General features: G+C 35.8%; 3 pseudogenes; all 3 read right to left on the minus strand.

Annotated features, from left to right (window-relative positions):
* Positions 1 to 3023: 3023 nt before the first annotated feature.
* Positions 3024 to 11478, minus strand: LOC143675819 (NADP-dependent malic enzyme-like; annotated as a pseudogene).
* LOC143676825 (protein FAM3C pseudogene) lies at positions 5820 to 6623 on the minus strand (annotated as a pseudogene).
* A 222-nt stretch (positions 11479 to 11700) lies between the features above and the next one.
* Positions 11701 to 12237, minus strand: LOC143676446 (high mobility group protein B1 pseudogene; annotated as a pseudogene).
* Positions 12238 to 72089: the final 59852 nt, after the last annotated feature.

The following is a 72089-nucleotide window of genomic DNA, read 5'->3' on the forward strand; positions in this document are numbered from 1 at the left end:
TCCACTTCTCCTTACAAGGCAGTCCAGTGCTGTCCTTTCCACTTAGAAACACTGCTTGTAACGTGATCTTCCATGCCATTTTTGCTTTTCCTCCTCATCTCTCTGAACACTGAGATATTCTAGATGAATACTGTACTTGAGAACATTATCTCTCAGCTACAATGGCTTCTTCTCCGCATGCCAATATCTTTTTAACTTTCATGTCTTCCCTGCAGCCTTCTAAGCTCTCGCTGCCATACCATAGCCCCTGACCCAGGAACGCTCTGGGAAATATAGGTTCCAGAAAGCAAACATAGTGCATGCAGCCTTTACAGAGTCTCAGTTCGAGCCCTAGGTGTTCTTTTTTTTTCTTCCATGATTGTTTTTAGTGTAACATTTATTTCATAATCCCTGGAACTTAAAATAGCTTTTCTTTTAATTTACTAAATCCAGGGAAGTATTTTAGATGTCAAAATATATATGCTGAATGTGATTTAGCATATAAGAAGAAATCTAAAAGTTTACAAAAATTGTTTAAAAATTTAAGATGCAGGTACTCATTAATTACATTCGGTTTGAAGAAAGAAACTACCCTAAAGCTCATTATTATTTAAGAAATGCCTGAATATTTCTTAACTTGGGTTACAGCAAAGTAATAAATATTGCTTTTAGTTTTTTATACAAGCTACCTAAAATTTATACTCAAAATTTAAGTGCTGCCTTATGTTGTGAGTGGCAGTTTGATCATTAAATTTGTTTACATTCCAGTTTAATATACTTGATACACAATAGGTACTTAATGCCCTAAAACAAAGACCAAAACAAAACAAAGCAAAAACAGACTTTGAATAATTTAGTGAACATCTCAAGCTAACAGAAATGTTAAATCTCTCTTTTATATGTTTATGTAGAATTGGGTATAATGCCACTTGCAGAAAAATGTGTTTTTTAAATGCTATAATTAGTCCCCTTAGTAATTAATGCTTCTCTAAATATGCCATTATAGCTTCAGGCAGAAAATGATATTATGAAGTCAGATGAAGGAAGCACAGATTCAAAATTACTCTGATAGTAAAGCAAGCCTTCACTGCAAATCACTTGGTCAATGCTGATTACAAGTAAATGAGGAAAACATATGCTGATATTGTTCTAAATCTACTGGCACAGTTGCCCTAATTGACCTATTAAGGTTGGGTAGGGGACGTGGCCTGGTTCCCCAGTTCTGTGGCATTGCCACCTCCAGCCTTGCTCCGAATCGGTTTTACAGAGTCAAGTTATTCCCGTTGCTCATGCAAAACCCAGCAAGCTGCAGTTCTGAACACTGTCTACATTTATATATTTATTTTGTACTATTTACATGGAAACATATTTTGTTGTGCTTTTCCTACAAGATTTATTTCAGATTTTCTTGGGATGAGGGGTAGGGAAGGGAAAGACTACGAAAAGACGTATCTAAGGAGAGTCAGACTGTAAAGTAATATTATCCACACACAAACTAGCCAAATATCTTTTTTTTTTTAGGAAAAAAGATAATTATTTCATAATTTTATTCTTTCACTTCTTCAATGCTAATAAATCTTTAGTTTATACCAATATCGATAACAATGAAGAAAATAAATCTTTAGTTAAAACGATAAGACACCATGGAAATAGACAAGAAATAGCCATTCTGGATCTTTACCAAATTACTGCATGGAAGAACTCTTGACAAAATGTTACCTTCAGAAATACCCCCACCCCTCTATCCACACCTGAACAATTTATATGGCCTCCAACTTTCCCTAAAATCATTTTATAGAACAGCTTATCTTGAAGAACATCTTCTTACACTCTTTAAAGCATTACTTCAAAACTAGAAAAAGTTCCAAATAACTCTGCACATAGATAGCAAACATCATTGTACCTGAGCATAAGAATTAAACATTTTTTATTGGCACAATTATTAATTTCTGAAGTACAACTTGAAATTAACATTAGTTTCTGAAGCTGAAAATACTTTCTCCTAGAATGGTCATGGTGATTTAAAATATTTTAATGTCTAATGCAAAGACAATTTCTAATTTGGGGGAAGTGATTACAAATCTATTTTCTCGAAATTCAAAGGCAAGTGAGTTTACTTTGAAACACTGAACAAATATTTGAGCTAATTAAGGAGACATTAGGGCAGGTCACTCAGGTAGGGACGCAGCTTACCTGGGAACCACCATCTTATTCTTGACTCTTGAGATACTTGTCTCATAGGTTGGCTCCTCAGGCAGCCCTTTCTCAGGGATTCTACCTACCCTCCCTTACAGCCCTTTTCAGGTTCCAATTGTGCTAATCTGAAGATACCAACTTGTGGACAAGAGCCACAGTCCACAAAGGCCCTGCAACAAAAGTTTGGTAGCTAAAGGATAGGGTATCTGGACAAAGAAAAATGGCTTGGAAGAAATTTCTGACTGACACCCAAGGTGATAAGTAAGCGCTTTACACTATAAAAAGTAACAATGGCAAAAGAATATTTAAATCTAGGGCTGCACAGCCATGATCTTTTTTAGAAATGTCAGAATTCTGTTGCACAAAAAGAACAGATAAAATCTAGGACTGGGATAAAAATAGTTGAGAAGTTACTTTTCTCTAGGTAACAAAATGGCTGCTTTTGTTTGAGCACCTGTCCATACATCCCTAAATTCATTTCTATCTTTACTAAAAAAAGTTGATTTTAACAAAACGATCAACGGAAGAATTTAAGATTGATCATAACAATTTACTACTAATTTTAGTCTTCCTATTAGTTCCCTACATAAAAATAGTGAGTTTCTTGTAATAGGTACAATAGCTTCTAAAGAGAACTTGGGCCAAATAATTTATGATAGCAACCATAAATAACCACAAGGCAAATTAAGCAAAAGTGTTTAGTGTGATGTTTATCCTAGTTTATATTATATTTTTCCACAAGTAGATTGTTAAAGTAAGACTAATGTATTTTATGAATCATTATAAAAGTTTCCAACCTTTAAAAATTATGCAAACTTAAAGATCTCATTAATGGAGTTATATAAATGTCAGGTATTATGGTACTGGTCAACTTTGGTCTGAATTTTCTGGGCCTCTTCAGGGCAGGAATAGCAATCAGGTAGAATATGATCAGAATCAGTGTTGTACATTTGAGGGCAGACAAATGCTTCCTTGTTTGAGGGCTCAGGATAAATCAGGGCTGTCTTTTCCTTATACGCCTCTTTCACAATCTCTTCTGCAATTTTCAGAGAAACATTTCTAACAGTGTTTATAGGAGGATAAAGCCAGTCCTTTTTCAAGTGTTTATCTCCTACTTGTTGAGATATAACCTCAACAGTCATGAGAAAGATTTTATCTGGGATGTGCCTCAATCCACATGACACAACACCAAGTGCAATTCCAGGAAACACACAGGAATTGTTGTGTTGGCCAGTATATAGGGTCTGTTCATTTGGAAGAGTGACTGGATCAAAAAGACTGCCACTGGCAAAAATTGCACACCCCTTGGTTAGGTTATAGCACTGTTCAACAGTGCATTCTGCTTTGCTAGTTGGATTACTCAAAGCAAAAATAATAGGCTGCTCATTGAAGGCAGTCATGTCTTTGAGAATTTGTTCTGAGAATGCACCATGAATTGCAACAATTTCCAAGAGGGCAGTTGGTTTTAATTTTTGAACCATGGCTTCTAGGTTCTTCATTTCTTCATGTTCACGGGCAAATTCTTTCTCTGGTGTTAAGGAAGCACGTCCCTTAACTACTGTGCTGGTTTAAAAGGATGTATGCCCCCTAGAAAATCCATGTTTTAATCAAAATCCCATTTCATAAAGGTAGAGTAGTCCCTATTCAATACTGTATGTTTGAAACTGTGATTGGATCGTCTCCCTGGATGATGTGATTTAGTCAAGAGGGTTGATTGTTAAACTGGGTTAGGTAATGACATGTCTCCATCCATTTGGGTGAATCTTGATTGGCTTACTGGAGTCCTATAAAAGAGGAAACATTTTGGAGAAAGAGATTCAGAAGAGGAAACATTTTGGAGAAAGAGATTCAGAGAGCGCAAAGAATGTTGCAGCACCACGAAGCAGAGTTCACCAGCCAGCAACCTTTGTTGATGAAGAAGGAAAATGCCTTCCGGGGAGCTTCATGAAACAGGAAGCCAGGAGAAGAAGCTAGCAGATGATGCCACGTTCGCCATATGCCCTGCCAGCTGAGAGAGAAGCCCTCACTGTTTGCCATATGGTTTCTCATTTGAGAGAGAAACCCTGAACTTCATTGGCCTTCTTGAACCAAGGTATCTTTCCCTGGATGCCTTTGATTGGACATATCTATAGACTTATTGTAATTGGGACATTTTCTCAGCCTTAGAACTGTAAACTAGCAATTTATTAAATTCCCCTTTTTAAAACCCATTCCGTTTTTGGTATATTGCATTCCAGCAGTTAGCAAACTAGAACAACTACTAATCAATCCTTTTGAATCAACCAACCATATCTTTTCAATGGCTTTCTCCTTTGGTAAACCTTCTTTTTCCATTGCCATAACAATCAGATGTGCAATCTCTAAGGCAGTCTCTCCAGCTCCTTGGAATAGTATTGTTTGATCAGACAGTTTGTTCTTGGTTATTCAAAAAGCTGCAAGGATACCCTGCAACTGCAACAGATGCTGTTCCTTAAATATCACCATCGAATGTGTAATATTGGTTTGATGCCTTTTTTAGGAGATGAAATGCATTCACATTGGCAAAATCATCCAACTGAATAAAGTAATTCATGCTGTACTTAGAAGTGACTGCCTCCATGAATTCATCAAAAAAAATCATCATCTAACTCTCTGCTGCCATAGACCAATGTACAATAGATCTTAATGTAATTCCTCATTTTCTCTTCCCACATCCAGAATGACAGGCAGACACTCCTGAGGATCCATACCTCCACAAGCTGTATACAGAGCCAACTAACCCAGAGGAATGCCCATCCCATTATAGCCAAGTCTCTCAAGCCAAGAAAAAACTCTTCATCAGTCACCACAATAGTCCAGATGACATCTTCTGGTGAGGCATTAAGAATTGATCATGAATACTAGCAAAGAGCCCTCTTAGCTTCCGGAATGCTAAACTATACTGTTGACAAGCCAGACCCAAAGTTGGAGTATAAACAATAGGCATGAATTTCTCAATGTCAGACATTAGCGCTCTATAGAAAGAGCTTTTCATTTCTATCTTGAAGATCCATTAAGAGAAGATAATGGGTGTCTGTCAAGGTTAGAGCTGAGATGCTCCAAGTTTTTAGTTACTCTAAGGACCTGTATATCCTGATCAATGATGCAAGGTTGCAACAATCCATGAATATTCAGTTGCTGTCTCTCTTCCAGGGGGAAAGCTAAGTCCTTGTTGAGGTGGGGGTTCCAGGTCACTGGATAGCCACACTGGTGGGTGTGGTGTCAGCAGCAGGTGGCCTGGGAGCTCCATTGTTAGCAGACAGTTCGGTGGCAGTGTCAGGCAGGTACAGGAGGTACACGTGGTACAGGCCCAAATATCTTTTTAATTTAAAAGGCAGTATTATCATCAAAAGGCAATAGGTATGTATAAGAAAATATAGTGCCCTCCCTAAAATCCGTATTATTTCATGGTCAATTTTCACACAACCAGTACTTATATCCATATACAGGCATATATATACTTTTCACAATCTATTCTGTCCAGGTATCTATTGAGTACACTGCTAGAGTTAATGTGATTACCATAACAGTCTAAGTCTAAACATTGTATTATTAAGGAAATGTGCTTGGAAATAGTTCAGTGATTTGCTCATTATGATGACTATTTACAAAAATATCTATTTATGTTAGTAATAAATATTCCTGATATCAGAAGAGATAATGTTCACGCATACACCAAGATGGCTGCATGCTCTTAAAATATTTACATGGAATTTGTCTATTATAGCTTTCTCATTAGTAGTCACCACATTTCCTTTAGTCTTGCTTCTGGGTATCCATCCTTCCATTTCTAAATCTTCAGGCCATCCTTCATATTTGTTTGTGCCTTTATTGTTCATTATGTGCTGTTCAAAATGGCTTTTTGTCTTAATGCCTTTTCTGCTACAGAAGACTCAGTTGTCTCTGAAACCAAGATTAATGATAGATGTGCTCCCCAAGTTAGCAATGAGTCACGATGCCTCATCATTGAGTTTAGTTCCTCTATCATCTTATGTCCCTATTAAGACTATTGGGTCATGTTGTATGGACTTCAGAAACTCAATAAATGATGCCACATCTCCTCCCCATGTGTCAAAATATTTAATGTCTAGTACTTCTGTTTTTCCATTTGCCAAGGCAACATTGATCCCTCTTCCAACATTATTCTTAACACCACTCATTAAAACACTGTTTTCTAGGCAAATTTTTGGTCCCACCACATTGGCTTCTCCACTTGCCACTTTAACCCTAAAATGCTTCTCAGAGCAAGCTTTTGAGATTTATATCTGTGAGGATTTGTAGTACCTGACACTGTGTCCAGTGCTGACTTTGCAAATAAGTTTCCTAAACTTGCATCCATTTTTATTTCAAATACTTGAGATATAAACATAAAACATCAGTAAAAATACTGCCACAACTACCACCAACTTTGCAGCACCTGCTACCCTCATCTTTGGCTTTTCAATTTATGACACTTTTTCATTAAAAATGCTCCGGCCTCCCAGCCAGAGCTGGGAAGAGAGACAGCAACTGAACATTCACGGATTGTTGCAACCTAGCATCATCCCTGCTGCAGGGAGACGCTCCTGCTCCTGGGAGCTGCTAACAATGGAGCTCCCAGGCTACCTGCTGCTGAAGCCACACCCACCAGCGTGGCTATCCAGTGACCTGGAAACCCCACCTCAACAAGGACTTAGCTTTCACTCTGGAAGAAAGACAGCAACTGAATATTCATGGATTGTTGCAACCTTGCATCATCCCTGCTGCAGGAGACAGGGCCCCACAACCTCCGCCTTCCTACTTGCTCATCTGCTTCCTCCCAGGATCTCCCGGCTTCCCCTCACCTGTACGAGTTCCTAGATGTTCTTAAGAGTCAACAGGAGTAATGTTTATCAAACCATGGCAATTAGTACCATCTGACAGGAGCTTTGTTTAAACAGTTTTATTCACACACCATACAGTCCATCTTAAGTAAACAATCAATGGTTCCCAGTATAATCACATAGTTATACAATCACCACCACAATCTATATGAGGACATTTCCACTTCTTCTACAAAGAAAGGAGGGGAAAATTGAAAAATAAAAAAAATAGAATACAAAGAAGAAAGACAAAAATTCCATGTCCTTCCCTTATATCGCCCTCTTATTGACACTTAGCTTTAGTATATTGCCTTTGTATTTAATAAAAGCATATTACAATGTTACTGATAACTATGGACCCTAGTTTGCACTGATTGCATTTTTCCATATATCATCCCATTTTCAGACCTTGTATTGTTGACATTCATTCATCCTGCCTCATGTAAAAACAGTCTATATTTGTATATTTAATCACCATCATTGTTCATTCTAGGTTTCTCTAAGTTATCCAGTCCCAGTCTTTATCTTCTATCTTTTCTTCTGGTGTCCTACATACCCTAGCCTTCCTCTTTCAACCATACTCACACTCAGCTTTGTTCAGTGTACTTACAGTATTATCTATAATCAGATAGCATTGTGCTATCCATTTCTGGATCTTTACAATCAATACTGTTGAATATTCTGTACCCCATTCAGCATCAAATGTCCACTGTCTACCCACTTTCTCTCTCCCGATAACCTGTGTTCTTGACTTTAACTCTCAAAAGTTGTTTGTCAATGTTGATTCATATTAGCGAAGCCAAACTGTAGTTGTCCTTTTATTTCTGGCTAATTTCACTCAATATAAGGTCCTCAAGTTTCATCCATGGTGTTGCAGGTGTCATGAATTTATTGTTATACCATATCTTATTTTTTCTCTCTTTTTACCTTTACTGATAGTCTTCATTTCTATACTCTTCTCCAGACCTCTCTCTCCTATCTGTCTTTTCCTATCTGCCTATAGTTCTCCTTTATAGCATTTCTTGTAGAGGAGGTGTTTCGTTCACAAATTCTCTCAGTGACTATTTATCTGAAAATAATTTTAAATTCTCCCTCATTTTTGAAGGACAGTTTTTACAGATACAGAATTCTTGGTTACTCTTTCAATATCTTTACTATATCAATTCACTGCCTTTTCACTTCTATGGTTTCTGCTGACAAATCTGCACATGGTCTTATTGAGCTTTCCATGTATGTGATGAATCATTTTTCTCTTGCTGCTTTCAGAATTCTCTCTTTGTCTTTGACGTTTGACAATCTGATTAGTAAGTTTCTTGGAGTATATCTATTCAAATATATTCTGTTTGGGGTATGCTGTGCTTCTTGGATCTGAAATTTTATGTCTTTCATAAGAGTTGGGAAATTTTCAGTAATTATATCCCCCCATTATTCTTTCTGCCACTTTTCCCTTCTCTTCTCTTTCTGAGACACCCATAATATGTATAGTCATACACTTCATATTATCATTCAATTCCCTGAGACCCTGCTCCTATTTTTCCATTCCATTCTTTTCCCTGTCTGTTCTTTTGCCTGTAGAATTTCAGATGTCCATCCTCTTGTTCACTAATCCTTTCTTCTGCCTCTTCAAATCTACTGTAAGTCCCCATTCTGTTTTTCATCTCTTCTATTTGTGTCTTTCATTCCCGTAAGTTCTGCCATTTGTTTTTTCAAGCTTTCAAGTTCTTCTTTAAGGTTGTCCAATGCCTCTGTTATCCTTCATCTCTTTTGCCATATCTTCCCTCAACTCACTGATTTAATTTTTGAATTTATTTATCATGCTTCTTTGAACATGATTAATTAGTTGTTTCAACTCCTATATTTTGTTTAATGTGTCTTTTTCCTTTGATGGGCCATATCTTCATTTTTCCTAGGGTAACTAGAATTTTTTGCTGGCATCTAGGCATCTGACTGATTTCATTAGTTTATTCTGGGGGTCATTTTCACTCCTTTACCTAGGGTTTTCTTGTTGGTTGGTTTTGTTGTACTCCATCTGTCCTTTGGAATTCAATTCAATTTATTCTAGACTCTAGCATAGGTTCTGTTTAACTGATCAGAATTTTTCTGCTCCTGTTTTTCTGGTTTTTGCCCTACCTAATTGGAATCTTTTTTTTTTTTTGAGGAGAGTTTCTCCAGATATGATAGACCCTAATCAGATTTCCCAAGACTAGACAGGCCCAGGTCTGAGGAGGAGAGTGTAATCAGTATGAAGTTACCCTGAGGATGAGAAACAGCATGTTGTCAGACTTTTCTGTGTATCCTCTAGACACTGTGCTTTTATTTGGCTCAGCAGTTGGCACTTATCAGCCCATATCTCCCCACCTGCATAAAGTGGTGCAGTGCCTTTATTTCTCAGCAGACCCTGGCCTTGCTAGGGGCATGGTTGAGATAGAGTCTGAGGTAGAAGGCAAGCTTAAGCTCTTTCTGTTTTCCAGCCCTGGTGTTGGAATTCTCTGAAAGAGGGTTGCCACTTGAACTGGGCCCCAACACCCCCTTTACTTGGGCAAGATATACTCTTTAGAGAGTTTTCTCCTTTGTTTGACTTGTTACTTTGTCTCTCAGAAATGTCTTAATTCCATCCTTGCTTGGGTCAGCACTGATAATTGAAAATGTCTAAGGCTTTCTCTAATGAGCTGCTTAGTACACTTTAAAAAAGAGAAAGAGAGAGAGAGAGAGAAATAAAATAAAATTCCTTTTCAGAGCTAGTTCCCAGCTCCCAATTTCCACCAATCAAAGGCTGGAGTTGGTACCCATCTCTATGTGTGTCCTATTTTTGGTGCACAACCCTTTTCCATATTCTAAGCTTGGCTGACTCCAAATGCCTTTTTTTTTAATTCATCATCCCCTTCTCCTTTCCCAGGACAGACCTCAGGGTTACGTTACTGCTTTCTACAGGTTTATCTTGCTTGGAGCTTCTATCGAGCTGTCCAAATTTGTTAATTAAATGCACAATTGGAGCTTGGTTGAGCTACTTTCCACTGTACCTAGTAGTGACTGCTGCTTTTTTTCCCACAGAAAAAAATGATGTCTCCAACAGATCCTGCTGTGATGATGGGGGAAGGGTGCTGGGCTTTACTTACAGTTCTATGCTGTTGTCTTGGTTCTTCCACCTATTCCAGACTGGTGTACAATGTGTGTCCAGTCACGGATGTCCCTCAAACAGTTGTTCCGGACAGTTCTTGGCTATTTACAAGCCACTCTAAGGACTAATTAAATTCTATACCTACCCACATCACCATCTTGCCCTGCCTGCAAATGCTTTTGCCGGTAATACTCCATTACTATAAACTACATAACTCAATACCTTAAAAACATATGAGCTAGTGTTTAAAATATCTATTTAATTAAAGAGCAAAGTTTCTCCTCAATAAATCATCTTGAAAATTGAGAACTTTAAGCTTCAAATTAGTGAGTACTTTTGGGTGTGCATTTTAATTTGAATCTGAGAACTATGCTATTTTTTTAATGAGTTCATATCTTTGATTTAGAAAATTTTGCAGTTACACAATCATAGTAGTTACATACCAAAGTGAAACATCATTAACTAAAATTTTTGTTTCATTTACAAAAGTATCTTTCATCTTTGATTCCAAAATATTGTGTTTCTTTAAACATATGGTTTGTTATTATTGTCCCTTTAGTGTGGTCTAAGTAAGACATTAATATAGTAAAATATAATAAAGGCATTTTTCTAAAAGAGAAAATATTTTACCTTTTTTTAATATAAAATATATCTGAATTCCAGTTTTCAATTGCATTCTAAGTTAACTATATAAAAATGACTGATTTTCTACCACCAGCTATACTTGCAACAGAATAATCATTTCCAAACCTTTCCAATCAACATTTTGAATGAGAGAAATATCTTCCTTCTGGGACTCCCTTAGTATATATATTGGAATGCCTGAAAGTGTCCCAGAGGTGTCTTCGTCAATTTTAACTTTTCATAATTCCGTTATTCTTTCTTCTGCTCAGCCTTACTCATTTCAATTGTCTCATTTTTTAGTTTATTGGTTCACTGATCCTTCTGTCAGCTCCAATTTGTTGAAATCATTCTGGGAATTTTTCATTTCAGTTATTGTGGTCTTCGGCTCCAGTAGTTCTCTTTGGTTCCTTTATCAAATCACCATCTCTTTGCTAAGGTTCTCATATTGCTCCTTCCTTGTTTTCCTGACATGCTTTGGTACTTTCTCTGTAATTTCCTTCCTCTCCTTGAATTTTTTATTTTTGCAGCTTTTTTTTTTTGCAATTAGAGTGGTATTCAGTTTAACAACATGACAATTATTTCAGATAAGCTGCATCAAAGACAACTGAAGATAAGAAAACTACCATCCCCATATGTAACAAATTTGTGCTCTGCACCAGCAAGAACTTGCTTTAAGTTTCCATGCCAATTTGCAACCTTCATATTGTATCAGGCCAAGTTAGTGGCTAATGAAAGGACCACCAGGAGAGGGCTATCTAAACAGACATTCAGTAGTATGTTAACTATACAAAAAAAAAGACACCGTATAGTTTAAAAACAAATCTTGCACAGCCTTACATTTCAATTTTTTTCTCTAGAATGAATGAATTGTGTACAGGGAGGTAAATGCTTTATAATAAGAAAAAATACTGCACTAGAACCAACTTATTCATCATCACCATCTCCTTCATCTTTCTTCTCCTCCTTTTTCTTAGCCTTGATGACTCTTTTTTTTTGACTGCATCAGGCTTTCCTGGTATGCAGCAATATCCTTTTCATATTTTTCCTTCAGCTTAGTAGCCTTCTTTTCATAAGCCTGCTTCTCATCTGCAGCAGAGTTATTCCACATCTCTCCCAGTTTCTTTGCAACATTGCCAATGGATAGGCCAGGATGTTTGCCTTTGATTTTGGGTCAATACTCAGAAGAAAAAAAGAAGGTGGCCACAGGAGGCCTCTTGGGTATATTGGGGTCCTTGAGTTTTTTTGTCTCCCCTCTTGGAGGGATATAGGTTTTCAATTCCTCTCTCATAATAGGCTTTGTGCATTGGCCATGTCTTCAAATTTTCCTTTCTCTTTAGCAGACATGGTCTTCCACCTCTCTGAGCACTTCTTAGAAAACTCAAAAAAGTTGACTGAAGCTACCAGGTGTTTCTTCTTGTGCTCCTCCCAGCAAGTTTGCACGAAGAACGCATATGATGACATTTTGTCTCTAATTATTTTTTATCCATGAGGCTCAGAGTCGCTCAGCACCCACCCTGCCCTCATTTGACCTGCTTATTTTTAAGATCACTATTTTTGAAAGTCTTTGTTTGATGTGTCCACATTCTGGTCTTATTCCTTGGTGTTTTCTGTATTTTCATCCTCTTCATTTGGATGGGCCATCATTTCCTGTTTCTTTGTCTTGTACTCTTTTGTTGTACACTGCATATTTTAATATTTTAAAATGCTAACCCTGGGCTTTATTCCTTGAAATGTCTGTTTCTTGATTTTTTTTTAAAAAAAACAGCTGGTGCTAATGCAGTTTCTTGAGCTTCCGCTCTCCCATAAAGAAGATTGTCCCCAGCTGAATGTAGGGTGCAGGGTCCTCCCTATCTTTTCTGAGCTGTGTCTAGAACTGGGCTTGTGGTTTTTAGTTGTTCTGGAATTCTCCAGTTTACAGAAGTTTGAATGTCCCTTCTAATTTCCAGGAGACAGACTTTCTTCTGGGTGTTTAAAGCAGGTAAGGTTTTGCCCTAGACTTCTCTGCCTTTTTATTTTCTTAATCTCTTTTCCTTGTCTCAAGCAAATTCTGGAAGGAGGGACATGCCAGAGAGAAATTGCCCAAGTTAGTCTTTCCTAGCCAAAACAGGGTCAGAGACCTATAAAGGGGGCACAGATCAGCCCCAAAGTGCCCAAACTTCTTGTGGCAAAAACACACCAAAGACTTCTTTCATGGCTCTCCAAAGCTATGCTTTCTTGTCCTATCCAGTTAATACAGCCCTTCAGCTAACTGTCCCTTACAGCCCTGAAACAGTGTAGCATATTTAAGTCTTCTCTGCTGCCATGTTTGCTGCGGGTGGGTTGAAACAATGGCTGCCCTCACAGCTGGGCCACCAGCAACTTGATGCCATTAAACAAAATCCATGATCAGTGATCGGCTATGCTCACCTGTGTTCTTGGGGAAGAGGATTTTTACATCCCTTTCTGTCACCAGTGAGCTAGACAGAGTTTAAACCTCTAAGTGACCTTCTGTTAAAAAGCCTCCTTTAAAAAGGCTGCAAGAGGGAGGGATGGGCTTTGTTTGGAGGAACAACTTACTGGTTTTTACTGTGATTTACCAGCCTCTTCCTTCTGCTCTTCCCGATATGCTGTATGGTGTTTTACTGGTCTTCAGTGTTCCAAAATAGTTGTTTTAGACAGTTACTTCCTGTTTAATATTTGTTGTCATAGAAGAACTAAATCTCAGAGCTCCCTTTGCCTCTTCCCATAATCCTTGATACTCTGTATTGAAAATTGTCCAGGAGATGCTAGCCATCATGTAAAGTCAAACTCAACAGGTGGCCAACTTCTGAGGAAAACATAAGTAAACAGCAAAATTGTAGTCTACTAAATTGCAAGTCTTTCAACTTTACTTCTTTTTTTTTAAAGAGAGAGGGAGGAAAGGAAGGAAAGACAGAGAAGGAAGGAAGGGAGGAAGAAAGGGAAACATTTTTAAACATTTTCTGTTTTATTGTATTTTGTTTGTTTGTTTGTTTTTTACATGGGCTGGGGCCGGGAATCGAACCGGGGTCCTCCGGCACGGCAGGCAAGCACTTTGCCCGCTGAGCCACCGCGGCCCGCCCTCAACTTTACTTCTTATGCAAGTTTTCTTTTATTCACAATTAGAGGCTGTGTTAGTTAGATTCAGTTGTCAACTTGGCCAGGTGAGCTACCTAGTCTTGTTGCTGCGGACATAAGCCAATGGTACGTGGACCTCATCTGTTGCTAATTACATCTGCAGTCGGCTAGGAGGCATGTCTGCTGCAATGAGTGACGTTTGACTTAACTGGGTGGTGCTTAAATGAGAGAACGCAATATAGCACAGCCTAAGCAGCTCAGCATTCCTCATCTCAGCACTTGCAGCTCAGCCCAGGCCTTTGGAGATGCAGAAAGAAGTCACCCTGGGGAAAGTTGTTGGAACCCAGGGGCCTGGAGAGAAGACCAGCAGAGACCATCTTGTGCCTTCCACGTAAGAAAGAACCTCAGTGGAAAATTAGTTGCCTTTCCTCTGAAGAACCAACAAAATAAATCCCCTTTTATTAAAAGCCAATCCGTCTCTGGTGTGTTGCATTCCAGCAGCAAGCAAACTAGAACAGAGGCCAAAAAAAAAAAAAGATTCTACTTACTTAAGGATCTAAGTACATAATTGGCCTGTACTTAACCTTTCTTCAACTTGTGAAAATCCCCAATGTAGAATGGACTATGAAAAGCATACCATGCAGCAGTCTGGTAAAACCTGTCACAAGAGCAGTTGGCTTGCTTTATGTTGGTTTTGGTGAATGCTGGAGGCTTTTTTATCTAGTATTTTATTTGTTTGCGTCTATAAATGCAGTTAAAGAGTCACATTGTGTTTTCAACAATAACAGAGGTTGAAATTCGAAACTAATTTTTCTTTGCAATTAACAGTATTCAGTTCTATAGGATTTTATTATATCTTCTTTATATACAATTATAGTTTTTTAAAAAGTGCCCACATCATCAAAATAGATACTCTAATCTATTATTGATATGAAATATTTTGATATTTGTATAAATGAATTGTTTTATGATGAGAATATTGTAGTTGTGGGTTAAAAGAATATTCGAATACCTTCTCATAAACTTGAATAAATTTTTTTTCTACTGTACTTTAATTTCATGAACACTCATCAACCAGGACCCTCTTGCTCTTTTTAAAACAGAAGTGAGAATATGGTTGCTTTTCTTACTTTCTGTAGTCTTGATTACCAGATAAAATTTAGATTCTCTATATTTGGAAATGAAATTCCATTGTTTGCAAATGATCTTATTTACAGATTTGACTTTTGCAGAATATTCAAAGGGATTCTTTAAAAAGGCACAGACATTGACTCTGTGTAAGGTGATTTAATCTGAATAGAGGCAGCTGAATTGGACCCATTAACTTCAGTTGGAGTTGAACGGCCAACATGGGAATTCTTGTCCAAGTGAAAATGAGTGTAGTCAATTTAAAGCAAGGTATATGAGAAGATCTGAAAGTGTAATGTGATGCAACGTATTTCAGTGTGGCCTATTAGTCACACCTAGTAGCCTGTTTTAAAAGTCCAGAGAGAACGATAAAAAATAGCTATCAGAGGAAATGAAGAGATATTCTGAATGCCTCCAGAAATTTCTTTTATTGGGGAAGTGATTTAAACCATAAACCACCCCTCACACTATCAAATAACTTTAGGATGGGTTAATTTCTGTGAAGAAATCACATTTAAATATTTTCATTAAAATGTGTCTGGATTATTCCTCAAAGTCGTAGGATTTTATTCAGCTTAGACAAGGGGATATTTGAAGAGTGAACACAAAGGGTCCTATTTTAAATTATCTAGGGGAAAGTGTCATTTAAATGGACTAATTTTCCCAGTATTTTGGAAACAAATAATTGACTTACCACTACAGCTTCTGCAAATCCAAAACTTTTGTTTAAATTTTACTATTTTTTCTACTTTTTTGTCAGAAGTGTTGCTTATAACATGGAGACTATATAGTTATTCACTTCCATAGGCATGCATTTATGAGTTTGTATTAATCCATCCATCTGTTGGGGAGTGAATTGTGTTCCCCTTAAAAGGCATATTCAGGATCCAAACCCTAGTCCTGTGGTTGTGAAACCATTTTGAAATAGGATCTTTGATAATGTTATTAGTTAAGGTGTGCCCAAAGTGAATAAGGGGAGGCCTTAAACCAATATGGCTTAATCCTGATAAGCCAAAGAAATTGGAACAGAAAAGAAAGTAATGTGAAGAAACCGGAAGTGGAACCTGGAGGAGAAAGGAGAAGGCGTTGTGCATTGCCAAGTGACAGAAAAGCCAAAGACCAAGGACTGTTGGCAGCCAGCCCTAGAATGCCAGGCATCAGGGACAAATCATTGCTTTGCTGACACCTTGATTTTGGGCCTCAAATCTGTGCTATTGGCTGTGAGCCAATAAATTCTTGAAGTTTAAGCCAATCTATTGTATGGTATTTGTTTTAGCAACCAGGAAACTAATACAATCCATCTGTATTTGGGAACCAGTTCTTAGAAGATGTGAGAGGAATGGAAGCAAGGCTTCTGTGCTTATAAACTCTTTATTTCCTGCCATATGGTGACTAAGGTCACATCTGGTTCCCCCGCAGGGTACAACAGACTCTGTCAGCACTGATTTATTTAACTTCCCAATTTTTACCAAACATGAATATCCCCAGGATCAATGGAAAATATAATTTGAATTTTGCAGAGCCATGAAATGGAACTGCATATGCTATGAGGCTGGAGAGTGGGGCCAGTCATGTCATGGTGAATGAGCCTAGCCAACTGTTTTCCATTGGCAATTCCTCTTAACTTGGTGTTTTCTTCTTATATTTAGGAAAACTATGACCACTCCATGAAGTTGAAACTCCAGGGTAAGCTGAGTGAGATTAATTCGTGAGGTCAGACTAGGAATGCAAAATTTATGTCCTTACCCTTCCTCAAGCTGTAGAATTATTTGTGTTATAAAACTAGGATGTTTCACAACTTAAACTGTTTGTATCCCTCGTTAGAGATTTCATCTATTCCTCTGAACCAGAAAGTATGTGTCTGACCCATGAAGAAGGATCTGGGGAGACATCCTTCCTGGATGCCCTAGGCATCTCCTTACTTGCTAGTGCCAATTGATTATTTGTATCCTGAAAAATACTGGTAAGGCTTGACATTGAATAAGATTGTTGATTGCTGTGCGTCTTTTTTTAACACAATTCTATCCTTTGTGTTAACTCAACTTGAAATATGATTTAATTTTTTAAAAAAGATATGTTCTTAAACTACCCGATTAACAGGGGAGTTGTCTGTAATTTTGTATTTCTAATCAAAGGAAAAGTACCATCTATTGAATTATTTTTTCTTCTAATTCCCTTGACAGCTGTTAAATAATGTATAGTTCTAATGTAATGTTAATAACGTAAAACAAAGTAATGATGAAGTTTTGTTGGTCTCATTATTGAGATAAGTCCAGTCCAAGACTGATATATATTTAAATAGTCATGATAAGTAATTTACCTTAACTTAGGGAAATACAGATTATGGAAGATCCAGAGTTAGAAGGGATATATTTTAGGGTAACGTTATAGTTTTCTGAAATCTCTTATGTGTTGGAATATTGAAGGATTAGTAATTGTGTTTTCTTATATTATGGTGGTTTAAAAAGTGAAATACTTTAAATTATTTATTAAACAAATCATATCTCTAATATGATACTATGTTATATGGTATATGAAGTTATAAATATTTTTTTTAATGTAGAGATTGTTTGTAGTCTTTGCTCTAAATTGTAGTTGCATAAGTTTTGAATTGGAAATGTTGGGACAGCGCTTTAAATGCCCCATAAGCTCTATCAGTCCAACACTTTCTCAGTAGCTATTGTGACATTTGATAACTGTTCACCTCAGTCTTTTTCACAATGTAATATATATATATGCAGTTTCACAAAAATTCTTCCATTCTTTCTTTCCAAAAGACTACTGCTTCTAAATCAGTTCAGTGTAGAAATTCCTTGTTTATTAATTAAAATCAATAATAAATTTCTAATTGTGTAGTAAAGACTCTTGGAGACTAGTTACAATGAAGGACTACATTGTAGACAATGAAAAAGGAATATTTTGTGAGCCACAGTTAGGTATAAAAGTTTTTAGGAGAGATGGGATGGAAGGATTTTAAGCAGCAATAGAGAAGATGATATATATATATATATCTGATATACATTTACTTGGACAATTGAAAAATATTTTGAATTCTAGCACATGATAATCAAACATCTATAAATTACATGATTTTAAATTATTGAAATAAATGGCTTTCAGATCTCACTTTTTAACACACAATGCATGCTATTTATAGAAATAATTTTTTCAACAGCCCTTGGACTGAGCTCCTTGGTCAAATCAGTGCTTAATAAGTATTCATAAATCAATACCTTTGTTTTATATGACTAAAACAGATAAACTGGGATCAATATGTTCTATCCAATTCCATACACATTTCCATGTGTAGATATGAATCTTCAAATTTTATTTGTTTTATGGATTTCTGGGAAATTTATATGGTATGACTATTCATTGAATATTCATTGATTCTACATTCAGAGGACTATTCTATCAAAATTTAATTATTGAAGTTCTCTTCTAGTATTCTAATGTTAGGCATCTTCTAGGATAAATATAGAGAATAATCTGATTCCTTAGGTTTTTATAGCACATTAATATCCAGCCATCTTTAAGGGACCTGCTTCACACATCAGCATAGGGTGGATAAACTATGCCCTGTAGCCAAATCCAGCAGGCTGGCTATTTTTGTAAATAAAGTTTTATAGGAACACAGCCACACCCATTCATATTGCCTAGAGCTGTTCTCACACTATAACAGAAGTGTTGAATGCTCCGGACAGAGACTAAAATATTTACTATTTGGTAAATTCTCAGAAAATTTTGTTGAGCCCTATGCTATGCAGACACACAATCAAAATATTCGATATTATTTTCTAAATAGTAATTTCCCTGCATGATGTGTGCAAAAGTCCTAAAAATCCAAAACAAGCTTACTTCTTTTTAGAGTAAGAATGACAAATAAATATGCATTTGTTTCTTGAGAGACTCTCTACCCTCTCGTGTTCAGCAATGCTGCTTCAGTTTTTCAGGCTCAGTCCCCTTCCCTTTAAATTCAACATGTCCCGAACTGAACTCATGAACTTCATTAGCCCCATCAGAAATCCAACGTTCCCCCACTTCTGTGAGCAGCACCAATACAGCATGTTGAACATGCTGATACCTAGATGAAGCCTAGGCACCATTCTTGAGGCCTCTATATATCTCAGTTTTAATGCCCATTATTCACCAATTCCCATCTATTTTACCTCCCAAATATCTCTCTAATCATCCCCACCACCGTAAGGTGGCAAGATCAAGCTACCATCATCTCTTGTTCAAATTACTGCAACGAATTCCTAAGCAGTTTGCCTAAATCTTTCCATTGAGATACATGATTTTTTCAAACCAAATTTTATCAAGTCATTCATGTCCTTTTCCTATTCTTAAACCTCCAGTGACTAACCAATGGTTTAAGATAAAAGTAAAAAAAAAGCCACAAAAATACTCTGTAGGTGCCCAACCTTAACTTGAGCCATGCTCTCCTTTACTTTCTCTGGCTCAGCAGCAGCAATCTCTGTTTGATGCTTCTCATTATCCCAGAAATTTTACATATTGTCCCCTTTGTTCCCCCAAATCCTGATTATTTGATTAGGTCCTATTCTTCCTTTATCTCTTAGTTGAATCATTATTTGAAGTCATCTCTTATTCTCAAAATAAATTAGGTGTTATCCATTAAATTTTCTCATAATACCATGATATATTTTTGCTTTAGTCCTTGCTGAATTGTATCCTCTCAAAAGACATGTTCAAGTATGTCCCCTGTCCTATGAATGCCAACTTATTTATAAATAGAGTCTTTAAAAATGTTATTAGTTAAATTGAGGCTGAACTGGATTACAGTGGGCCCTAATGCTTTATATCCTTATCAGGAGAGGAAATTTGGACACAGGCAGAGAGACAGAGAGAGAGACAGTCATGCGACAGACACCGGGATTGTGTTATGCTGCCACAAACTGAGAAAGGCAATGGACTGCTGCCACCCACCAGAAGCCAGTGGGGAAACATGGAATGAATTTTCCACTTTTAAAAGGAAACCTGGCTCTGCTGACACCTTGATTTCAGACTTTTAGCCTCCGCAAGCGTAAGATAATAAATTTCTGATGTATAAGTTAGATGGTCTTTGGGCCTTTCTTATAGCAGCCCTGGGAAGCTGAGGCAGTCCATTATAACTATAATATTATCTTTATCTGTGTGATTACTTGAGCATTGTCTTATTTGTTTCTTTTATCCACTAGAATATCTATCACATGAGAACAGAGATTATGCCTGTTTATTCTAAAGAGTGTATCCTTGTTTAGAAATACTAAACAAGTATATTGTGGTTCCAAAAAGTAGATACTAAAACTTTTTAAAAAAAAAAAATAAGATAAAGGTAATAGAAAAAAAAATTCACAGTGGAAGAAGTAAAAATTACTCAAATTTTCACATAGTGATTAGACTTTATGAAAATATAGAACTTTTATTTCCAAGTTTTGGTTTACATTTTTAATTCTTTAGCTAAAGTCAACATGTGTCATTTTATTCAACACATTATTATATTACACTAATACTGTATATTGTTATTATTATTATATACACTGGGAGACATAAATAAGAAAAACTGGCAAAATTCCTAACTTCATAGAACTTGCACTTTAGAGAGAAAAAAATGACCACACAAACATAAACAAAAAAATAAGTATCCCAATGGAATTGGTTGAGGAAATATGGAAGGAAAGAAGTAAAGATTACGAACATACTCAAACTTTCAGGAAATTCAGCTGTGAAGATGCTGCGGCTAGCACAAATACACGCACAGGCCATCTCCCAGGTGTTTTGTGTGTTTCTATTTTGCATAAGACTACAGGCAGCTGGGGAGACATTAAATTTTAACCAGCACCAGCTGATTTGGGGCACAAAGTTTGCTCATGAGCATTGTACCTCCCCTTGGAGTGTATAAAAGCCCAGTGGGCAGTGCAGGCGCCCTTTACTCTTATGCAAAGCTGGGTTTGTGGAGCTGCCCTTCACAAACCTCATCCAAGCAGTTGCACACCCCAGAGAACTGGCCATGGTAGGAACTTTTCCTCTGCTCTTTTGAACGTTGTGCTGTTTAGGTAATAAAACAGTCATATACTGGGTGTTCCTGCTGTGCCTTAGCCTGTGTACCCACAGCGCATCTGATCGCAACTTGTTCCATATAGCAACAGAAGAGGAATAGAACAAATGATGTTCTAGCTGGAGGGGTACATGGTATCAGGTTAGTTTGCTTGTTTTTGTTTTTTTTTTCATTAAAGCATATGTATATGCTAATGAGAATGAGTTCTGGATAAGAGAGGAACAAAAATGCCAAAGAGTCATGATGGATGACGGATGCGTGAAATCGTGGAGTAAGTTGGTGGATGGGATTCAGGTTGAAAGTCAGGTCAGCCTTGGGTGCAAAAAGGAATGTAGAGGATGTAGGAGTAAATTGTGGAAGATGACAGGACAAGAGGTGGTGTTTATTATACTGTATCATTTCGCAAGTGGAATAACAGGCAACTCATCAGTTGGGGGATGTGTTGTAAGCTTTGGTGTTAGAGGTCTGAAGAGCAAAATGAAGGTATAAATATCTCCTTTAAAGATTAATAAGTAAAAGAAAGGTATGTCTGAGTCATTTCTCTTGTTATTAAATTCATTGCATGGAATTTTTAAAGTATTTGTTAAATTGTGGTGGAAAGATAGGCGTTATGGGCTGTGAACTACTGAACCTGGTCTCCAGTCCTGTCCTTGCTACTCACCTCCTCTCTGTAATCACCTCCTAGATATTCCTCACCCAACTGCCATAATTTTCTCATTGTTAAGACGAGGCATTTGGCCATGTAAATCTAATTCTTTTAAATCCTTTTATTTTCCTCAGAGGTTTCTTATGCTGGGTAATCTTAACCTGTGTTCCAGCAGAGAGGGAACACAAGTAATTAAATACAAGAGGCAGTGAAATATGAAAAATCATGGAGAAATGATTACACATGAAACTTCCCAAGCATGGGGAATGGACCATTAGCTGGGAAGGGCTCTTCCATCTGCAATATTATAGTTCAAAGCATGGGTGAATTCATAATCCTTTACTGGCATGACAATGAATTGGCCTAAGGACATAGAGTTAAAAGTAAAACTCTGAAAAACAACCCTTCTTTTTCAATTATCTTTAGATACACACTGTGAATTTTCACTCAAAAGGGAATGGCTGAATTATTTCCTCAGTGTACCCAAAGTGGTCTGTCCTTGAGACCAGAAGCAATAGCATCCCTGATGCAGAGTAAACTGAAATAACTGCAAGACTTATTGGCCATCTCTCCTTGTAGTAATATTTCTACAACACAACAATGCTCACAGAGGTCATGTTTATATATACAATAAAAAAAATCACTTTACAAACTGTAAATAATATTGTCTATTTCCATGGGTCCCTTCTTTAACAAGAGCTCTTTCTCTCTCTAGACTTCCTGGATATTTTATTTTCAGAAAATTTGCAACCATAAGATATCCTAGGGCTCTGCCCAAGAAGTGGCATCCAATGCACTATTATGGATAATGTAACTTATGTTAAAAGAGAGATGGAGTTATTTCTTATCAAGGAAACCACTCCTATTTTCCAGGCCCTTTGTAAAGACATTGAAAGATATCTGAAACATAAAGATCAATTAAGCTTCAGACTAGAAGTAATACTTATAGACGAATTAATTTAAAGTCTATTTAAGTACTAGCAATAGAAACACTAATGCAGATGTTAATACTGAAAATAAATTTTTATTAAACTTTGTCCTCTGTAATAAAACTTTACCTGCTAAAGATTGAACTGAATATATTACCTTGAAATATTGTGTGATAATTATATTCTTTTACATTATACTTCCTCTATAAAATTATATAGTTTTGTTATTGACTTAAATGCAATTGATGCATATGACTTATTTTGGACAGATGTAAAATTAAGATAAATCCATATTTCTTACTTTTTATAAGTAAATAAAAGGGCACGTGCATTGTGTACTTTTTAGAGCTGCTATGCTTTAGACTTGCAAAAAGTATTATCTGAGAAAGACGGGTGATGATGTGGCAGTTAATTTTGATATCATCATACTATGCATTTATTGGTATATGTATAGCAAAACTAAGTAAATGAGAACTTAAAATTACTTACTATATAAGAAAGCTGATGCACTCCTGTAGAAAATGTCTTAGCAGAACATTTTATATTCTTATTTGGAAAACCATATCTGGGAAATGCTCAAAGCAGCCAGCTGTGAAGCTTTCCTCAGCAGAGTGACTATAAAATTTTCTTTTCACATGACTTGAAAAGAATGTACATTCTGCATACTTATAAACCGAATGGACTAAAAGTTTTAGAAATGTCTAAGATATGAATGTTCCATAAAATTATATAAAAATATTTAAGTCTGAGAAAACCAGAGGCACACAACAGAGATTTTTCTAAAGTTCATGGCTACTATACCTTTCATTGTATACAAAAGCTGATTTGAAAAACTTTGGAGGTGTTCTCTAATATAGAACTTGTAATTTGACTTGGGATATATATGAATTTTTTATATTAATGCTTTTTAAAAGCAAAGGCTCTATTAAAGATATTTAGGCATTATCTCATCTTCAAATTTGTTTCTGTCTCACCAAGAAGAGACATACATATGATAGCTTTATTTCTAGGAGCACCTAAGTAATTTCATATGGAAATGTCTTTGCTTTTTCCCTTATTATTACTGAAAGCAGAAAAAAATTGTGTTTGATTTCCAGGCTTTAAGAACAATTATTTTGCAAAATGATTTTTTTCCCAAAAGCATGAAGTGATATACTAGGTAAAGTCATAGAACACACAACTTGATACTCTCTAATTCACTATGTCCCACTCTCACTTTAGTATAGAAACCCATTTTTATTGAAGCATACTTTATATGTAATGAAAATTTCAGATCCTAAATGTACCATTTAATCTATTCTTACAGATTTTTTCACAAGTGTATACATTTATGTAACCTACAGCCCTAGCAAGATTCAGAAATTTTATCAGCCTGGAAAGTTTTCTGGTGCCTCTTGACAATCAGTTCCTCTACCAGTATGATTATGTGAACACTGTCAGATTTGAAATAGACCACTTGTAAGTCCTGTGTCAGCGTGTCATATTATAGCATTAGTTAATAGTGATCCACAAGACAAAGCTGGGTAACTGATCTTCTGAAATACGTATAACCAAACAATTCTAACACTATGAGAAAAAACATAAAGTTGGTGTGGGCCAAATGAAATATCTTATTTGTACGCACAACTCATTATTCTGTGGGAATACAGTATTCTTTTTTTTACATTTAAAAATTTTTATTAATAAAACCAATTAACATACAACATGAACATTCTTAAGGTATGAACATTCCATACTTGGTGTGCAATGAATGGCTCACAATATCATCACAAAGTTGTATATTCATCACCATGATCATTTCTCAGAACATTTACATATCTCCAGAAAAAGAAATAAAAAGAAAAAACTCATACATACCATCCATACCCTTTACTGCCCCCCTCACTGACCACTAGTATTTCCCCCCACCCAATTTATTTTAACATTTGTTTCCCTTACTATTTATTTATTTTTAATCCGTATTTTTTACTCATCTGTCCATACTGTAGATAAGAGGAACATCAGAACAAGGTTTTCACAATCACACAGTCACTTTGAGAAAGCTATATCATTATGCAATCATCTTAAAGAAACATGGCTACTAGAACACAGCTCTACAGTTTCAGGCACTTCCCTCTAGTCTTTCTAATACATCTTAACTAAAAAGGGGTTATCTGTATAAGGTGTAAGAATAACCTCCAGGATAACCTCTCGACCCTATTTGAAATTTCTAAGCCATTGACACTTTATTTTGTCTCATTTCTCTCTTACCTCTTTCAGTGGAGAGGATTTTCTCAGTCCCTTGATACTGAGTCCCAGCTCATTCTAGGATTTCTGTCCCATGTTGCCAGGGAGGTTTACACCCCTAGGAGTCATGTCCCACATAGAGATGGGGTGAGCAGTGAGTTTGCTTGCCATGTTGGCTGAGAGAGAGATAGGCCACATCTGAGCAACAAAAGAGGTTCTCTGGGGTGACGGAATACAGTATTCTTGATAGCAGTAGGCGTTATTTGATTGAGAAAAATGATTGCTACTCAAATTTATGGAACACACACACACACACACACACACACACACACACACACACTTCAATTGTAGCATTTTAAAAGTGGAATACATTTAGAGAACATTTAGTTCTGAACTATTTCCTAACTCATGAAACCTTGTACACTACCCATCTACAACATTCTATACAGCCAGACTACTTCAGTAGTAGTTTGAAGGAGTGCTGAGAAGAAAACATGAGAAACAGAATTATGTCTCAAAGACAATCTTATTAATATAAATGTAAAATACACATTCGAATGATAACAATATGCATTTATAAAGACCCCTAAAACCCAAAATGCAGAAAACTCAAGAAGTATGGTTTTTAGCTGCTTATGAAGGGGAGGAAAATGAGAATGTGGATCATCCTCAAGTCATTCCACTCAGTTACTGGAATCACTAAAAAATTTTAAAGTTTTTCTTTATATTGAAAAAAATGTTTCCAATTTTGATCCATTGATTTTCCTCTTGTCCTCTGGGGTGATACAGAATATATCTTCCTTTCTTTTTCTCTGAAGAAATTAAAGGCCATTCTTATGCCCCACACACCATGCATTTTCAAGTTCCGACAATATATCCAAGGCTGCTTCAAGCATTCTTTATGTAAAACATTCTTCAAGTGCCTCTCACAATCTATTGCTTCTGTCTGGACATCAATGCTCCTTTTAGGGTGTGACCTCCCAAACTATCCCCATTGTCAAATGCTTGGTAAAAATGAATGGTGCAGGCTTCATACCACCCAGCATTGTATGCTATGGTTCTTAATTTCCTGAACATTTTCAAATGAATTTTAGTATAGCTATACTAAATACTATATTTAGCTGCTTATTTAATCAGTACACTTAAATGGGGAATGAATTGAAAATTTTTTATAATAATCCTAGAGGGATATGACAGAAGAAAATGAAAATTTGTCTATTTTGAGTATAAAACTATGGAGTCGTTTTAGACACCTACATGCACTATAACAATAGGGACTGACAACTGATTGGATGTGTTGATGGTGAAGGGAAGGAATCAAGGAAGTTTAGAATGATTCTACAATGGCAAATCCCAAGTTTTCACATCAATGATTCTATTACCAACTATGTAATATTTAAGTAAAAAAAAAATATTTACGACAGGCTCCAAATTCTTTCATGCTCAGTTTTAAATCCATCACGTATGTTTTTAGCTTATGACAGATTACCACCAAAGGAAATCCTCTCTTGCGCTGAATTACTATGTATATACACTATAATCATTGTGTGTAGACTATATATATATTTAGTGTGTATATATTTGTGTGTGTATGTGGTGCTTTCTCTTTATCCACATTCTCGTTTTCCTCCCCTTCATAAGCAGCTAAAAACCATACTTCTTGAGTTTTCTCCATTTTGGGTTTTGGGGGTCTTTATAAATGCATATTGTTATCATTTGAATGTGTATTTTATATTTATATTAGTAAGATTGTCTTTGAGACATAATTCTGTTTCTCACGTTTTCTCCTCAGCACCATTTTTTTAAAAAAGATCTTTCTACGTTACACTTTGTACATCCAATTTATTGGTTCTAACTGTTGCTTATTATCCCTTTTTTTCTCTTTTCTCATGAAACAAGAATTCTATAGGTTAGCAGTTTGGGGCTATTCCAGGGTAGAGCAGAAAGAACCTGTCAGGAATCCAAATTGTTCTTGGTCTTCCTCTTTTCTATCCTGTACTTCTGTGTGTATGATTTGTTCTAACAGTCCCAAGATGGTTCTTCTAGCTATATACTTTACACCTGCATTTCATAAAGGAATAACAGGCAATAGCAAACTTAAATGTGCATTGGCTAACCATTGCTTTTCATCAAGAAAATAATAGCTTTCCCCAAAACCCAACCAGAAGACTTCTACTGATGCTTCAAAGGCCAGAACTGTGTCACATCGCCATGTCTAGCTGCATGCTAATCTGTGATGTTATCAGAGACCCAGGTTCCTCCTAACTTGTTCCTCTGCCATCTTTGACATGTGGACTCCATTTTCTGGTCCAAGATGACTACCATAGCTCCCAACCATGCCCACATTTCCAGCTAATAGGAAGAAGGAAAGAGGAAACTGGAGACAAACTTCTTAATTTTTGGGGTGCAAATTTAAAGTTGCTTTGATTTAAGAGTTTGAAACTCTTATCTGGCTTGGGTCTCCCTATCTTCCCACACTACGAGACTCTTTGTGGAGAGACTCTGCCTGATATGCACTGATTGCTCTTCCTTTCTAAAGCAAGCAATTAATTCAAGTTAATTTTTATTTCAGATACTGTATGATAGTATAATTACCCCTTGACAACTCTTTAAGTTCCACTGGATTATTTTGAAGACCCCTCTCTGGTAGCATCTGGGGGACCCTTGGTTCAATAGATGCACCCCCTGGATCTCTTGTGCCCAAACCCTATTTATATTGGTTGGATTTGTTGGCAGCTGAAAAGTTTCATTGAGCTCTCATTGCTATGTGTACTTTATTATTAAAGGATTTGTAGCCAAACAGATCTTTGTATCAAGTAATCCAATCTTGTCTGGAGTTGATCCATTTGGTAAATAATTATACCAAGGACTTTGTATAAGATCATTAAACTTTCTGATTTACAGATAGAGAAAATTTGAACAACCCAGCTTTGTAAAACAAATAAATAAATAAATTGTCTTGAAGTGAAGGAAAATAGGAAATAAACTACATAAAACCATTTTTAAAAGATATTTCCTGAAGGATAGAAAAAACAACAACATTGGAACAAAGTAAAGATCAATCAGTTGGAGTTTTAAAAATTAAACTTTGGGGGCGGGCCACAGTGGCTCAGCAGGTAGGAATGCTTGCCTGTGATGCCAGAGGCCCTGGGTTCAATTCCCGGGGCCTGCCCATGTTAAAAAAAAAAAAGAAAGAAAGAAAGAAAAAAAAAGTAAACCTTAGGAACTTTTCAAACACTGTTCTGGAGTAGTACCAAAGGCTGAAATTTAAAGAGCCTGGTCTACTATTTGGGTGGGGGAGTTAGGACCAACCTTGAATTAAGGAATTTAGACAAAAGAAATAAAATGAAAGTTTTAATTGACAAATTTGAAAATAGGCTATATGTATTTAGACATTATTAGAAAGCCCTGAGAAGTAAAAAGCTAGAAATCAGTATGATTTATGGTTCCCAAGATATAATAGCATTCTTCTAAAAGCAAAAGGGAGCCCCCTAAGGATACCTAGGAGTATTGCAAATGGAAGAGTCACTGAAAAGGACAATATCAACATTGACCAAGAAAGGACTAATATCCAACAACTGTTCATTGATGTTTTTCTAAGGAAGACATTAGCACTGGTAGTTTTCTCTCCTAAACTTTCAAGGAGAGTTGTGTACAATTATAGATGATCAAGAGTTGCATTTTCTTGATGATACTGATGTTACTATAAAAACACCAGATGTCTTCAAATAAAGCTTTATGGTTGTCTGAAAAGTAAAGACTGCAAAGTGACTTATGGCAACTAAGTTAATAAAAGAATGAATGAATGTAAGGATGGATGTGAACAGCAAAGGTGAGAGTGAGAGGGAGGAAAATAGGCAAATAAAAGGGTGAGGATTTTGCCTTAAAAATAACCAGTTGTGGGCAGTGCGATGGTGGCTCGGTGACAGAATTCTCGCCTGCCATGCTGGGGACCCGGGTTCGATTCCCGGTGCCTGCCCATGCAAATAAATAAATAAATAAATAAAAATAACTGGTTGTGAAAGAAGAAAAGACACAATTCAGAGTGGACAGTTAGTTGTAGAAGGTTGAAGGGAAATAATATTTATTTGCCTTCGTTGACAAGAACCACTCAAATAATGAGAATTTCTAACATTGCCGATTTCTGTCTTTCATTTCAGAAACTGTATGATTATCTCACCAACTTTGACCTCCTTAACTAACATATTTCTTAAGTTAGTGTCCTAGATTTACTTCCTTTCTTATTGGAGCTCTTCTTCTAAGAGTGTCTACAAAGAATGACTTTGTGTGGGAAATTTGAGATCTGAGACTTTTTTTCGTCCAAAATTTAAGATTTTCTTTTTAAAAATGTAGATTAAAAATTCTATTATCCTCCAATACTTAAAAGTATCACTACATTTTCTTCTTCCATCTCTAGATAGAAGTTTGTCTACAAAGCCTTTTTCTTTTTTTCCTGGAAATTTTTAGTTTTTTTTATTTCTTCAAAATTTTAAACTTTCACTATACTATTATTATATGTGAGACCTTGTGTATCTGTCATTCTGTGCAAACTGTCGTTCTAAGACCCTATTCATTATTTAAAAAAAATTATCCTTCTTCAAATGATTCCTCACCTCTTTTTTTTAAATTACTTTTAGTACTTCCATTAATCTGATACTGCACTTCAGCTTTATATATTTATATACTTCCGTTTTCATAATATTTTAATTTCTTTATTACTCCTGTTACTTTATTACTCCTGTTTCTTTATTACTCCTCTTTCTGTCCAACTAGTTCTTCAAATGCCTCTGTTCTGATTTACAGAAAAGTGGCAAAGATAATGGAGACATTATACTTGACATCTGATCTCCACTATAACCTTATATCTTAGTGTTATCCATTTGCTACAATTAATGAAGCAATATTGATGTTATTATTAACTGAAGATCATGCTTTATTCAGATTTCATTAGTTCCACTTAATTTCCCTTTTCTGTTCCAGGATCCTATCCAGGTCACCGTATTATGTTTATTTGTCCCATCTTCTTAAGCTCCTCTAGGTTGTGAGATATTCTCAGATTTTGCTTGTTTTTGATGACTCTGACAATTTTGAGGAGTACTGGCCAGGTTTTTTGTAGACTGTTCCTCATCGATATTTGTGTGTGTTTCTCATTATTACACTGAAGTTATGTTTTCTGGAGGGGAAGACCACAGAAGCAAAGTGCCAACTCCTCATATTCTATCAAGGGTATATAGCCTATCAACATGGCATCACTTTGATGTTAATCTTGATAATCGACTGAGGTAGTACTTGTTAGGCTTCTCTAATGTAGTCTTTTTTTTTTCTCCCATACCATTCTTTACTATTTTGAAAAAATTACTCCATCTAGCTCTCACTTAATGTGCGGGAAGTCATGCAAAGTGCTGCTTTCACTGTATCCCACAAATTTTGGTAGGTTGTATTTCCACTTCCATTTGGGCCAAAACATTTTTTAAAAGTTTCTTTAAATTTATTCTTTAATCCACAGGCTATTTAAGAGTGCTTTGTATACTTTCTTAAAATTTGGGTGTTTCAGATATCTGTCAGTTATTGATTTTTTTAGTTTAATTCCTTTGTCGTCTGAGAATTTATGATTTCTATTCTTTTCTAATTAATGTGTGTTTCATGGCCCTGGATGTATTCTATTTGGTCAAATCAATTTAAGTTGACTTTTTTATATCATGGAGCGGAAGGCAGAAATCAACTTGGTCTAAGTGATAGCTATAAATTATACCATCTGAATAGAAAAACCCCCAGCACAATACACATTCTTCTCAAAATCATGTGAAGCATGCACCAAACAGACTGACTTCTGGATAGTTGGAAAATCTCTTAAATATTTGCAGATTAAACAACACGTTTCTAAATAATACCCAGGTGAAAGAAGAATTATGAGGAGAAATTTAAAAATATTTTGAATGAAATGAAAATGAAGATACAACTTGTCAAAATGAATTGAATGCGGTAAAAGCAGTGCTTAGAGAAGAATTGCTTGGCTGTATCTTTCTGGATATGACTGTCTTTCCTGGTTTCAGGGTTTACCCTGCAACTGCACTTCCTTTATTGCCCAGGTTAAGTCACTGGTTCTCATATAGTCCATGTCTTTTGTATTTTCACAGTGGGTGGGGACCTCCAAGCTTTTACATGTTAGAGCTGAAACCAGAAGTTGGCTCACCTATATTTTTATGTCCATATTATGCTTCATACTTATGATTGCCATTTTGTTCTTTAAGACTTCTTGAGCTTGTTTCTTTTTATTACTGATGTTCTCTCTTTCTCCAAGAATGTTTATAATCCTTAAAGTTATCGATCTGTTTCATTGACTTTTTTGGCAATATACATATTTCTGTCATCATGTTTCCATAGCACTCCTGTAAACAGATATGCAATATTTTTTCCAGGATATTATTCTCCCTTTGACATATTATTTAAGGTGAAGCTGAGTTTTATATCAGGAGAGCATACTCAAGCATACAATTTAATTTGAAACTTGCATATGAGAAAAGTTGTGATTTTGTCCTTGGAAAAAGTGATCTAGGCACTGTGCTCATATTGCCACAGACCCATCACACAACTCTAACCCTCAGAGAATTCCCTCAACCTTTTAAAATGTATAGAAATCAAAGGTGATAACTTTTGTTTGAATTGACTGGCCTTGGGAAAAAGGATAAAGGGAAAGAACTGTCATGTTCGGCTGGTCTACCTGTACCAAATCATCTCCTTGGCTAGATTTTGGTGCTGTCCTGATGTTATAAGACCTTAATTGGTCCAGAGTTTCTGTTTGGGATGATAGAAAAGTTTTGGCAATGGATGGTGTTGATGGTGATGCAACAACATGAATGTAATTAAAACCACTGAATTGTATATCGGAAAGTGGATAAAATGTAAAATAGCAGGCTTCTTTATATATATGTGTGTATATATATATCCACAATAACATTTTTTTTAAACTCATGGAACTGAGTTCCATAAGGAGTGATCCCTAATGTAAACTATGGACTATATTTAATAATGTAATTAGAATAGTGTTTCATCAATTGTAATGAAGGTATCACACAAGTACAAAATGTTAATAGGGAAGACTCTTGTGTGTGCATCGGGGGGGGGCAGGGGGGGGGGCCGGACGGCATATGTGAGAACTCTGTTCTTTCCACATGATTTTTTCTATAAACCCATGAAGTTTATAGAAAACCTCATTAACAACAAAAAAAATGAATCCAAGCAAACCAAACCTGAGTGGTCTGGGCTACAGCACTTGTCATATAGTGGGAAAGGATTGACAGATACATGCCCAAATAATGGGGGAAGAAGAAAGGGGCAAGGTTCAAAAAGCTGCACCCAACCTTACTTCAGTGCCCCCCACCCCAGCCCTTGGAGTACACTTTCTCCCTCATGCTAGGTTACTGACTTTTTTTTTGTATGCTGTGTAGTGGGGTCACTTTTCATTCTTTTTCCATGTGAGTATGGGCACCATTTGTTGAATTTTCTGTTTGCTTGTTTTTGTTGGGTTCTGTTTGTTTATTTGTTTGTTTGTGAAGTACTTGGACTGAGAATCCAACCCGGCACTCCCGCATGGTGGGTGAGAATTCTACCACTAAACTATGTTCGCACCCAGTAGATTACTGCTGACTTTTATTACCAAAAGGGTCTCTCAGTGTTTGGTATTAAGTTTAAAGAAAGTTTCTTTCCTTTACGTTTCTTCTCTACTTTCACCAGACTTAGATTGTGCTCGTTTCACATTTATCCCGTGCCAATTTAAATTTATTTAAATGTAAACAAGACTTTTGTCTAGTCAGCTTCAAAAGAGCATTGTCTTCTCTACCAGTACAGATTTCTGTTTACGATCTTTACTACCTAAACAAAATAGTCTCTCAATAATAAACTATGTATTAAGGAAATGTTGCCTTGCTTTGATACCCTTTTCCTGGTAAAGAGAATTGTCTAATGGCCAAGGTTCTAGCCAATATTAACTATAGGAACTTGTTCAGTAATTCTTCCAGAAAATGAAAACAATGTATTAGAATAATACTTATCTAAAAACCACTGTCCAAGAATCTTGCTTTCAATGTCCTGAGAACTTTTTAAAGTGTAAATTTAGATAATTTATATCCACTGTGTTCTGATTTATTTCCTAAATGAAATGGTATTTTTATCTTTAAACATAGCTAATTGATTTCCTCAAGTCATCAATATAAAGATTCTAAAAAAAATCACTTTAAAATATGTTAATATAATACATTTTTCTAAGAATAAACACAATATAAAATATTTTTGAATTTGGTAATGGCTTTTAAGTTTTCAGTTTCAGACCCCTATGCCCTTTACATTTTTTACAATTGTGTATCATAACAGACCATAGTTAAATATTCTATCGCTAATAAACATGATAAAAACACTACAGGACAGGCCGTGGTGGCTCAGCAGGCAGAGTTCTCGCCTACCATACCAGAGATGCGGGTTCAATTCTCAGTGCCTGCCCATGTGAAAACAAACAAATAAAAAACTAACTATATACATAGGCAAATGGGCATGCCAGACATGTCCATTTGCTTACGTATGTAGTGTTTTTATTGTTAACTACAACATGATGGCCCTGTGAACTCATTCCTGATAACCTTCATATTTTTTTTTCTCAATTGATTTTATGATCTGCTCTTTTTTTGGGTGTGGGGAGTATATGGGCTGGTATTGAATCCATTTTTCTGCATGGCAGGCAGGTGAGCAATCTATCACTGAAGCACCCACACATGCTCAAGATCTATTCTTGGTCAGGAAATTAAAAAAAAATTCCATTTAGTAGGGAAAAATATCAAAACAGGCTTTATAACTCAATAATTCTTGAAAGCTACAGGATTAAAAAAATTACAGTGTATAAAGATCATAGTTTACTCATAACTTACCAAGTTTATTTCTCAGAGCAAGGAACTTCAGAAAATAAATTCATGCAAGTTTTCCCTAGTGAATTTCTGTCAGACTTACCACTAAACATCGATTATTCAAGTTATGTCTCTTAGAACAAAATGATCTTATAAAGTCAAAGATTAGTGGATGACTGGCCAATTAACATCTTTTAGACTAATTTAACTGCCAATTTTCATAATTCAGGGAAGGGCAGCTATGAGGAGAAAGGAAATTATAATACCAGCATATTAGCAAGTATTTCAAATTTTTTAATGCAATTTTGAGATATATTCACATACTATACAGTCCATCCAAAGTATAAAATCAGTGGCTCTCAATATCATCATAGAGTTGTGCAACAATCACCACAATCAATTTTGGAACATTTTCATTACTAAAAAAATAATACATAAAAACCAAAAACATCCCATACACCTCATCTCCCCTACTATTGCTAACATTTAATATTGGTGTAGTACATTTGTTACTGTTGATGAAAGAATATTAAGATATTACTGTGTGCTGGATTGAAATGATGTATGTACCCTAGAAAAGCCATGTTGTAATCCTAATCCCATTTTGTAAAGGCAGCCGTTTCTTCTAATTCCTATTCAGTATTGTATGTTTGAAACTATAATCAGATCATCTCCCTGGCTGGAGATGTGATTTAATCAAGAGTAGTTGTTAAACTGGATTAGGTAGAGACATGTCTCTACCCATTTGGGTGGGTCTTGATTAGTTTCTGAAGTCCTGTAAAAGAGGAAACATTTTGGAGAATGAGAGTGGTTCAGAGAGAGCAGAGCAGAATGACATAGGCACGAGAAGCAGAGTTCACCAGCCAGCGACCTTTGGAGATGAAGAAGGAACATGCCTCTCAGGGAGCTTCACGAAACAGGAAGCCAGGAGAAGAAGCTAGCAGATGATGCCGTGTTCACCATGTGCCTTTCCAGATGAGAGAGACATTCTGACTGTGTTCAACATGTACCCTTCTACTTGAGAGAGAAGCCCTGAACTTTATCAGCCTTCTTGAATCAAGGTATCTTTTCCTGGATGCCTTAGATTGGACATTTCTATAAACTTGCTTTAACTGGGACATTTTCTCAGCCTTAGAACTGTAAACTAGTAACCTATTAATTCCCCCTTTTAAAAAGCCATTCCATTTCTGGTATTGCATTCTGGCAGCTAGCAAACTAGAACATACTGTTAATTATAGCTCATAGTTTGCAATTGGTACTTTTTCTCCCATGTATCACTCTATCAACTTCTTGTATTAGTGTTGTACATTTGACCTCATTCATGAAAGAACTTCTTTTATATTCTGTTAATCACAGTCATCATCTACCAGAAGACTTGCTGTGTCAAACATGTTTATATATAGTTTAATTTTCATGTCAATTGCACAAAAAGTCCACAACATTCTCCATATGAAATAGTCATTGTAGATTATTTAGGCTCAGTTTCTTTATGTTTATGACTTAGTGGTAAAAATATACATTGCCTCTGATTTTCACATATCCTTTTTCTCTTCTGTCTTCTAAATAGATATCTTTTGAGCATCTATGTCTCAGAAAAAAAACCCTGGGAATTAAAAAATGAATAAGACAACTCGAGGTATATAGTGATGGAGGCAACTAAGCAATTGATACTTATGAACTAATTTTAACAAGGTGTGTTTTTGTTTCCTGGCTGCTAAAACAAATGCCATACAATGCATGGGCTTAACAATAGGAATAGCTCAGGGTTCCAAAGCCTGGAAGGCTGGCTTCTTCTTGGGTTCTGAATCTTTTGGCCAACCAGCAATCTTTGGGGTTACTTGACTTTTCTATCACTTAGCAATGCACATCAGGCATCTTTTCCTCTCTTGCTTTTCCTGTTGGCTTCTGGCTGCTCCTGTGGCTTTTCTATGTGTGATTTCCTTTGTTTATAAGGACTTCACCCACATTAGATTAGGGCCTACCTTTATTCAGCGTGGACACAACTGAACGAATAGCATCTTCGAAGGTCCTATTTACAAATGAGTTCACACCCACAGGTCCAGGAGTTGGGACCTGAACATGCCTTTTGAGGGGGACATGATTCAGTCTCCCAAAGGCATATACAAGTAAAAATCAGTCTTGCCATTAATCAGGCTATAATAGCAGGTACTGAAAGCCAGAAGAAAAGTTAACAGGAAAGAGTGTTTCTCTCAAGTTCATGTGTAACATTAAAGGCTTACGACTATCTTCTTTATTAAAATGATCACTGCTTTCTTACCAATAATAGTTCAGTTGCATTTTGATAATTCTCAGTTAAAATGATGGAGATACCCAATACTAAGATTCTTGTCTCATAACAGTAAGGGATTCAAACCTAATCTCTAAGTAGTAACTTCGTTCTTCCTCAAACATTTATTGTTAGCCTAGACTTGACAAAAAACCATCTCTACTAGTTCTTAGCCGATGCCTCATGGTTCTTCTGCTGAACAGACTTGTTTGTTGCAACAAGTTAATAGACCTACTTTTGGGGATTACAGACTGTCCCTGATGGTGTTTAATAAATGGGCTTTATTAAAATGCTTGGAAAAGGCTATGTTATCTCTATATTCTGATTCTTGTCAGGGGAAAAATTTAACAATATGGTTTGTCTTTTATTTCTTTCTTCTTTGCTATATGTATATTTTTTATTATAGTAAGTGTATAAACAATATGTTGATTATTTTACACTCTTTACCACAGGGTCAAAAAAGCATTCACATATTAGAAAAAGGTAATATCTTGGAATAATCATAAAAATAATTATAATAAATGCAAACAATATGTGAATGAGGAAATCAATAGGTCATAATTCAAACACAAAATAGTTCATGGTATAATTTACCAGTCAGATGCCAAATTATATAATTTTTAACATAGAGCTAAAGAAAAATTAAACATAAAGAACTCATTTGCTAATAAAAATATTTATTTAATATTTTCTATTTATCTAAATTATTTGCACTTCAGAGTCCTTTCTTACATCGGTGAAAAAGAAAAAATTTGTTGATAAAAGCTTGGATTTGCAAATGGTTGAGATAAATTTTCTTAAGACAACCATAATTTTCTGTATTTATGCTTTGTTTTTTTTCCCCAACACTTTTTTTTTTTTTTTTTTTTTTTTTTTTTTAAAGGAAGGAAAGACAGAGAAGGAAGGAAGGGAGGAGGAAAGGGAAACATTTTTAAACATTTTCTTGTTTTATTATATTTTGTTTGTTTGTTTGTTTGTTACATGGGCTGGGGCCGGGAATCGAACCGGGGTCCTCCGGCACGGCAGGCAAGCACTCTTGCCCGCTGAGCCACCGCGGCCCGCCCCTCCCCAACACTTTTAAGTCCTTATTGCACACCAACTCATAATAGATGCTGAGGATACAGATAATGGGCAGTCTATACATGCTCATGATCTAGAAGGCAGAACCTAGAAATATTGCAGTACAGTATGCTAAGCCTTACATTACTTTCACAAAATACCATGTGCAACAAATGAATGAGAAACAATGTGCTCTGAAGCTGTAGTGGGGGGAAACCTTTGCTTGTGGGTGTTATTTGAAACAATTCTAATTATACTTCTTAAAAGAATAGGAACATTGACAGTAGCAGTGCTAATAACTGCCATAGATCAAGTGCTTGCTCTCTGACCTACCCTGTGTTTTATACAAGAAGAATCTAAATGCGTTGCCTCACTAAATCCTCATAGGAACCCTAGGAGGTAGTTAGTAATATGATGGCCTTCTTATGAATGAAGGGAATAAATTGTCTCCCTACATATATGTACTGTCTATATCTCTGCCTACACACACACAGAGGTAGATATGCGATATGTATATCACAGTAAATTTTGTTCACAATGTTTTGTCTTTGGTGCATGGGTTGGGAATTGAATGTGGGTTTCCCGCATCACAGGTAAGAATTCTACCACTGAACTCTCTGTGCACCCAGAAACAAAGTGTTTATGGGTTAAAAATTCGCTGCCGTTTACATAGGTAGATGGAGTCCGGGTGCTAAACTACGTTTCTCTGTTACCAGAGATACCACTAGTATAAATTTTATATACAACTGATGACTTTACTGCCTAAAAGAAACTTCATAATGCTGCTTTTTAAAGGTTGTAGTTATAGTTGTGAAACAAATTGGATGCTGTGGATTTCCTGATTAAGAATGTAAAATCTAAAATGAGAAGATTTTCTACTTGGCACTAGAAAAGGATAAAACTAATAGCCTCCAGATATAAACTCTGGAAAAGAGATGAAATGATTAGCAAAGGGGACTAGTGAGAGGTGTAAGTGTACCTGTGTCTGTGTGATACATGTTTGTTGGGTGGTCTTTATGCTCTCCAAGGTGAATCATGCAAACAAAACAAAAGAATAAACTTAAGAGAATTTATTTATCAATGGCAATATTTCTGCAACTGATTTCCCAGAATACTCTTCCAATGAGATAATGGTTAGGGGTGTGGAGAGAAAAAGGAGGTGAAGTTTTTCTGGCCAAAAGCACTTGGAAAATCTGCTTCAAAACATACTTTGGGGAAGATTAGGATATATGACCATCAAGAATAAAAAACAAATAGACAGTTGTAATTGCTCTTTCTTATTTTCAGATCAAGGGGCGGTTTTCATTTGTAGTTCCTTAATAAACGTAACTTTCGAAAACTGTATCTGAGCCTGGCATGTATTTCCTAATCTGCACATTTAGATAGTAAATGCCTCTAGTGAGGGGAAGAGAGCTAATAAAAATTAGTTTGGATTAACCAAGTTGTCAATTAGAAAATGTGCTGCAAATTCTCTCCTGCTGAGGACAGAAGCCTGGCTTTCACAACAGTATATAACGTGTTTATAGCCCTATATATTTCATATCATTTTCAATAAAGTATGATAAATTTTATAAATAAGGTTATTCATAAAACACCTATTCATCCTCTTAAAAAAATTTGGAAACTCTGATTAATATAAATTTTGGGTACATTTCATGGCCTACAATTCATGGCCTTTAATTCAATTAGGTATTCCTGCGGGAAGCAAACAAGATTTCTCTTAAGAGTACTTCAAGAAAATTTTTTTTTCTTCTAGCTGCTGTGCACAAATGAAATAATTCAATGCTCTAAAGTAAGACAGTGGGGGGGGGGAAGGCATATAAAAGAATCATTCAACTAGTTTGAATTCAAATTTAACAGAATCAACTGAATATGCCATCTCAGAATGCAGTTTTATTTTTCCTCGATCGATAAATATATATCATAAAATTAAGGTAGAGGGGTTATCATTTTTCAAAATGGGTCATCAAATAAAGTCTTAGACTATTACTGTTTTCTTGTTTAATTTTTTTTCTTGTATCTAGACTTGGCAAGTTCTCAACATTTTTCCTTTTAACCACAAGAATGACTTGGCAGGATCTCTTATGACAGATAGTATTCAGATGCTGTCTTGAACTATTTAAAAGCACAGAAGATGGGAACGTGCTTTCCTCCCCAAAGATTATAGTAAAGGAAATTTGACATTTCAAGAAAAGAATAACATAATAGAGGCAAGAAAAACAGAAATTATATGGTACAATTGGGAAGCATGAGCTGAACTGCTGTAGTGTTAAGGGAAAGTACAAAATACTTTTTAAAGTATTTTAAGGTTTAATTCTTAGCAGAATAAGTATTAGACTTAAATTCTTTATATTGATTTGAAAGGAAGTTATTAAAGGTAGCAATGTAAGGTACATGTCTGCAAGAAGTATTGGAAGGAGAGAAAAATCAGTGGAAGTAGTGTTTACGGAGGCAATGGCAGTAATTTAATAAATATTTGGTAAGGAATTGAAACAGGTGGATGGCACTGGAAATAGAAAGAAAGGACAAACAGACTTGAAATGTATCATGAGAAACCTACAAGGCTTTGGAACTGCTTTGCTAAGGGGGAACAAGAAAGAAAGGGCAATGTGAAATGGAGATAAAGTCATCATCCACGTTAAAGTAGAAGCGCTAGGATATACTGAAATTCCTTCATTAAAGAAACCACACAGAGTGATGGGAATGAATGTATTTTATTATGGTTATTCGTGTAACTGATATTTGAAATTCTTGACATAACAAAATGTCCTTCACCTAACAATGTAAAAGCACAGAAATTGTGTATAAAAGAGAACCTAAAAATATTACCAAACTAAACTTTATAATTAATATGATCATTTACCCAACTCATATAATCAAATTAAGGTTGACTCTATAAAGATATTTTATTTAGCTTTAACAGACTTTCTTTTACAAAAATAACATTGTGGGACTCAGGAGGAGACTTCAGAGGCCATAAATTTACAATAGAAAAGAACAAATACAACATTAAATAAGGTCACCAGGGAAGGCCTCATTGAGCAGGTGATTTGTGAGCAGATTTGTAGCAGGTAAGGAAACAGCCATGTAGGCATCTTCAGGATGAAGGTACCAGGCAGTGGGATGAGCAAGTGCAAAGATTTTGAAGCTGGTGGTGAAAGCATCACAAGAAGGTGAATATGGCTGGAGTAGAGTGAAGAAGGGGAGGGTAGTAAAAGAAAAGGTCATGAGGTAATTAGGGGCCAACTCAAGGGCTTCATGGGCCAGGAGCTTTTACTGAGGGGAAAGAGGAGCCATGTCCTTGTCTGAACAAAGAATAATCTCACTCATGCTTTAAAGTAAGTCTGACTGTTATGTTGAGAATGATCAGTTATTCCAATTCGAGACACTTTGGCCTAAACTCACTTTTCTCTGGTTCTCCTCTCTAAATCGAGTTAAATGTCTGGAAATAAACCAACAGTTATAAAAGGACCCTGAAAGGTAGGTAGAAGGCAGGCTGTTTATGGACCTCTGGATTTAAGGAATAGCACTGTAGTGAGGTCCCTGTGTTTTCTTTTTATTTCCTATTGTGCTGGACTGTGTTCTGGAGAGGCCTACAGACCCTAACCAGCAACAAAACAAATCGAGAAAAGCCTGCTGTCCCCTGGACAAAGACTGGAAGAGGTCAAGCCAGTAGGGACCTAGAGGGGAGCCCTGCCCCTGAGCCCCACCCACAGCATGGGCAGCTGATCTGCAGGAGCAAGAACCCTGGCCGACACATGGGATGGGGGTGGGCGTGGCCTCCAGCTGTGGGATGGGGTGGGCGTGGCCTCCAGCTGCAGCAGCATAAGTGGATTTGTGGTCACCAAACTCACAACCAGTGGCATTGGAAAACACAGTTTGGCACCCACAGCATGACGGCCCTCCTCCTATTGGCAGAAAGTAACCCACACCCATTCTTTCCTGAATTTCCTATCCAGTAGGCCTGGACAGCCCAGGTTGCACCTGCTGGAATTGAGGAGGAGCCCCAGTGGTGCCAAAGTAAAGTAGACAGAACTAGATTGCAAGGGCTCTGAAAGTGAAATTTCCTTTGGAACTACAGTTCAAAAGTATTTTAGCCCTAAATCTAAGCAGGATGATTGCCTGATGAAATAGAATATTTAAATAAGATCAATAATCTCCTAATATAATACCCAAAATGTCTAGGATACAATAAAAAAAATTCATAACAAGAGCCAAGATAAACCCAACTTAAATGAGAACAGAATATCAATTGATGGTAACACCAAAATAACTACCATGCTGGGATTTCTGTCATGATTTAAAAATCTGTCATGATAGCGGTGCATCAACAAATAATCCTGAACAAATCAGCAATTAAAAAATCTCAACAAAAATAAAAAAATGTCATATAAAGTACCAAGTGGAAATTGTACATTCAAAAGGCAAAATGGTCAGGAAAAAAAAATTCTTGATGGATGGGCACAATCATAGAGGAGAGATGAAAGATGAAAGAACCAGTGAACTTGAGTACAAATCAATAGTTGACTCAATCTGAAAATAGAGAAAATAGATTGGGGCGGAAAAATGAAGATAGCCTGAGGGAACTCGGGGGCAATAGAATATCCAACATTGGTGTTATCAGAAGCCGGGTGGGGGAATGAGAAAGAACGTGGGGTTGAAAGAGTATTCAAAAAATTATATGGCTGAATATTTCTTGGAAAAGACATGCATCTACAGATTCAAGAAAAAATGAATGAACCTCCAAATAGGATAAACCTAAAGATATCTCACAAAGGCACATCTTCATTAAACTCCTGAAATTAAAGAGAAGACATTTGAAGAGGAACACCAACTCAGGTAGCATGTTTCTAATCTTAAATCAAGGAGGCCAAAAGAAGTGCCGCATTTTGCTAGTGCCAAAAGAAAAAAATTGTCATTATTGCATTCTGTACTCATATGAAAGTGCACAGCAAGGCAAGGGTAGAATCTGAGAGCTAAATGGTGATGAGTCTAGAAGCAAGGGTTCTTATTTTATTTCTTTGTATATAGTTATATATACTGATTAGAATTTGTATCATTTATTCTAGATTTACACACATAGCTAAGGGAAAATAAACGAGAATAGAGGTAGTGATAAATGTTTGACATACTTTAACAAAAAGAACACAATTTTCAGATTAAAATTATATTCCCAAAGGCCAGAATAATCACACAGAGAAAGTTCATTAGAGGGTAGTTAGTCAAAAATGAGGGTAATCACATCAAAACCTGAAAAGGAAAACACTCTAAATCTCATATGCTTAGGAGAGACCACACTACAATTTAGATTTTTCCCAAACAATGTGGAAAATAATTTATGGTTAGCAGCATCTTATCCAATTTTACCTATAAGAGAAATGTATTGATATCTAATGTGCCTATGATTAAAAGGAATTAAATATTAAACTTGTGATACAATATTTTTTATTTTAAAAGATGATAAAGGATGAATTTGATTAGATTTTTAAGACTATGAGTATATCTTTGTATCTTATATGATTTGGGCAAATCTGCAAGCAGGACATCCCTTCTTGATTTTATTAGTTTAAGCTCTTAGTGACTTCCTGCCTTTTAATTTCCTTAGAAAATATGTGTACTCTGAAAATAATACCAAAAAAATTTAGGGAATTATGATGCTTGGGGGAAGGATTGCATATTTAGATCATAGAACCATAGGATCCAGGGGGATGAGAGTGTGGGAACCCATTAGACTGCCACTTTCAAACAGGCAAGGCACTGAAGCTGAAAACTGTTTAGTTCATTTCTACAGAATTTAAGATATAATATTTTAGCAACTGTGCTCATGATAGATATTAATGTCAGGAAGTCATAAAGGACAATAACTAAATTAATTAATAAATACCGTAATTAAATGTCAGTAAGCCTTTGAATCTCGTGTTATCGCTCAGTAACAAAATGGCTATATATCTTCACATGTCTTAATATGTAACTACCTTGATAAAGTACGTATATCACCTCCTTAAAATTTACCATCCTAAATTATCTCTACAGCAGACTGATGGAGTTTCAATTAGAATACTTTCCAAAATAATTGAAGTAAGTTATACACATTGAAATCAAATTGAAATAAAGTAAATGGAAACTATTTACTAGGTATTTAATGACATTTCTCAATTCAAACTAGAAGAGAATCAAATACTTGGTCAAAGCTCTAATAGAGTAGACATTTATGAACCATATTCACATAGTTCGGTCCCCCAGAAATTTAATTTTCTCTTCTGCTTTCCTGTGTTTAACGGGACTTCCATACTGATTTAAGAGCTGGGAATTATCTCTATTATGGAATTTTGAAACCAGTCACTGAATACACAGAGAAAAAGTTCAGCTTTACTCTTTTTTTTTCAGTTGAGACACACATTATTGTTGACTGATTAAAACTTAATGGTGCTTAAGGTGCTGAAATACTGAGGTGCTAATCAGGAACCACTGTGTCAGACTCGACTGGCTAATTCACACAAAGATTTTATTTTACCTGTTGCCATTTTGCCCAAGTCAGTGAGGATAGCTGTAGTGGACAGGTACCAGGCATGTGACTACAGAGGAGGTAGAGCTCCATGGTCTGTTGTATTCATATATTTAAAAGTTTGGAAAGCTGATTAAGGTATTTTACTAATCAAACCTTAAAACCACTGAAACTAAATCTAGGCCAAGGTTCCTGATGGACACGTGTTCCTCGAAAGATAATATCTCCTTCACCATGTAAAAGCTAAGAAAGGCATATTTAAGGGAAAGTCCCCTGATCTTCCTCTGCTGGTGGATGTGACCTGCAAGCAGGAGCACTTTCCAAAGGAGAAAGAATTAAAAGAGTGAGGATGGATGGCAGCTGTAACATTGTGCCCTAGCTAGGGCTGGAGGTAGGCTGCCTTGCACATGACACGCTGTTGGGGTTTATTTCGGTGTTATTAAGGAAGGTATATTTTGTTAATTGAGAATTTGAAATTTGGGTTCAGATTATTTACCTTGACAAACTACTAAGCATCGAGCAGCCATGTATGTTCTTTTGCTGCCCAGATCCCTTTCAAATGAAAAGTCCTGGCCTCCTGTTATAGTCAAGAAATCTCTAAAAACTGCTGCATCTCTGGCAGCAGGAAACAATTTGCGTATGCCGCTTTGTCCTGTTACTACTCTAAAGCTAGTCAACACAACTACAGTGGGGGAATTCAGTCTATCTGAACACAGTGTGAACCTTTTAAAGAAGATTGTGTGAAGAAAAAAAGGCTTGTGAGGTCACCAAGATTGCAGGTCTAAATGTGTCAGGGATTCTAGAGAAGAAGACTTTGCTACTTCTTGTGGTAGCACACACGTGCTAGTAGTACACAGCAGCAGCAGCTACTTCTTGTTGCTGTACAACACAAAATCTGTATTCATATGAAAGCATTTTGAAAGTTGTTTTGCATTTATATATTTGTAGTTTATAGAAACAAAAATTACTATTTACATATTTTATAACTTATGGAAATATTTATGCATGACATGCCCATTCCATTAAACATCTGTCAAAGTCCAATAAAACCCTGCATTAATATACTTTGTAATAATTCAAATTTGTTGTCAGAACATTCTCCCTTGACTTCCGTCCTTCACCAGCCCCATCCATAGTCAAATGGAGAGAGGCTAACATTTTCAGCATCTGCTGGGAATGGGGATGGTTTAGGAAATAATTGCCTAATAATTTGGAAATATTTTTTCAGTTGTATAAATGTGTTTCACCCTCTTTATTTTCTGCTTTATGTAAGATACATACTAAATAAACTTTTTTTTTTAAATACTGTGGCTTTAGATTTCCTGCAACTCAATATTTTATTGTATTATGGTGGATTTAGTACTTGCTAATAGAACTCGATTCTCCCTGAGAAAAGAAAAATGCTTTATAAACTGATTTTCTGTTATGGGTTATGTCATATAAAAACCGACTCTCTTCACCCATAAGTCCCAGATTCCCAAAGTACTAAGAATAAGAAAATAATTTCCAGGCTTATTTTATAAAATGTTTCCTTTAAGTACATTTGTTGTATGTGGAAGGCTGAAAATCTAGGTGTGATCTCATATTTATGATTCAATATGTTTTGATTGCAAAGGAAAAACAGAAAAATAAGAGAGATAGTCATTATGTAATGACAATGTCTTGTCTTGAGTGTACTATATTCAATTTTGTGTAATTTTGACACTTACATTGCCCTGTGGTCTAAGATTTTTGCTTTGTTCATGTCTTTAAAGAAATAATGTTCTAAATTCTATATAATTTTACCAAAAGGAATATTAGAGATAAAAAATTAAAGGTATCTTAATCTTTCTTTACCTAAAGGAATAAAGAGAAAGTTTCTTGCCTTGTTAAAAATATTCACAAGCATCAGGTATACCAGCTTCACAACATCTCCTTGGCCTTAGTCACATTTAAGTAGCATATTCTTATACTAACATGTACTACAATTTTTCTCTTAATTCATATTAAGATGCAAAAAATAAGTCACCATGTTGGTAACACTTTTTTTTTAACCAGTACCAGAAAGAGAAATGAAAATTCAAGGTAAACTCTCTTCAATTTATTCTCAGAAAGGAGAGCCTGTTCTCCCTCTAGCCTGAACATATTTGAGCTGAAGGTCTTGCGTGGTAGTGGCATAGGTATCCTGAAATGAAAGACCCTCAGCATTAGTGTTTTCCAACATAAATACCTTTTTCTTTATCTTCTATTGCTAAACTTTGTCATGGCAAGAGAATAACTTCTAGTTCAAAATCAGACATAGCTAGCAGCATTAATCTCTATTAACAACTTCCAGATACAGACATATAAGGTATGTCTATATGTATAGTTAGCTTATTCAAGCACCGTAATTGCATGGAACCATGAATAGGTAGTAAGATCTTGTTGGCTTGAAAAGGTTGTTGTGAGGCCCTGATACATCCCGGAGTAAGCTGAAGAGAAGATTAAAACATATTTGCATAGTCCCCTTGAGGGACTGGGGGAAAAGATGGAAATATTTAACTTTCTCTCTTGGGGAAGACTTGATATTCTTGCAGCTTTGGTGACTGCCAATGTGATGGGATAGACCTGCAATCTTGGAGAGTGCCCTTAAACTTATTCTTGCAAAGGAGAAGCTAAGCCTACCTGTGATTATGGTAGGTGCCACCTCCAGAGAACTTTTGTTGCTCAGATGTGGTCTCTCTAATCCAATTTAGCAGATGAACTCACTGCCCTCCCCCACTACATGGGACATGATTCCCAGGGGTGTAATCCCCCTGGCAATGTGGAACATGACTGCCAGGGATGACCCTGGCCTTGGCATTGTGGAAATGAGAAAGTCTTCTTGATCAAAAGGGGGAAGATAAATAAAGCAAAATAAAGATTCAGTGGGTAGGAGGGTTCAAATAGAGTCGAGAGGTCTTTCTGGATGTTATTCTTATGTAGTACACAGATATCCCTTTACAGTTTTGGGTGTTGGAGCAGCTAGAAAGAAATACCTGAAACTGTTGAAATAAATCCAATGTCCTTGATTCTTGAAGATGACTGAATAACTATAGAGCTTTTAAGGTGTTAACATGTGAGTATGGACACTTGTGACTGACTCTCCCTTTATCCAATATATGAGCACATAAATAAAATAAAAGACAAAAAAAATAAACAATAGGATATGGGGATTATGGGATGTTTTAGGTGTTCTTTCTTACTCTTATTTTTATTCTTAGTTTTATGGTTTTTGGAGTAATGAAAACGTTCAAAAATTGGTTGTAATAATGAATACACAGCTTTATGATGGTCCTATGAACCATTGATTGTATCTTTAGGTATCTTAATAAAAAAATCACACACATCCAGAAGGAATTTAGATACTTTAATCTCTATTAATGACTTCCAAATATAGACATATAAAGTAAAACCAGACACTAAAGTGTCAATTTTCTTTCATTTTCATAACTGCTAAGGAGACAAAGTGAGTAGTGAAATTCCATTTTACTTAGCAATTATATAGACATAATCTATTGATATTCACCAATTTAATGCAAAAGTATGTTAAAATTAAATAGCTATTAGACCCAACATCTACCTCAAAATTCTAAATATTTTGAGTGTTTTTCTCATACTACTTACTTCTTAGTAGTAAGAAAACATCAAAAATTAAATGGCGATAGCCAAAGAGAAAAAAATAACCTAGTACCATTTTTCTTTCTCATATCACTAATCACAGTTTTAAAAATTATCATTTGTATATTTTGAAATTTTCTTTTTACATCCACTTTTTTTTTCTTTTTTTGGAAGTGCATAGGCCAGGAATTGAACCCAGGTCTCCCACATGGCAGGCAAGAATTCTACCTCTGAACTACCCTTGCACTGTGAAATTTTCCTTTTAATAGGAAACTTTTACTGTCTGAGAGATCAAATAATTGGCTTAATGGTAATTTAATCAACTTCAGTATGAATCTATTCATGGATAATATTATTTGTGCAAATATACTTAGTTTACATATGAAAATGATCTAATAATCTACTAGCAATGACCAAAGAATTAAAATTATTTACTTCAAAGAGTTTAATAATTTATAATGTTGATACTGTTGAAATCTGAGCATTATACTGATATACTCAGATTTCTAACGTTACGTACAATTTTAGTTCATTATCGCTGCTGTAACAAATCACCACAGATTTGATTGCTTAAACAGTGTACATTTATTATCATACAGTTCTAGAGATTAGGAGTCAACACTGGTCTCACTGGGCTTATATTAAGGTGTCCGTACAGCTGAATTCCTTTCCAGAGATTCTTGGGAGAATCCATTCCCTTGCCTTCTGCAGCTTCTGGAGGCCACCAGCATTCCTTAGCTGGAACCCTTCCTTCATCTTCTAAGCCAGCAACATAGCATCTCTCTGACCCTGCCTCCATCATCTTTCTTTCTCTGAGTCTTCTGTTTCCCGCTTTCACTTTTAAGGGCCATTACAGCAGGCTCACCTGGATATTCCACAATAATCTCTATTTTAAGGTCAGCTGATTAGGAACATTAATTCTCTTTTGCCATTTGAATTTATTCATAGTTTCCAAGGATTAGGAGGCAGACATTTTTGGGAGTCATTATTCTACCTACCCCCCATTTAGAGTTCTTATACAGGATAAAGGGGAACCAGGAAAATAAGTTAAAACGAATTAGCATGAGGGAGATTGGAAAATGCTGCCTACTTAATATATAGGTTCAAGGAAATCTCAGCCAGTAAGTTTGTGGAAAATGACAAGATCTAAAATTTAAAATGGAAATATTTTCCAATTAGAATAAAATAAAATGTAACATACCGAAATTATTTAGATGCAAATTTAAGACAATTTATCTGAATAAATGTCTTTTGTAGTGCATAACTGTCATTTTAATATAATCATATATATTAGTCCATGTCAAATATTAAGATAGTGTAGTGTTAATTTTTATGTAATAGTCTGGCATCCATTTTTTTTCTATGAAACGTAGCTAAATCTCATACATATCTGCATTTATATACAGGGGACAGTTCATGTCTAGAACCACAATCTTCTAGAGCTGTGAAATACATTAGAAGTTACTGGCTCCATTTTTTCCTAGACTGTCCTTTGTGGCAGACTAGCATTATTTAGTGAAGTCTAATAATTGTTCATTTTTTAAGGTCAAATTTATTGAAGAAATAGTGGGTCAACAAAGTTCAATGATATTATTTAATGCAGGGCTTCACCTCTTTAATCTGTTGATATGCACTGTAAATTCATAATTACAAAATAATTTAATAAATAATTTGCAAAATTTTCAAAACTCATTTATATTCAAGTATCATATTGGTCTAATACTCTCAATACATTTTGAGAAGTGCTGCTTTGGAGGTTATCCAATAAACTCTCTTTGCCCATTTCAAATTATTCTTCAGCGAGGCATCAGACCAGATTAATGAGCAATTATTGCCTAATCAGGATCTAGCAGAGAATGTTGGGTTATAATTTCCATGATACAGCCAATGCACAGAAAATTTGTGAAATCTAAAATGCGGCTGCAAGTATCTTTCTATTGTTACGTAAATCAAGCACAAAACTTTTCAAATCTCTCTAACCACTGTTATTCTATTCATTTTGTTACCCTTCTGATTCATGGTCTCTGATGTTCGCTCCTTCCTTCCCCTACCTACACTTTATTTCACAAAGGAGCTCTCTCACCTATCACGTTTCATGCTTGTTACAAAATACCATTATCTCTTTGCTGACTACTTAATTCTGGCCTTGTTCTCTACCACAATTCTGACAGCTGTCAGAATCATTAAAGGATAGTTTTGGGAGGAGACCAAATCCCTAAATTCAAATCATGCAGGCAAAAAGATGTCAACTTACTAGGTAGACCAGTTCTGTCTTGTTTCACTATATAAGTACTTTGATGTTTCCATGCCGTTATCTGTTCTCAGGCATTGGACTATGTATTAGGAGGTCTGGTGCTTGCACATAGTACATAATAAATTTGTTGACTTTTGAGTCATAGTAATTAAATTATAACAGGTGGCATTTTATTTTGGAGATAAATCAATATACAGTGAAGGACTGGGTCATTACTAATATTTCTTAGAAGCTGAAATCAGAGCAATTTTAAGCACTAAAACAACAGAATGATAAATTGGAGAATATCTCATGCACTTTAGATTGTCTTATAAGCTGCACAGCATAAAAGATGAAACAGCAATTCTGCTAGATACTAAAGCTGAGAAACCACAAGTTCAAATAAACTTCTCTTAAGGATTCTGTAAGGAATACCTAAAGAAACAAATGGATATCATAAATATTGTTGGCAAGAAGTGGTATGTTCGGAAGTGCTTATCATCAAAGGGTATTTTTGAATAAAACAATGTCTCGTGAATTTACCCTTTTAAGGTGCAGTTATGACATTCCATCATCAATAATGTTTTGTGCAGGCTTTTAGCAAGTGCCCTGAGAACCTCTCATCCAAATGAAGAATAGTTATTGAGAGTTTTACTAATTTGATTCCAGAAGAATTTCATGCTGTTTAGTAAGTACAGTTCTCATCCTAAATATGAATTTATATCCAAAATTTATTAACATAATAATGTAATATGAATTTCACAAATTTGGAGAGTTGAAACAAGTTTTTGAGAGCTGAATGTACTTGTTAAATTTCACTTTTAGAAGACTGTAAAATGATGACAGACTTAATACATTAATTTCAGTTCTACTATTTTAGGAAAACTATCTAGTCTAGGGTATTAGTTTCTAAACAAAAGCAGTAATATATACCCAAGAGATTAAAATATCTCAAGATACCTATGTTTATATTCATAGGGAACTCTCCTCCACAAACCCAGGATATAATTCCAAAATCTGATAATTCATATTTTACCTGGTAGATACCCAAATATATACATTTATGTAGAAATCAATATATAATATAGCTAACAATTTTATGCAAATTATGTAAAATCACAAATGAGTATTATAATATACTTTTAGATAATATCTCCTAAGGTTCAATATTACAAGTTAAAAATAATAGTTATGGAAAATTTTTCAACACTTCTGAAAAAATATAGTCCTTTAAAGTTTATTAAGCAATCCTAGAATAGTATTTCCTTATTAAGTTAATTCTCAAACACTCATATGAAGAATGTATAAAATTAATACAGCTAAGGATAAACAAGAGATTCCAAGGTACATAAATTTTCTAAGCAATAATTTAAATTTGATATATTTTTCAATAATGAAGGCAACTAACATACCAGAATGCATTACAATTTTCACAGTTCTTTCATTTTCATTCTCACTTAAATAGTTTTAATGTAGTTATTCCCCTCTACCATTCTAAAGCATTAAAAATGAAATTCACAGAATTAATTTTTGGTAAGATATCGCAGCTAGTAATGGCTGAGCTCTATTTATTATAACCTGTTGCCTTTAAATAGATGCAGTTATAGTAATTTGGAAGCAAATATTTTAAATTTAGAAAATGATAGTTTAGGAGTTTTAGGAATACTATATTTAAGTTTTTGATATCATTTTAAGTTTTCACCTAGGCTAAAGAACACTGGAGAGGATGTCACTTCCTTTCTACCAATAATCTCCAAATCATCAATTTTCCTGAGTCTATCTGAGCATTTAAGCATCAGGTCAAACAAACACTCTGAAATTTAAGGAAAGACAAATGTCTGCAATGAGCAATGGAATTTAACTGATTCATCCAACAAGAGCACAGGAGGAAGATAGGGCTCCTGTAAAAACTGACATGAATTCAACTAGAATTTGTAATGAATCGCTAAAGGCTGAGCAGGGCCTAGTGTGAGCATATAAAACCTGTAAGCTGCATATAGGGCAGAAGGCAGCCCTGGAAGTTCCTTCCTTCCTGGGATCAAAGGGGACAATGCCAAGCAGGAATGGTGGCACTAGCAAGGGGGGCCAAGCAGGAGCCCCACTGACCACTGGCCAAGCAAAGCGTTCTTTTTTCCTGCAGGCTGGAGACTTTCTCCCTCACCTAGAGAAATTGGGTGGGACAGCGGCATCAGCAGGGCAGATTTCTCCTAACAAGTGGCCCGGATGCAGAAAAAGCACTGTGTCACCACAGGCCAGAGATTTTGCCCCTCTAGAGGAACCCTGGTGGTCTGACCTGGGGGCAGTAGCTTCTGCTCTCGCAGGAGGTAACGGTAGGTGTTAACTGGAGCTTGGTTGGCACCAGATGGGCAAAGGAGGCCTAAACAGCACAGCAAATTCAGCTGGCCATACCTTAACTATAATAAAATTTCAAAAGTCCTCTTTATGAAGGGTTCACACTGACAGGAATGGGTTAAAATTAGGAACATGGTTGGCTTGTTTTTCCTCCAGGAGGGTGCCACAATTGCTATGAAAGTGAAAAATATATAATGAAATTTTGCAGTAATTATAGCTCTCAAAGACTAATTTAAATAAAAATTTAAAAAAATGAGATTATGTATATGTTTTATAATATACATATATGTAATTAACTATTAAATATATAGCAGATGGATTCAGTGGACATAACTCAGAAGAGTCAAGAATAGTGGAACATTATTAGGATATTAAGATTCTCCAAAGAAACAGTCTGAATTCTAGAGGGCAGGCCACAAGCTGGAAACTGATGAAGGTTTTGGAAAATTCCATGGGAAAAGCTGGCTGACTGAAGTAGAAGTAGAAAGAAGTTTCTGACTGCTGAAATCATTAGTTCGTCCTTTTTGGCCTTTACTTGATTGAATGAGACCTCTCCTTGCTGAAGACAACCTCCTTTGTTGATTAAAATAGATATAATCAGCCTTAGATACAATCAATGACTAATGATTTAAATCCATGAAATATTCTCAGTAGCAATTAGGCCAGTGCTTCCTTGTCCAAACAACTGGATAGTGTAACCCAGTCAAATTGACACACGAAGTTAACCATCATAATTCAAGATTGGCAAGAAATAAAACAATAATTGTAGTTTGTCAGCTGGGAAGGCAGGTGGCTGACATCTGCTGGTCCCTTGCTCCTGGGTTTTGTTGCTTTCAGCCTCTGTTCCTCGTGGGGATTCCTCACTTGGCTTCTCCAGGGCTGGCTTTCATCTCTTGGCTTCCCTTGGCTCTCTCCAGGTTCTGGCTTGCTTAGCATCTCATGGGAAGGTACATGGCAACATATGCTTGCCATAAGGAACATAAATATTTGACGTAATTCACCTAGAAGCTATTTTGTGACTAGGATTTACTTATGGGAACTTTTAAAAGATAAATTTAGTTTCATTACTAATTATAGATATTTTTAGATTTTCTAATTCAGTGTGTCAAATTTGATAAATGGTGCTTTTCCGTTAGAATATTTCATTATTATTCTGTTGATGTTCACAAGATCTGTAGGGTTACCCTCTCAGTCCTGATATTGATAGTTGATGTTTTCACTCTTTATTGGTTTATTTCTCTAGTGTTTTATCAAGTGTATTAGTTTGCTAAAGCTGACAGAATGAAATATACCAGAACTGGAATGGCTTTTAAAATTAAGGCACCAACAGGAGGTTACCTTCACTCAAGAAAGGCTGATGATCTCTGGAACACCTCTGTCAACCATGAAGGCATGTGGTTGGCATGTCCTAGTCCCTTGCTCCTGGGCTCTGTTGTTTTCAGGCTCTGTTCATGTGGAGTTTCTCGCTTTGCTTCTCTGGGTCTGGTTTTCATCCCTTTAAATGGGAAGGCACATGGCAATGTCTGCTGGTCTCTGCCCATGTCTAGGCATCTGCTTTCTGTGTGACACTCCAAACATCTCCAAACATTCGTGTCTCTGTCAGCTCTGAGGCAACTCTACTCCAAGCATTAGCACCTGAGGTTACTCCAAAATGTTTCCCCTTTAAAGGACCTAATAAAACTAATCAAGACCCACCTTGAATGGGTGAAGTCACATCTCCATGTAATCAAAAGGCCACACCTACAACGGCATGCTGTATCTCCCTGGGTATAATCCAATCAGAGTTATCCCACTCTAAACAATAGGTCTGGCCCGACAAGTTTGGCTCAGGATTAAAACACAGCTTTTCTGGGGTATATAAAAATTTCATATTGGCACAATGATCTTGGCTCTTTTAGCCTTCTTTTCTCATCAGGAATCTTTATTTCTTCATGGAGCTTTGATCTATTGCTTATTGTTCTTTCCATTCTACTTTTAGACCTCTCTTTAGCATCTCTTCTTAGGGGCAGTCTACTGATAACATGCTCCTTCACCTTTTGTTGATCTGGAATACCTTGTTCTCTCCCTTATTTTTGAAAGATAGTTTTATCACATAGAGAACTCTTGGTTGGCGATATCATGCTTTCATGCTTTAAATGCCATTCTAGTGCTTCTGGCCTCTATAGTTTCAGATGTACATGTTTAAAATTTATTTTGCTTTTATATTTCCTCTTCTGTTTTGAAAATATTCAAAAACTCTGCCATCATTGCCATTTGCCTCAATAGGCAAGATGAAGTCACATCTGTATTTTAAGGTTTCTTCTCATGTAGTAAAGGCTTGGTTGTGAAACCCCAACTAGGAATCCTTAATCCAATCTAGAATTCAAGGCCTGAGATTTTTTTTATTAATAATAGAAGGTGATTTAGCATCAATAGCATTGCCTATCCTACATTTTTAAACTTTCTTTTTGATAACTTACAGAACAGGTACAAAAATATATAAACCCCATTCAGAGAATGTCAACATACCCCTTTCCCCAGATATCCAGTACCCAGATACAGCAATTTTAACATTTACCCTTTCTTTTCTCTTTCCTTCCCTCCTTCCATTTTCTGAGCACTTGAGTATAAAAGTTGTATACATCATGTCCCTTGAACACTGAATACTTCCATGCATATTTCCTAAGAACACATGTATTCCCTTATGAAACCATCTTAAGTACAATTATCTAGTTCAAGAAATTTAACATTGATACAAAGCTTATAGTCTATATTCCAGTTTTTTTCGTATGTCCCAAAAATGTCTGTCTGAGCCTTTTCCCTCCCTTATTGGACCTCATCCAGTATCATGCATTGCCTTTTTTTTTTCTTTTCTTTTTATACACTGCCTTTAACTGACATTGTCTCTTTAGTTGTATATATCTTTCCACAACTAAAGAAAAAGGACAATGTACAGTTTCCAATCTCGACCACTCTCAAGCGTACCGTTCACTGGGATTAATCACCCTCGCAGTGATGCAGTACCCTTACCACCTTCCATTAACAAAAGTTTCCTGTCTCTCCAAGCAAAATTTTATGCCCATCATGCACTAATACTCACTCCTAAAGTCTTTAGGTCCTCCTGTCCCCCAACCCCTTGCAATTTTTTTTAAATTTTCTATTTCTATCAGCTTGCATATTCTCTGATATGGGCTTAAGTTTAACATACTAAATCTATAACTGTCTTACTTGCATTGATCCTGACCTAGCTTGAATAATATATATAAACTATGTTCCTGTACCTCCTTGTCCCCCCATGTAGTCAGAAATTTCATGTTTATACATTTTGAGTCCCAAACCACTGATGTATCATTTTATTTATGCACTAGACTTTCAGACCCTATAGCAGTAAAAAGTGGAGTTACAAACCAAAAGTACAGTAACACTGGTATTTATATTTACCCAGGACCATCATCCTTACTGGAGACCTTTTTCACATCACGTAGCTTTGATCTTTGGTCTTTTGTACTTCCCTTTCCATCTGCAGAATTCTCTCAGCATCTTTTGCAGAGTTGGTATAGTGGTGACAAATTCCCTCAGCTTTTGCTTACCTAGGAATATATGATCCTCTCCCTTGTTTTTAAGTCAGTTTTGTCAGGTAAATAATTCTTCATTAGTAGTGTTTTGCTTTTTGGTTTTCAATGAGAAATCTTATTGAAGCGTCCTCAGTAAGATTTTACATGTGATGTGGTGCTCCTCTTGCAGGTTTCTTTATTTTTCACATTCAACAGCTTATTTACAATACACTGCGGTGCCAGTCTATTTGGGTTTTCCCATTTGAAGTTTGTTGATCTTTTTGGATATGTATATTCATGTCTTCCCCTGTGCAAGCACTCTTCTTCAGGGATTCTCCATACAATGAGTTTAGAAAATACCTCAAAGCCGAAGTGTAGGGACCACCCTGACCCTTTCTGTGCATCTGTTTTGTCACGGGCATGAATGCCTAACTGTAGGAATGCCCCCCGTTTACACAGTTCCAAACATTCCTTCTTCCCTAAGATATGTTTCCTCACAGTTGCAGGCACTCTATGTCCTACGGCCAACAATCCTTGTCCCAAGCAGCAGAACTTGACTGCTTTCCCTCAGACTTCTATAGAAAAGCTCTGTGAACTGCCTTTTACAAGGAGGCAACTTCTGGAATGTCAAGCCTTTGAGACCACTGCTAGACAGACGGATGTATAAACTCCCACTGTGTGCATGTGGTTACTTGTTCCTGCTGGAACAGGAAACAGGGAACCACCCTGGGACCCTGGACCCCCCCCCCACACACACACTGAGCTGGTGAGGGGTGGGGTGTTGGTGGCTGGCCAGGACGCCAGAAGGTCCTACTGCTTTTTTCAAGTATCCTCTGCCTTAATTTAGTGCTCACCCTGTTACTGCAGTCCTCTAATTGTATTCTGAACATTTGAGAAAAAGGTTTCTGCCAGTTACTGCTGGGTTTTTTTTTAAAGCCTCTTTGGGGGACAGAGCCTTGAAGTGTTCATTCTGCCATCATGATTGGGGCAGGGCTCCATCGTCTGTCCTTCCTCTTAATAAACTGCTGCCCTCAATTTTGTCATTCAAAAATGATCACAGGGTGGTGTGATGGTGGCTCAGTGGCAGAGTTCTCGCCTGCCATGCTGGAGACCCAGGTTTGATTCCTGGTGCCTGCCCATGTGGGAAAAAGAAAAAAAAAGTTTGTATTGCTTTTTCGCTTTTTCTGTAGGTGATAACAAGACAGAAGGAAAATTTAGGAAAATGTGAAGGATGGCAGAGGCAAATTAAGGGCTGCCAGGAATGAATGGAACAGTTAAAGGAACAATCACTTAGTGTTAATGCTTTAAAGCAGGAATAAAATAAGAGATGCTAGCAAATGGTGGACATAAAAGACTTGTGAAAATACTGTAAATAGTCTCTTTATTTTTTGTCACAAAATGTTATTTACATTGAAATGTACCAAGTTGAAAACTCACAAGCTAGTAAATGTAGAAAAAGTCATGAATATTTTACATATTTACACTGAGCCTTATTAAGTATCTTTTTCAAAGTTAAAATATTACATTTGATTAATTTAGTAATTCCTAGGTTTTGAATTCTAGTTAAAAGCAAAAGACTCAACATGAAACTGCTTGAGTTTATAAAAGTTTAAACCATTTGTGAGATAATTTGTGCCGAGTATCTAATGCTATAGCCTTTCACTGATAGACTCCTGAGCACTATTGACAATAAGACAAAATGGCATGAGAAAATTGGCTTAAAATTTTAAAATACAGAGGCAGCCATATGAATTATTAGGAGGAATCAGCCAACTGAGATTCTTAAGAAATATTTCTAGAGAAGGTATAATTTGAGATAAGTCCTGAAGGATGGCTAGAAAGTTTTAATCAAGAAAAAAAGTTTTCATGTAGAAATAGGGCCCATTGAGGGAATAGGGGGAGAGGAAGTTAAAATGTAAAATGAAGCCAGGTAAGGAAGCTGCATCCAGAATATCAGTCTAAAGAATTTACTTTTCACAGCAGGAGCATTTGGAAAAAGTTCAAATGGAGCAGCATGTTCAGAATGGTGTCGGGTAAATTACACAGGGTGAATTGGAAGTGCCCGAGGGCTAGAGAAGGCTGTGGGGAGATGTTGGAACAGTGCGAATAAATGGCATTGAGGACTTCATGTCAGGTGCTGGTTTAATATTTACAATCAAAGAAAGATGTAAAGGATAGTGAAAGAAATGATAAACACCTTGGGCAATTAACATTTGATGGGGGAGGATGGATCAAGCTGTCACATTTTAATTGACTGAAAGGAAAAGGAGCTTTTGTCATATGGTAGATTTTGATTTGGGTGACGATGGGAAGATGAATTCAGTATAAAACACATTGAGTTAGAGGTGTCTGATGGTTCCATGACATAAAATGGATTATTCCCCCTTTAATGCAAATAAAACCTTGCATATATATATCAAGGAAGTTTATAGAGTTATTTAAAATATAAATTCTGTTTCACATAAAACTCGGAAGTTACTGAAACATTGAAAGCAGTGAAATTTTATTTAAGTCATCGCTTCCTATTTAAAATGTTTCCAAGAGTAGCATGACTGAATGAGCTTACCCATGAGAATAGATGACACAGTGCTTTCCTTCCACCAGTGAAGACTCATTAAACACACCAGTGTCCTCACGCTATAAATAAGAGCTTTAATCTAGATTTCTACTACAATTCTCATTCCACTTAAAATAGAACATCTGATAAGTGCTGGTATTTCCTTGCTGACAATTTTATCTCTCTGAAGAGTGAGCTGAAGTTAAGGGAACTGCTCCTATTGATAATTCTCAACCAAAGAGTAATGCTGGTAAGTGAAGTGGAAGTGATAGAACATTTAGAGATAGTAATCATATCATTAAACTGTTTGAAATGGCTGTGAAAGGTAATATCCATCATTGTCAGGCTTGCACAGTAAACTTTAGGAAGGAGCGTTCTAAGATTTTAAGAGAAATTTTCAAATTTTATCCCATCACAGAAAATCTGTGTTTCTAAAACACACATTTATGTCTTGCCTTTAAATTTGCCAGTTTACCATTGCCTACAAGGTAGTCTGAAGTTCTTAACTAGTTACTTCAAGCACTTGATGGTATGGTCTTGGCTAATATTGCACCTGTATCATTTATTATTGCATTTGCCCCATCCCAATACCTATAAACACAAACACACACCCACCACCCACGATACACACATACAACATGCACAAAACTCATAAATCTCTTGGTACCAGGTATTTTGTATTTGTAAATTTTTCAATAGGTCCCTGTCTGTGAAATCTTCATGGTTTCAGGTGCTTCCTCTGCATGGAATGTCTTCCACATTTCAATTTATCTGCTTGGGAAAATCTATTTTTTACTTCAAGACTTATAGTATTTGTCTCTGTGCACTCTTCCTTGCCATCTAAGATTCAGTTAATCACTTTCTCTTCCTTGCCCCCACTACAGTTTCTGAATATGTTTCTAAAAAGATATCTAGGAATTTTAATAGGTATCTCTGATATTGTGTTGTTTCTTAATTTTAGGGGCTAACTTTGCTCCTTGACTTACCAATGACAGTGACATTGTGTTGTTCAAGGTTAATAGATGTTGAATCTAAGAAACAAAATTTACATTCTGACCACATTATTTCTAATATATAAACTTCATTAAGAGATAGAAAAAGTGGCTGGCACTCAGTATGTGATCAGCAAACATTTGAATAAACATATGTTGAATATTCACAAATACTATGAGGAAGGAAGAAAAGCTGTGAACCTCTATAGAAACCATCAGATTTCGACATGAAATATACCAGTTAGCTCATAGTTTAAAAGGTCAAATTCAGAAGGCATAGGATAGAAACAACTAACTGGGACAGGAAAAAAATTAGTTACCTCAAACTGTAAAAATTTTGATGGGAATTTTTAAAGGAACTATGATGATACCTGTTAAGAATAATTTGCTAGAAAAATGTTTATTGTCTGCTCCATTGTCAGGACAGATATTGTGATGGAAACTTCAGTTTGATTTGAGATGTAACAAAGTTTTTCTTTCAGTGTACAAATAAAGGTGTCAAAATTAGAGTCTGAATCTACAGTATATTTCCCTTTAAAGTGTCAAGGAGAAGAGATTCAGGTACTCCAGCCCCAAAATGAAGCTAAAAGTTTTTAAAGGATTATTCTAAAACAAACACATGTAACTAGAATAACTGAGGAGAAAATTAACAAAGATATATTAAGATTGCTCAGCCCAAGGTTAAATTGGACTTATATTTTAGTGAACATCAGAGACAACTCTATCACTCTAAAACTTGTTTTTTTTTTTTTCCATTTATTAGCTTTGGTGTACTTTCTGTGATTATTATTAGGAACTTCAGAAATTCCTCAAAGTAATTGCATAATTGTTTCACAGAGATAGAATATAAGGGAAATCATCTCAGTAATAGAGTAAATTGGGGAAGAAGGAAGTCCAGAAAGAGAGATAACATGAAATTAGAGGAAAAGAGAAAGCCCTTATTATATATGGATGGAAAACAGGAAGTAACTAGACAAATAATCTCAAGAAAATCTCATAAGGGCAAAATATGAAGAAGGCCTGGAGTTACCACCCTTCAGTAGATGTTATTAAATGCTCTGCACTGAGGAGAAATTGAAGAAAGAGACAGGCCTATCACTCGGGTGAGAAATTGTATTGTGTTAAAAGATTACGAGAGAAAAGAGAAGGGTAGGATTCATATTCTCCATCATTCTCTGTTAAGAAGGTGACATACGAACCAGGTTGGCCAAGAGGAACGGATACCTGAGATATAGGTGAAGAGCTGGTAATATCCCAAGAGGCTTTCAGGAGACTGGCAAAATTATCTAATACAATGTAATTGTATTAGAATAATTTGATTGTGTAAGAATAATATGCCAGCAACAATGAATTTATATGCTTCAGTGAACATCAGAGACAACTCTATCACTCTAAAACTTTTTTTTTTTCCATTTATTAGCTTTGGTGTACTTTCTGTGATTATTATTAGGAACTTCAGAAATTCCTCAAAGTAATTGCATAATTGTTTCACAGAGATAGAATATAAGGGAAATCATCTCAGTAATAGAGTAAATTGGGGAAGAAAGAAGTCTGAACTGAAACTCTCTTACTAAGAACAATTACAAAAGCTGTACAGCTATAAAACACACACACACACACACACACACACACACACACATATCTCTTTGAAGGTTGCATTAGAGAGGTAAGGAGCAAAGATCCCACAGAGTAGGAAAGAACTCAGAGAGTTGAACTAGATACTGTTTTTTCTCTTAGGCATTAACAGATTCAAAAACAGTAGCTGAGAAACTATGACACCCAATGCCTGAGTATTGCTTTTAGGTGTTTCATAGTGCTGGGCAGAAAAAGTTGAAGTCAGGGATTTCTTCCCTTGGTGTCTCTGAAGGGGTACACCTGAGTATAGGATGCCAGTGGTGCCAGAGCAGCCCTCAAAAAATCTGAAATCTAGCTTTGAACCAGGTCAATCCCTAATTGCTTTAAAGTCCAAGCACAAAGTAAATCCTATAGAGAAGATAATACCAAATGGGGATTCAAATGATCACTACAGCTATTGATACATAGCATCCAGTTTTTAATAAAAATAACTACATAATAAAAAGGGCAAGAGTTGCATAAAAATCAAGAGAAAAGTGGACTGTAGTAAGAAGTTAAGAACAGATATAAATAGTGGAGTTATCACACATAGACTTTAAGATAATTGCAATGAATATATTTATGAAATTAAATGGCAGTATGGATTTCAGGAGAGAAATGGAAATTTTAAAAGAAGAATCAAATGGAAATTTAGAACAAACTCACAACTGAGATTAAAATGAGACTCAGCTGCCAAGGTAATTAATGAACTAAGGAATAGGGTTAGGAGCTAGAAAATAGCTCAAGAAAATATCCAGACAGAAATATCAAGAGATAAAGGATGGAAAATAGGAAAAAAAAAAAAAAGACACCCATGAGACAGGAATAAAACTCTAATTAATCATTCTAGCTCTCCACTATTGCAGAAGCAGAGGAAAGATAGAATGGAACAGAATATTATTTAAACATATAATGGTCTAAAATTTCCCAAAATTGATGATAAATAGAATCCCAAGAAGCCTGAATTCATAGTAAAAATGACTCGCCATTTATAGTTAAGCCTCTGAATACCAAATACTAGGAGACAATCTTAAAAGTAGACTGAAGGATGAGAAAATGTAACCTTCAAAGGAATAGTATTGACTGACAGCTGATTTCTTGAAATAAATGATGAATCTAGACTAGAATGATGGCTTTCAAGTGCTAAAGAAAATATTTTCCAAGATAAAATTCTATGTTCAACACAATCATCCATCAAAAATTGAGGCAAAATGTAAATACTTTTAAGCTCACAAAAATTTAAAAAAATTAATACCAGCAAATCCATACTAAAGGACAGGTTGCTGAAAAAAAATATTTCCTGATGGAAATATGAGTATACAGAAAGAACAGGGAAAAAAAATCCAGACATAATGTCTTATCCAGTTGTAAATATATAAAGAGCTAAGATAAATGAAACTAATAGCACAAAATATGGGGAAGTGTTAAATGAAGTTTTAATATCTTTGCTTTTGTCCATGATATGAGCAAAGTATTCATTTATATTAAACTTTAGTGAATCAAAAGTTCATGTTGTGATTATGTGGGTGTTCAGAAAAATAACGAAAAATAGGAAAAACAAAAAAGGGAGAAGGGTAAAATAATAAAGGCAAAAATTGAAGAACAGATGAAGAAAATAGAAAATAAATAGCAAGATATTAGAGGCACACTTAATTATATAAGAAAATTCTAAATATATTTATATATTTTTATATAAGTATATAGAAAAACAAGTTGAAAATAAATATATATTTTAAAGACCTAAATATATATTTAAAAGAAAAACAAGTTGAAAATAAAATTATAAGATATATTATATAGATTAACCCAAAAAAATCTGTCACAGTAGACCTTTGAGTAATAAGTATTATTAGAGATAAAAGGAACATATAATGATATAAGGATCAAGAACAGGAAGACATCATTACACCATGTTCTTTCAATGGAAAAATGGATAGAGATTTTAAGATTTTTATATTTTAAGTAAAAAGAAAAAATTATTAAATGCACCACTATCTGCCAAAGCCTAGAATAATCTCATAAACATAATGTGTTATAGAATCTATATTTCCATTTATACACTTAGCAATATAGTTAACTATGATGTTGGTAACTAAGACACGGTGCAGATGAGGGAAAAGGGATGAAGAGGGAGCACATGGGGGCTTCTGCATTGCTGGTAATGGTTTTCCTTCTCAGTGGTTATTCTGCAGGTATGTTCCCTTTGTGCTAACTCATTGAGCTATACATTTATGAATTATGCTTCTGTATATATAACATCTTTCAATAAAAAGTTTATTTTTAAAAATGAGGTCAGCTTGAAAATCATAAAACATTTAAGACTTCTTTGTGAAAGATAACATAAGGCCAGAAGTAATGGTAACACATTTACACAAAATACATGCAATAAAAGTCCATATATTTCTGGAAACAGTGGTTGGCAAAAAGTTGCTTAAAACTTCCTAGCAAAAAAAGTAAAAAATGCAAGCATGATCAATTATAAGAGTATAGTCTTCATGAGTTGAAGACAAACTGTGGTTCAGAGTAGCACAAGTAGATTAGTGAGAAAATTCTTATCCACCCTCAGAAAAGGAAAATATACAATGTACTGTGTTAGTTAGATTCAGTTGTCAACTTGGCCAGGTGAGCATACCTAATCTTGTTGCTGCGGACATAAGCCAACAGTATGTGAACCTCATCTGTTGCCAATTACATCGGCAGTCGGCTAGGGGGCGTGTCTGCTGCAATGAGTGACGTTTGACTTAATTGGCTGGTGCTTAAATGAGAGATCGCAATGCAGCACAGCCTAGCAGCTTGGCATTCCTCATCTCAGCGCTTGCAGCTCAGCCCGGGCCCTTGGAAATGGAGAAAGAAATTACCCCGGGGAAAGTTGTTGGAACCCAGGGGCCCGGAGAGAAGACCAGCAGAGACCATCTTGTGCCTTCCACGTAAGAAAGAACCTCAGTGGAAAGTTAGTTGCCTTTCCTCTGAAGAACCAACAAAATAAATCCCCTTTTATTAAAAGCCAATCCGTCTCTGGTGTGTTGCATTCCGGCAGCTAGCAAACCAGAACATGTACTGAGCATTATCTTTGACAATTTAGAGTAAATATAGGATTTTTTTTTAAGAAAAGCAAAACCAGCTTGAAGCACAATTCATTAAAACCAAAAAACCTATATGGAAGAGATCTTTGTGGGGGGCAGAGGAGGTAAGTAAAATCCCATAATAAATTTTTTTTAAATACCCTTTTTTATTTTTTATTTTTATTTTTTTTGCTTATGTAGGGAGAGATCTTAATATGTTACTAAAGAAGAATTGAACATAATGTTTCTAAATGAAACATAATGCTTCTAAAAAAAACCCCAAATTTTATCAGTTCTGGTCTTTCAAGGTTACCATTCCCAACAAGTACTTCAAACACAGCCACGCTGCACTGCCAGTTGGTGCGAGACCATATGATGCAACATGAGCAACACGGGAGGTAAAATTAACATCCCCTAGGAAATGAGAAGAGTCTAATAAGGACAGGTGCCTGACCAGAAGGCCACCACATATTCACACAGAGGTGGACCCAGATCGTTCCTGCTAAGCTTCAAAAAGCAAAAGCTTAGAGAGTGTTCAGCATATAAATGAATAGGTATTGATGTTATCTAAGTTATGTGGGATATAGGAGGATTGCAAAGTTTGAGAAATATTTCTGTAAATGAAACATCTCCAGTATTTCCCCTTTCTCCCCATCTTCCACCACCACCACACCATCAGCAACCCTTAATGGACTTTTCCTTTGTTTCTCACCTTGCTAAGAGCCTTATATACATTATCCGCATAGTGCCCCAAGCAGCTCTACAGTAATGGCAATAACAGTAATCACCAGATCATACACTGTTTTGGCGTGTTAACGCTGCCAGAATGCAATATACCAGAAATGGGTTGGCTTTTATCAAGGGAATTTATTAAGTTGCGAGTTTACAGTTCTAAGGCTGTAAAAATGTCCAAACTAAAGCATCCAGAGGAAGATACTTTGACACAAGAAAGGCTGATGTGTCTAGACCACCTCTGTCAGCTGGGAAGGCACAGGGCTGATGTCTGCTGGTCCTTTGGCTTTTTGTTTCAAACAGCTTCACTGGGGGTTTCTTTTTGCATCTCCAAATGTCTGGGCCTCCAATTGGCTCTGTTGGCTCTGAACTCTCTCTAAAATGTTTCCACTTTTGAAGTCCTTCCGCTTTTGAAGGACTCCAGTAAACTAATCAGGGCTCATCTTAAATGGTGGCATCACAGCTCCATCTAATCAAAAAGTTATACCCACAGTTGAATGGATTATATCTCCCTGGAAACAATCTAATCAAAGTGTTCCACTCTAAATAATATTGAACAAGAATTAAGAGGACATGGCTTTTCTGGGGTACATAATATTTTCAAGCCAGCACATGCACTTATTGAATTCCAGGCACTGTGTTAAGATCTGTACAAAATTAACTTATTCAATCCTCCCAACACTCTAGGAATTACTTTAATAGTATCATCTCTATTATATACATGAGGAAAACCTTGTGTAGAAAGTTAATTATACAGAAAGTTCAAGAACTAAGATCTGAACCCAGCTCCATATGATTAAGTTTGTGCTCTTATTTCAAGGGCTTAAAATGAAGGTATTGCTGTCACTATTTGATTGCTGAGAAAACCTGAAGTTTAGAAAGATGGCATAAATATGCCAGTCCCATACAATTAAAAAAAAAAAAAAAAGGAAAATGGGATTCATCTCAATTCCATCTGACTTGCAAAGGTTGACATCAGGAATATGCAAGGCTTTTAATATGCTAATATAAATTGTGGCTTTCCAAGAGAGAATAAAATATGCAGGATATTACATATACTCTTTATGGTGGAACCCTTTATACTGTATTGCTACTAACATCTCTGGAAATACCTCTATTTACTCCTATTAACATCTCTGGTACACCCAAGTATAAAATACAGTTCAGGGTAGGTGCAAGGGTAGGTTAGTGGTAGAATTCTCACCTGCCATACAGGACACCTGGGTTCTATTCTCGGTCCACACACTTCCCAAAAAAAAACAAGAAAAACAAACAAAAAATTCAAAAAATGGTGCTGCAATAACAGGATACTCACATGGAAAAATAATGAAATGTGACCCCACAGACAGCATATTGAAAGAAAAAAAAAAAACACAGGCACAGTTCAGGGAATGCTTTAGTATGCCGTGGTTGTATAAAAGTTTAAAAATACATTTTAATTGAGGAAGATTAAGAAAATAAAAGTTAGTAATAAAATTACCATTCTCTGTCAATGAGTTCAATTCATGTTTATGTATGGATGTATGTGTCTGTCCTATCTCTGTATATTCTCTTTCTTTAACATTCTTACAGGCAGAAACTGAGAAATCAAATGGGCATCAAACTTTTACCCCTTTATTAAAGGATTAGAAACCCCAGTAGTTCCTGGGGTAAAAGAAGCACCCTGCTGTCATCTCCTCCTGGATGTGAAGACAACTGGGCCTGGGCAGAGCGTAGCTTATTTAGCCTCCTGGTCACAGGCAGAAAGCCCAGAGGCCTCTAATACCCAGTGAATTAGACCTAGGCTGTCTTTATCTCCCCAACATTCCTTTCCTCTCCCTTTGGTCACGCTCTCTGGTAATACTCCTTTTTACAAGTGATTTTAGTGGTAATTTCTATCAAAATTACTGACTTTTCTACTTCTTCAAGCTAAGAGAATTGGCTCATGAATGCAGATAGGCCCAGCAGCCTTGGAAATTGAATCTTGAGCTGAATGAAGCAAAGACAGAAAATAATTGTAGCTAAGTCATTCTAATGACAACTCCTAAAAATACTCTGTTAATTCCTACTGCCTTGTTTTTTTGAACCACCCAGGTTCTTGAGCAGCTCGATATCGCTACATCGAATATTTTTTGTTCCCTTAAATTAACTACTAGTTGACTAAATGCAAGTGGGTCTATGTTGCATACATTTTACCCACTTGTATTGCATGCAGTTCCGGGGAACACATTTCATAAAGGAATGCTGACAATGATGTGATTTCTGAAAGTGACCATAATAATAAAAGAAAGACTCCATTTCAAAAAAGGTTTAAGGATGCAAATAACCTTTTAAAATTTGTATAATAAGACAGGAAGCAAAAGAGATTTTTTTTCAGGACTACATCAACCAAAGAAATTTGAAACTCAAATGTATTACTATTTGAGGAAGTGAATTCCTTGTCAATGACGGTATTCTGTGGACTTACAGGATTGTTAAAAATTCTTTTCCTAATAGAATCATCCTTAATGGTGTATCATTATCATTACATTATTTTAAAAAGTAAAACATTAGTAACTATGATTCTCTTCCACATAGCTAACAATATATGGAGTGCTCCATATACTTCCAAAAGGGTTATTCACAAGAATACTTAAATAGAATATAAAATATTTTACGACTTAAAATTTTTCACTTCTGTAATTTTTCTATCTGAAATCAGGGAAAGTTATATGATAGGTGTCATCTCAGGGCACAAAGAAGGAGGAAGGAAAGGGTTCATTACTTTATGTGAGGTCTTATTGGAGAACAGGAATATGTTGGTTTGTATTGGTACAGACTGAGCACTTGTACAACATTTGAAGTTATATGTGGATTGCAAAGTTCATTGAATAGACTAATTGGATCTTAAAGCAATTTATGAAAGAAAAATGATTATGAGTGAATGTCAGTTAGTACAAGGATTACTATCTACAGGATTAAGAGAGAAATACAGTACAAAGCAGTAAATAAGATGCTAAGCATAAATTTATAAGCACCATGAAAAAATGAGATTGTGGAATGTTGAAATCTCTGGCTCTGGCCTGTCAGTCAGTATTAAATAGGCACTCTGAGTTAAAACTGCACTCTACAATATCTAAACAGAGCATCCCTCTAAGGTCATTGGGAACCTATATTTTCAGATAAAATGATTACATGGCCCTGAACTTAGGAAACACTCTAGCTATTCTTATTTTCTTCTAACAGGTGGGTCTTGTAGGGTGTGACACTTATGAAGGTAGAGGCTTTCACGAGAGTTATACAAGATGCATGAGACAATTTATTTCTTCCACCCATTTTGTTTTCAGTCATCTGCCCTTTTGGGACTCAAGTGAAGACAAATGTGAGACATGAAATAAGAGCCTTATTTACCAATGTATAGAAACTACATAAAGCAGACATGCTTTAGAAGGCCATGGAGCTCAGAAATGGCTTCGGGCACTGGGAAAATGAACAAAATCATTGGAGGGCTTGTAAATTATTTCTTGGAGTAAAAAAAAGTTATACTTGGAGAATACATGCTGGGTTATTTAAAAACATCATATTTGAAGTAGATGCCTAAACACACAGCCTGGACAGTGTGGCTGGTTCTGGACATTTCATGGAAGCTAAATATTTTCCTAGGAAGCTACATTAGGTCTTCAATCATAAACCAGCCCCTAATGCAACAATAGTGCTGTGAACGGGAAGCGTTTGCATTGGTGAGTTTGTCGTCTTCTCTATAACATAAGAAAGAGAAATAAAAATGTAAGGAGGAATAAAGTTTCAACCTTCTATGTATAATAAAATATCTCGATAAGAAACCGCAGGGAAAAGAACCAGATGTTTTGACAGATAATAGGAGGTATTAGGTTAGATCGAGTTGCTGGCTTTTCAAGAGAAATTTCAACTGAGACAAGAGGAATAGAAGGTGTATGTGAAGGAAGGGGTGATACAGGCGATCCCTCTGAGGTGGGAAAGCACTTGGCATGTTGAGGAATCTGAAAGACACCCTTGTGGGTGAAACACAATCAGGTGAGGGTCGATGTGGCATGAGAAGAGTTTGGAGAGCCAGGCAGGAGTCGGAACACAGACTGCCTGTTAGGTTATATAAAGGAGCATGAATATTATTTTTAAGTGGAAATGGAAGTCATTAAACAGTTTTAGGCAAGAGAGTTACAAAGCAATTTGTGTTTTAAAATTATCATCTTGGTGGCAGTGTGCAAGTAGAATGGAAAGTAGTAGTATCGTTAAAGATGATACCTGTTGGGAGGTTTAGCATGGTATTCCAGCTGAACAATGACTGTGATCTATGTCAGTAAAATGATACACATTTTGCAAAACAGAATCATAATATTAGATTGAATAGATTGAATGTGGGGAGTAAGGAAAGAAAGTGCCTGAGGATTGACTTGTGTGATTTAATAATGTAGGGAAGTCCCTGAAAGGAAGGTATTTTACAAAGGGGTATGGTGAAAGGGGAGAAATCAATAGCTCAGTTTAGTTGCATCAAAGAACTAGGTGGTGGTTTGAAATAGACAATTAGATTCAAAACATGTAGAGCTCTGAAGAGGGGTGTGGCCTAAGGAGAGAGGTATTTTCTTATACCATTTCATATATTTCTAAATTATTTATCTTCTAAATATAATATATATAATATAAATATATCTATTATTATAGTTCTTCTCAATGAGATGTCATTTTGATTATATTATTGAACAGGAAAAAGACTAACAGTATTAAGTGTGTATTATTTGCTTAACACCATGAAAACCATTTTTCTTTCTTTTTCTATTTTTTTTTCTTTTGCTTCTCTCAAGCATGCTATATACTAAATCATTCACATTTTACACGTGGGAATACTGTTTTCTTTTTTTTTAACGAAGTTGAATTGCAGGAAAAAATTAGCTTATAAGTGTCAAAACCAGGATTCAAACTCAGATTTTTACTACTACAATGTAGATACCTATTTTTCTTTTCTCACTAGATGATAGTTAACAAATATGAGTACATTATTTCAAAAATGGAGGCAAATACAGAGATGTTGTCATCAGAACATACATAACTATAGGTGGCCCAATAATCTTCCTTCTCCTCAGGAGCTATGATTATTTCTGCGTAAAGTCTATGAATATTTTATGTAAGCAGTTGAAGAAATGGTAGAATGAATTAAGCTGCTTTTCACTTCCTTCCAAACATGACAACATGAATATTTAAACTCCAGCTTGCTTACAACTTCAAAAAGTCTAGGAAGTGTTAGGTTACCACGGGGGTAGTGGTGGGGAAACAAACATACAAAAACATCTAAGAGCTGGATCTTCCCAGCCATTAGTTAGTTCCAACACAGAAGCTTGGTATTTTGGGGCTTAAATTATTCCTTAAGGTAGGAAATGAGCACTTGATCAACATTCTGGTAGTGTTTGCCACTAGAATTACCTTGGGGGCTGCTATTTGCTGTTCTTGCTATTTTTGACATGGGGTGGAGGCAGCCAGAAGCAGCTTCTCCAGAGAGAATTTTTCCAAAATGCGACCGTGCAGTTTTTACAACATGAGTTATTTTCCATTAGAATACATGATGCCATTTCATTTAGAATAAGGAGTGATTTTTTTTTTTTCTCTATATCCTTCTCTGAGAACTTTGGGGAAACAAGACAGTGGTATGAGCATATAAATGAAATCCCATTATGTTCTTGCTAAAAAATGAAAATGTTTTATTATCTTTGTGAAAACAGAGCAAAATATAAATATTCTTTGATATATTTTCACTTCGTGAAGCACAAAAATTGTTCTATTACATCTGTGTTTGTGGTCTCTGCCCTTTTGTATTTCAGTTAGAAACTAGAAAATAATGGTGAAGATATTTTAAATACCACAATTCTTTTTTTTGGGAAAAAATCAATTATTTTATTTCTTTCTCGTGACTCTTGGAAAATCATTTTGAAGTTCAGATATTTTAAAATTTAAAAATCCTAAAAAAATGAAGAGGCTTATTTTTACTTTGAAAGGAGGAGAATGAGGGGAACAGATATTCATTGAGAGATTAATAAATGATTCCTAGGGGTTATGTACATGGTTTTCAACACCCTTCTATTTAGAAACTATATTTTTTCCATTTTAAATACGATTAAAGCAACATTCAATAAGGTGAAATAATTAGTCCAAGCTGATGTGATTAGTAAGGAAAGGGGCTGTGTACATTTCATAATATACACTGGAATGAAACAGTTGTCTTAAAGAATTTATAAATCACTGATAATATCTAGATCGTATTACTTAATTTTACCATACTCTTAGAGATCTGCAACAATATCAAAATGTGTGAGGAGAAGTGGTGAAAATAGATCTTGTAAAATGAAATAATAAAATAAGATGAACAATTTCATTGCACAAATAACAGATTCGGCTATTCTTATCCTTGTTCTGTATGCATAGAAATTTTAATCTTGACTGGTATTTTCTTGCTGAACGAATATCATATAGATATATCACATTTTCATTATCCATTCATTTGTATTGACATTTTCTTTAGCTTTAATACTATCACAGCACTGGCTTTGTTTTGGTTATTTGTCTGGTATATCTTTTCACATCATTTTATTTTCAATTCATCTGTGTTCATTTGTTTAAACTATTTTTCTGCTACCCAAAATATTGTCATTCATTTGTTTAAGTCTGAGAGACGCAGTCGTTTGAGCTGTGTGTGTCCTAGGTCATCTTTCCTAGAGGCAGGACCTGACATGGAATTCTGGTATGATGATTTATTGAAAGATTGTTCTTAGGGGAAGCCTGTAAGAAAGTGAGGGAAACGGGTCAAAACCAGGGCAAGGAGTTAATCAAAAATATATCTCAGTTAATGATGACTTTTGGATCCCATGAAAAGCTCTGAATCATGAAGGATGCCTTAGAATTGTGCAAACTGATGTGAGACAGCCAGACATTTGTATTACATTTCCTTAAGTCATGTTCTGCAGGCCACCTCTGGGTGAAGGTGGTAAGCTTTCCTGACTTTCTTGGCACAGCAACTCCTCTTGGATGAGAGTAGTTTTCCAAAGAAAAATGAAGCTCTGAGCCATCAGAAACTTAAATTAATAGCAGCTGGGGAATGTGTGCACTGGCCATTAAAAGGATGTCGCCATAAAGGGCATCAAGAGCTTCTACTGTAATCTAACACTGCACTGATCAAATCCCTTTTCCTGGGGAAAGTTTTAAGAGAGGGTTTTAGAAATATACAATATCCCTGTTCCTGGTTGATTTTGAGGCTGTTACTAATAACTCACCAACTCCCTACTTTACCTCCAATTCTAGATTGCTAATCTCTTGAGGAAAACTTCTGTTGGTATAGGTGGCTTGTTCAGTTGGGTGAACCAGACCATCATAGCTGAAGGATTTGAGGCCCCAGTTATCATATCTGTTGGTTGCTCTCCTTGCCCATTTAAAGATAAAGCTGGAAAGGAAAGTGTAAAGAGATGGTCTAGTTTATCGCTTAAATATCCATTATATAACAATAGTCCCACCATCTCATGATGAGAGTCATTGAAACTTACCAGTATGTTAACCCCCTATCTTTGCCTGCTAGTTAACAAGTGCAGGGAGCACAATAGAAGATGTAACAGTGAAACTGTTCCTCTTCTAGGAACAATGTCTTCTAGAGGCACAGAGACTAAAATTTGGGGAAAGAAAGCCCAGATTCCCCAAGTAGGATATCAGGAGGGTTGTAGAACACAGCTCCTGTTTCCTCCCCTTGTTTGCTGGACATATATACATACATGTCCTACATATTGGGAAGCAGAACTATATATTGACCATTGGTTTAAGGTGTATACGGCACACAAAAGGG

Source organism: Tamandua tetradactyla, chromosome 3 (assembly GCF_023851605.1).
Source record: "Tamandua tetradactyla isolate mTamTet1 chromosome 3, mTamTet1.pri, whole genome shotgun sequence".
In the NCBI taxonomy this organism is placed as follows: domain Eukaryota; kingdom Metazoa; phylum Chordata; class Mammalia; order Pilosa; family Myrmecophagidae; genus Tamandua; species Tamandua tetradactyla.